Source organism: Vanessa atalanta, chromosome 9 (assembly GCF_905147765.1).
Source record: "Vanessa atalanta chromosome 9, ilVanAtal1.2, whole genome shotgun sequence".
NCBI classification, from domain to species: Eukaryota; Metazoa; Arthropoda; class Insecta; order Lepidoptera; family Nymphalidae; genus Vanessa; species Vanessa atalanta.
In genome coordinates, this window is record NC_061879.1 from 3481389 (window position 1) to 3553477 (window position 72089).

General features: G+C 32.2%; 1 protein-coding gene across 1 annotated transcript; it reads left to right on the forward strand.

The window, feature by feature from the left end:
• Window positions 1–14360: 14360 nt before the first annotated feature.
• Window positions 14361–24097, forward strand: LOC125066396. Its single transcript, XM_047674459.1, has 8 exons — window positions 14361–14382; window positions 14810–14965; window positions 15965–16153; window positions 17205–17376; window positions 18209–18305; window positions 20342–20430; window positions 23091–23157; window positions 24041–24097. Exons 1-8 carry the CDS (start codon window positions 14361–14363, stop codon window positions 24095–24097), a joined length of 849 nt encoding a protein of 282 aa, XP_047530415.1.
• Window positions 24098–72089: the final 47992 nt, after the last annotated feature.

The window sequence follows — 72089 nt, forward strand, 5'->3', positions numbered from 1 at the left end:
TTCCTGTTTCTATCTGAGTGTCTTTTATTATTTATTTTATAATAGAAATAATATACGCGGGCTTAATGCTATAAACATATAATAATTTAATATATACATAAATACTTTTAATTGGCAATAATATATATTGAGATTCCATTTGAGCGTTTTTTTTCTATAACACGTGTAGTTATAAAATTAAATAAGTATCTTATTTAATTTCTTGTAATAAACACTCCAACAAAACCGTTCTAAATTACAAAGCGTTTGTAGCAATTTTAATTATAATCTTTAAGAATAGTAACTTTAAATTATAGGAATACTACGGCAAAAAAATATTTTTTAAACATAAAAATATATATTAAAAAAAAAAATTGTTAGCGATTTTCGGTAGATATTTTATAGATTTATCTTGCAGAGTTTTCATGTAAAAGTTTAAATGTTTTTTGTTCGCTTGAAAAACAATTTCACACAATCTGCTTTATTGAAAAAATGCAATATACAAATATATGTAGTAAATATGGGAGCCATGAACCTATGTAAGCAATATTGGATTCATAGTTAGGTTTCATAAATACTTTTTTGTATTTGTTGTTAATTCAGAAATTAAAAACAAATACAATAAAGTATTTATATAGACATTACAGCTATCTATTTTAACAGTTTTTATTTAACTTGCAATGTATGTATATATGTATGTGCGGGTGGAATCTTGCTACTCAATTTTGAAGCAGATGTCTTTAACCGATTTGGCTGATTTTTTTTATACACGTTAAGTTTGGATGACAATACACGATAAGCTGCTTGACGTCATTATAAGTCCAATATGGTATAACATTCGAGATGGCAGAATTGTTATTTCTTATGCACTTCTACAATATAGTCAAATGATAGGGCTTGTTGAGAGTAAATCGAAAAATAATGTGACGTCATTCTAATTCCAATATGGTGGAACATTTGACATGGCAGAATAGCTATTTTTTTATGCACTTCTGCGCGTAATAACCTTGCGTAAATTAACTAGTATCATTTAATTTAGTAATTTAATCTGCTAAGTTTAATTTTTATTTAATTTCAGTTTTATTAAATACTTCTATGTATGTACTTACGAAAACGTCGCGACAAGCTTTATGATTAAAGAAATTGTGTATAATGAGGTTATAAATTGATAGTTAAAATTTTAAAGGAACATTTTATTTTCTTATTTTTGGAGCATTTCAATAAAAGCTTTTTTTTAAAAAGTATTTTTACTTTGAATTTATTTAGCTTTTACTTGCTTAGCGCTTGGTCGTCCGGTGCTAGGAAAAAAAGGCCTAAGTCCTTTCTTCATAACAAATTTAATCGAATTCTGTTCAGTAGTTCGGTAGTGAAAGAGTAACAAACAGACCGCGTTTATAATATTAGTAAAGACCAAAATGTAGTATACTATAAAATTAAATATGAAACATTTATATTATTTTACAAGGTCGAGACTGCCGTAATCAAACTGCAAACACACGCTTCTCTATTAGAAACCTCGTACACCAATTGACGGTTAATTGAGTGAAAACTTAACTTTAAAATTCCTAAACCGAAACCGGACACGGTTTTATATTCTTAAATTAATTTACTAATAACACACATTCTCCTTTGTAACAATATTTTTCAAATTATCTTAAACGTCACAAAAGTGTCAATTCGCTTGAATCCGTGCCGTTAACCCATTTCCCACTTCCAATATATTGGTGTTGCTAGCACAATACTTCGATTTGGCATTTCCTTAAACTTTAAATAATAAAATTAACTATATTTATTTTAAAGGGTACGGCGCAATGATTATTACAATTAGATTTTAGTATCTAATTCGTTTGCTGTATTTGCTTGGAAGTCATTTCAGATCGTTTCAGATCAATTTATTAGCTGTCATCCCATATAAAAAAGTTAGTATTTGTATGAAAATGTCGGAGATTTATTAGGACAGATTCTTTTTTGCCTTATAATTGACTTTTATTAAATTAAATAATTATTCAATAATTAATTCTTTGTAAATTAAGCATTAGGTTCTGTTACTTAAATTAAATAATTATATAAACAAAACTGTTTTCATCTTCAAAATCCCACAGTTTTTTAAATATAATAGCGGACTATTTTCTTTATTATTATAAGAAACACCATCAGCGTATTCACAAATCATAAAAATTCGACGAAATATGCTAATACGGTTTATAACATGCAGATTTTAGTTTAATATATTTATTTACAAAAAAAAAAATAATATCATTAAGTCCTTAAACAAATATGAATTAAAAACAGTAACTGTATTAATTTTGACCACGTGGAATGATGACAAGAATGTTAGCAGCATATCTCCGTTGAATCGCAATTCCGATTCTCTGGACAAAAAACGAACCAGCCCTCCTATCACCAGTGGAGGCAATGGTGCTATACTTTTAATGAAGCTTGTTGCCCCACTACTCCAAGGTCCAAGTATTTCAACAGGAAATGGGACAAAAACATAATTTGGAATGAGACGAATATTTAGATCGTTTGCTCGCTTCAAATTTTCCGCAGCGGCTCTGGCTCCTGACGTTGTTTGTCGGATGTGAGACGGAGCCAGCGTGTCAACGCATGTGTCGACTCACACTAGGGCCAGTCCTCGTTCCCGGGGAACCCATATCAGTCCATCAAGTTTCTTACCGTAACGACTAATTTCATGGGGCTTAATAAGAGCAGGAACATCATTGGTGGCAAGAGCACTCTTTAATTTATCAAAAGATTTATTGTAATACATTTCATTCTAGAGAAACACTCATGATTGTCACATTCGTTTTTAGCCCTATCAACTTAAATGTCGATGTCGTGAACGTTCGGACAACGTTTGATATAAAATCATTACTATTCAACATGATTTTAATTAACGAAGCGATGGCCTCCACGAGTTTGCCATTTGCGTCTGTCTGTAAATATGCTCACCAAAGCGTATGTGTGATCCGGCGTCGAAACGCCATCGCGCATGGTTTATTAGAATGGGTAATATTAACTGCAGTGTGTGCCCCGAGGATCTAAAATCTAAATTGTTAAAGTACGTCACGTATGTCAAAGGTGGTGCGTCAAAATGTCATTGCTTCGTTTTTAAAAGTACTACAAGAGATATACCATGTTTCGTATTTATTTGCACCTTTACCTTTACGAGAACGACACTGTTATTTGGACATTATTAAACGTCAAATCTGAATACTCTATACATAAAAAAGTATTAAAATTAATTTAAAATAATGTCCCCGTTTAATCTTAATTACCTTTTATTTAAGTTAAATCAAATAATAACAAAATAAAATTTAAATTAAGTACAAAAACGTAAATTCTGAAATTTTATAAAAAAAAAGGAAGTAAAATCAGCAAAACTGTTTCCATTTAATAATCTTCTATTATAGACACCGTACTTTTTAATGACACGAAATGATAAAATCTTTAATTAATATTAATATTTAATTAATAAAATCTTTAATTGGTCTGATTCGTTTGCTGCACTAAATATATTCCAGAAGATTTTATAAAAAAAACCTCCTTTGCACAGTTTTAGTTTCTTTCAATATTTATTTTAATACAAGTAATTAGTTTATCAAAATGTGATTATATTTATTATTGTGTTGTAAATTTACATTTAAAAAAAAAAAGAAAATTTTACTTATTTTGCTATTAACATCACATTCATTGTAAGCGCCACCACGATAGATTTTTCTAAATGTCTAAAATTAAATGTTCGAAGTTGATTAGCAAAATTAACACTCAAGTCTTGTAAACATAAATGATAAAATAATAAAAAATAAGTACTATTTATAAAATACAAATAAAGACCTTAGACACATAGAATCGGGGTTGTTCACAATATTAACAGATCTGTTCCATCTAGTATTTATGTTTAGATGTGAGTTTAGAAACTTTTGTCAGTATTTTCGTTTTACGACTCTTGGTACAAGTTCTTTTAGCCAAAAGGTTTTAGGATAAGCATTCACTTTTAACGCCCATTAAATACATTTAGGGGTCATTATTATTACGATATTGTTTCTTCTAATTTCTCGCTGTAGAGTAAGAACGATTAATGGAATAACTAAACACGATCAAATTTGTCGCTCATTTTTTATGTCAGTACATGAAAAAAAAAAATACAGAGAAGAACTGCTTTATACTAAAAAACAACGTAAGCGATTACTAATATTAATATTAATTGTGTTGTGTGAATACATATATAGGAAAGATAAAGATATATCCATCCGGCATCTTAACTACCACTTTCGGCCTTTACTGATTCTTTAGCCCATTAAGTAATAATCACTCTAGCTTTTAGGCTACACTGCGCAAGATTTTCGTGTGTTTCTCGTCCTGTTTATAGTTTTATTAAGTGATATTTAAACAAATGTTTTAAATTATGATCGGTCTTGAAAATCGCTAAACGTAAAAGAATCTTATGATTTACACATTTTATCACTTTTAGTAACTTACAACTTCGTCGTAAATCTTTCTTCCTCGACCTTATCATGGTCTCTTTCCGTGATTTCTTTTCAAAAAACGGTCGTCCCTCGACTGATGCTTTCTCTTATTATAACCTTATCTTATTATCTTTCAAACTCTATGGTTTTAAAGAGGAATCAAGAATGCTTTTGCAACGTAGTTTTTTGATTAAAACCAAACTTGATTACGATAAGACAAACTGACTCGAACAATTGACCAAAAAGTTTAATTAGAAAAAGCTTTATGATTACTTTATTATGATATGAGACTGAAAATAAGTTTATGTTATTGTTACATTCAAAAATATTTTTATAATTTTAACTTTTTGAAAGTCAATTTTTATGCCTTTCGAATTCTAGATACGCTCAAAGGATACCCTCGATGGGAATAGTGAATCTCCATTTCACCAACGGCAGGTGAAACATTATACATACCTCGCATTCATATGGAGTTTGCTACTATACTGTAAGTCTACGGAACACTGGCTCTTAGACTATAGGTTATCTAAATAAAAAAAAAGAAATTCCTAAAAAATCTTTTGAATAAACAAAAGTAAATAAAGTCTCGCGGGTGACCCACTAGTAGTTCTTTAATTATTATATGCTAATTAGAACAAAGCGATGTCATATTTTTCCGTAGTCTTCTCGTCTCAAATGCACCGTAGCGACTGATTTAAGAAACAAATATTTGTTTGCGACAGGCGGTGTGATTTTTTGCGAAAAGATAATGTAGTTAGCGCCAAAAGCATTTTATCATTATATAAATAAAACGAAACGGTTTTACAAATAACTCTAAGGTCAGTCCTCGATTATTTGTAAATATAATTAATTATCCAATTTTTGTCACAATAGCCGATACCGTTATGCATTATGAGTAATAAATTAAAAAAACAAGATTGAACTACATTTCGTGATTTTTTAAATCGAGAGAATTTCGTTCGTTTATGTTTCTGATGAAATTCAGCTTAAAAAAATATTATGAAGTTAGACACAATATTTTATTTTAGGTTTGAACAAATTTTACCGGAAAAAAAAACTAAAAGTAAAGAAAAATAAAAGTTTAGCAATTTTGTTTTATATCCCTTAAATAGAACACTGTTATAAAGATTTCAAATGTTGGGCTGTCTATTCATTTCCGATTTTTGCTTTTAATAAAAAAATAACGATATACGCTCTTTATATTATTGAAGTACACGAGTCGAAAAAAAATTGAAATAAATACGGAACTTCTTGTTCAATTCCAGTTTTTTATAATTTTTTTATTAATATTTTTTTTTGTTATTCAATTTATTTTTACTATTGCTATTTATTCAAACAATCTTAGAACTTGTTCGTCGGAATTAATTTAAATGTGAAACGCTTTTTATTTTATATTCTTTTTTTTTTTTACTTTTAATTCGTAGGTGAATAGTGTTAGTGTGTCTTATAAAACGAGTAACAGTGTGCAAAATTGATTGAACTACAATAATACCCTAAGTTAAGGTCTTTATTTGAATTAAAATGTTTAGACAAGGTTCTTCTACATTCAAAGAGACATTTACGACGCTTCTTACAGAATTTCAATTTCAACAACCGAGTTTACACAGTAAATAGAACACGACAATAGGGATACTTGCAGATACTGGCTAAGTATCAATGAGTTTTACGTACATTATTTGTGTTTACGATTTTTAATTCATAGCCCAGAGGGCCCAGTTATTAGAACGCATACATCTTAACCGATGATTGCGGGTTTCAGGCAAGCGCCACAGAATTTTGTGCAACCTGCATGTTTTTCCATGAAATTCCACTTCGTATGTATCAATCAACCCGCACTGGAGCAGGGTGGTGGAGTAAGCCCCAAACCCTCTATGTATTATATAATACCTATTTTATGAAAAACAAAACATAATATATTAGAAATAATTACGATATAAGTACCAATCTTAGAGGATATTATATCGTTGGCATAGAGAACACGAGATTGACGATTTATGCAGTTATTTGATTGAATATTATTCTACAATCATATTTCATCAGACGTTATTACACTTCAGTGAGGCTCGGTAGCAGAAGCGTGTTGGCTACAAGTTGGTGATTCCGGGAATGCATCTAAACTGAACTAATATTAAAGTCAGTAATATCGCTCTATTATTATAGCTCAGGGTTTTGCTCAGTTTGCTCTTTTGCGTTCGGCAAAAGCTGTAGCCGATGTGTGCAAACTTTAGCTTGACCCATAAAGAAACTTGTAAGATCTGTTGGATAAGATAGGCAACAACAACCTAACGTAACGCACATACTTTTCTTTTAACAGAAGATAATGAATTCAGGCAAACTCTATTAAATTATTATGTGTTTATACATAACTCCTCTTGTACTCAGCTGAGAAGGCAAATATCACACGAACTGGATGTTTTGGATAAAAAATGGCCATATGTGTAACTAACCTACATTAGGGCAACTCGAAACCTTGAAATTTTTGTATGAATAATAAACGTCAACAGTAAAAAAATACATTTGCTATTGTTTTTGTTCTATTTGCTTTTCAAATTTGGAAAGTACTTTTTGGATATAAGTACAAGCGAAACACAAGTCATAACTAGTTCTCCAGAACGACATGGCACAAACAACTTTGAGTATGACAGATGTGGCTACGTGGTGCTTCACTGCGGATACATTTTAGCAAATCAAATCCCAAAGGGAGAAGAAAGTTGTATAAGGGAGTGTTGGTAAAATTTTCTCCATAACGATAAAGTTCGCAAACATGAAATCTGTGACTTATATTCCATATTTATTTGAACGTTCACTAACAATGAATTTTACACAAATCGACTCCTTAAGCAGTGAAAGGGTGTAGAATAAGAATGAATTGGATTTAATGACGTTTTCTTCGAAATTATTAGACGTAAAAAAAATTGAACCGGTGGATGTTCAGCATCGAAATTGCTGGTCATTGTCATTCATAATAATTATTTAATTAGAGAAAACCAATAAATAGAGATTGAGTAAAATAAATAAAAACTTAGAGTTTTGTTTGTAAAGTTTATATTTTGAATAATTAATTAATATTTTGAATAATATTATAAAATACAGAGGGCAGAGAAGAGGACATAATAAGGCTTTATATACGGTATATGAGTCGGACTCACCTCAAGGCGTTTATCAATAGAAATGTCACGTCAAAGAATAATAATTTTATTTTGAAAGTAATAGTAAAAAGTAAATATTTTCACATTAAATAAAGTAGCTTTTATATAAAATTCTTACCTTCCATGTGTAATAATTTGTTATGACGGTAGGTAAGAACATTGGTATAAAAAGTTACATATCTTTTACAGGTAATACTTATATACATTGAAATTGTACATAACAGTGCTGATTCTCTTGTACATAATTTCTAACTAATTTTACATTATAAATAGACTTCTTGTACAAAGCGTTAACAGTATTTGAAGCCTTATTAGATCAAATTTGTTAAGATTTTTTACAACAAGTCGGCATCTATATTGAAATTGTATCGGTATCTAAATATCATAAATGCCTGCCTTTTGTTTTTAGCTCTCCTTTGACATTTTTGTATTTCTTTTTATTTCTGGTACGTATAATGAAATATGGAATTTATCAAATGTGTTTTTATATATTTATTGTTATATTTTCTAAGAAAAAAAAAGTACTATATATTAATTTTTTTTTTTACATTTATTTGAAATATTGTACTGTTTTTCTTTCAATATAAAGTAATCAGCAAAGTTTCCGCATTACACAAAGAGACAATAGCGAAATGTTATAATGATTTATTTCATTAGCGAAAACATCCGTCCGAATAAAAAACGTAATAAGCAAAGTGAAATTATAAATTTATGTCAGTTAAATACAATTTGATGCTCGTTAGAAGGGTCGTCGAGAGCGAATGTCGAAAACGAACTTACTTTCGACGCGAATAGCGGATATAATGTAGAAAGAGTTTTGGAAATTGAAAATTGTGCCGCGGAATATAACCCCATTACTAAGGAAATGAGCTACGTGAGTATGTTTTACAATTTCTTCTCAGTTTACTTGAATTACGGAGCTGGAGGGGAAAAAATCCCACCTGGGTATTACGTAACTATATTACGCGTATCACCTGATCTACAAATTGAAAATTTGCTTCACTATAATCATAACTATGAGAACGATTGGTATGTTACTTTATGATATAATCAGATTTTTTAAATTGCTTAATACAATCTTTTACATCAGTCTGTATGCATCAGCTATTTTTTCCGAACCTCTCCTTTTCTGTAAATTATAACTATATCAAATATTAATACTTAACTAACTTAACTGATATTTTTCTAATAAAGTCTAAAAGCAAATTTACCATAACCAAAAGCTGATATTGTTTTAAATTAAAAAATGAAAACATGTAAGTTAAGCTGCTGAGCGTAAACAATTTATTAGTGTCAGGATCCAATGTCCTTAGAATCAATCGCCACGTTCAGTGATGTGTAACCTGTTCCTCTTCTGTGAAAGTAAATTAGCTACTGCACTGAATTCAGGTCCAATCTCGCATATAGGATTCGTCCTGTCGTCACTGGAAATACCATTAAAATATTCAGTACTATGGTCCACAATCCAGGTTGAAGAATTAGTATTAATTTTTAAAGTAAATTATTATATAAATAACATATTTTATATAATTAATACCTAAATACTAATATAATTAGAGTCGAGATGGCCCAGTGGTTAGAACGCGTGCATCTTAACCGATGATTTCGGGTTCAAATCAAGGCAGGGACCACTGAAATTTTATGTGCTTAATTTGTATTTATAATTCATCTCGTGCTCGGCGGTGAAGGAAAACATCGTGAGGAAACCTGCATGTGACTAATTTCAACGAAATTCTGCCACATGTGTATTCCGCCAACCCGCATTGGAGCAGCGTGGTGGAATATGCTCCAAAACCTTCTCCTCAAAGGAGAGGAGGCCTTTACGGGCAGTGGGACATTTACGGGCTGCTAATGCTAAAACTAATAATTATATTTTCTAATAAGGGTATTTGTTATATATAATATATTTAGGTTTATATCCTTTAAGTAGCTTCTAGACCTCCTAGGTGAAACAGCAAATTATACATACATTTTGCGTTATATAATAAGTTCTAATATTTCTATTTGATTCAATGATTCTTCAACATTAGTGTTTTGAAAGGATCTAAAATCAACGCAGTATTTTCAGGAAAATATCTTCAAGTCGCTACGTAAAATCATGAAAAATTAACGCGTTGTAGTGAACCTATAAATTTTCCGTTTTTGTTGAGACTACTAATAAGGTTACCTACAGTTTTGTTATCTACCTCTGCCTATTTTGCGTTTGACTAAAATAAGATTCCACGCATTTTTTTTTATTTTACTTAACAAGAACTCGTGTATCAAATAAGTGATGTTATTTTCTAACATAAACAGGTTATCGCAATACTTTTGCTCTTTGTCAAAGTTTATCGTCAAGAAATTCCACTACTTATCAAAACAGAATGAACAAGACAAACGTATTTAGGCAGCCAATGTATTTCTTTGTACACCACACGCGTCAGGTTTGTCGTTGTGAGTTTTTGGGCTAACGATACCTCATATATGACAATGAAAAAATGTTTGTTTGTTAGCGACTATAGTGCATTTTCTCCTATGATGCCGGTTATTCAATGAATCCTTCTAATTTTATTGACTGCTTTAATAAAGTAAAAGAATTGTCTTAGATGTGCATTTTTTGGCAACCAATTGCTGATTGCAATTTAAACTTAATACAAATACAACTTAATCAAAATTTGGTACTGCTTACATCAAATACGCTATTAGCTCCTGAAATTAGTGGAGCACCATCAGTATCATAACAATACATTTTAAATAAGTAATATATCATTTATTTCTCACAATAAAAGCGTTGATGGAACGTCGTGATGTTTTTCTGTTCCCTAAAACTTTACAAGTCAATTAGTAATCAAATCGTATTTTGCCATTTCATTTGTTCTTCCTTGCACTAAGAGGAATTCTTTTGATAATATCCGACAGTGTCTTATGAAGAACAGTTTTTAATTTCTTTGACTGACGGCATAATTAATTTTCCTGCCTTTGCTATTAACAATGAAACGTTACGTCAGGTTCGTAGCACACCTTTACCTTGTATGGAAAGAGCAAAGAGCTTTGTTATAGAAATAACTGAATATATACTTTAGATTGTAAAAAATTATTAAAAATTATGTAATGAATCAAAATATCGTTAAGAGGTTTTTTTTCAGTTTATGGAAATTGCATTAATACATTTTTTTATAAGTAGTTCAATTGGTAGCTGATTTCTTTAAGAAACAAACATCATTCTCTTTAAGAGGCTAAGAAATTACTCTAATCACACTGGCTCACCTACCCTGCCATGAAGTATTTTTGCTTCGCAGGTGGATAAAATAGTAATATGTTGTACCCAGACAAACAAACATACATAATGTCATAAAGCAAAGTCTTTATCTCTTAAAGAAAATATATTTCGCCGTAACCTAATTGTGTGATTGGCAAGATATGTTGTGGCAATCATTTTAATAAATAAATTTTTAATGCCTTAATCTAGCCATTAGAAATTTAAATAAATAATAAATTTTTAATGCCTAGATTAAGCAAAGAGTACATACATAATTTCTGGGACAAGTGCTCAAAAATCATATTCCAAATATTTTTATATTTATCCTTAATTAACCTCGAAACTCATATTAAATAATAATAATAATAATAATAATTATCTGTAGTAATTTTTACAACATTTTTAATTTATTTTTTAAAGCACTATCGTTTTTAAATTTTGCATATAGAACGAAAACATTTTTGAAATTATATTTATATTTTTTTAAATTCATTCATAACAACAAATATACCATCCTCTAAAAAATAAAATCGCAAAAACCAGGTATTTTATATAAGCCTGCAATGTTTCAGCTAAGGTATCATTTAAAATGATTGTCGGGCAACATACATGCGATTAGTATGAAATGAAAAAATGTCTGCGAACAAATTATTGAGTCATAATAATCACTGGTAAGAAAACAGAATTATCCTTTGAATGGAGGTGGTTTTATTTTAGAATTTAATAAATTTGGTCGGTAATAACAATGTTGAACTAACTTAAGTACTTGGAACTTGTAAATAATAACCGGAACAGTTTATTAAATTCCGTTTTGAATACTGAGTGAGCCAGTGCCAAAATATCTATGGGTCACCACATAGGTTGGCATATTGTGGTAAGAACTATTACCTATCCCTTACTTGCTTCGATTGGACCCAAGATGCTATCGACTGACTCGCCCTTCAAACTAAAATACAACAACAGCAAGTATTTTTGTCTATCGGAGAAATTTAATACATTTTTTTTAAATAGGTTGAAAAAACTGATATTGTTTGTATAAAAATATTTAATTATACACCGAATGATTAAAATAATACATTCGAACATTAAAGAGCAAAATTAAAATATAATTCCAATGTTTTATTTTGTCGTTATCGGACTCGTAAGTATTTTGTACTTAAAACATCAGTTTGATATTTTGGCGTTCATTTGCGTTGCACCATATTGTAGATTTAAAAATGGAAACATTAATATCGCAAGTTGAATCAGTAAAATGTAACGCTTTACTGTTTTATTTCATAACTTCTTGTTTAATTCAATAAAACAAACGAAGCGCGCTTCCCTTCGCTATTACAGAATCGAAGACCGCGATATTGACAGAATGACAGAGTTTAGTCAACTCAACAAAGAATTTTTGATACCATATCTCACCATATTAAATAATTTCAGATGGTCGGGAATTAATATTTTTGACGAGGAAAATGTAATCATTTATAAATTTAAAAGGATACACTACGTGATGTTTCTACTGTACATCTGCAGTACGTTAAGTCATTCGCAATATATAATACAAGAAGTAAAGGGGGGGACGGATTTGATCGAACTAGCGGTTGATTTATCTTACACTTTCAATTGCTTCGAAGGTTAGTAATTTCTATATTTTTACATAATTTTTTTAAGAGAATCCGTAATAAAACTTATTCAGCACGGATCAAAGCAGTTGTGGAATCATGTATCGGCACGATTCATAGACCCCGGACTATGCTCTGCTTGTGCCTCACCGGGTCCCTCCGCGAATCAATATCAGCTCGACTCGTCTAGCAAGCGATCAAAAGGATTACCATACTTTCCGAGACGCAAAAATAACACCTCCAACCTAATTCCTTGGTCCATATTCCCAAAACTTTGATCCGCAAACGTATAATTTAACTGCTTAATCATCACTAAAACGTATACGATTTTACAAATTTATTATTATTATTTTTTATTTTTATAATTTTATTATAAATCAATGTGGTGCTAGTCACCAGTACTCTACATACGTTACCAGTTAATCTTACTAGGCGTATTAATAACCAGTCATGCTTGGGACTCGGCTACTAACCGCATTGTTTCACATTGTTCTTGCGTATATCGGTCTCTTTTTTATCGGTAGGGGAAGGATAAATAATGTTTCTCTGATTTAAATAGTGTCTTAAGGAAAGATAGTAAAAGTATCAATCTATAAAATCTCGGATATGATTCTTGAGCTCAAATACGAGAAAATACTAACTAAACTAAGCACAAATATTATGTAATGAGTATTACTAAAATAATTTACAAAATAGATACAATAAAACTAGGATAGCAAAATTCATAACAATGTGTTTATGAACATTAAATAAGTTCACTATTGTCTTTTGCAAAACAACACAATAAATTTTTAACGTAACGTTTATGTCAAAATATTATTGCAAACAAATTTGATATACTGCTTTCGTCCCTAAACCTGGCTCCATATATTATATTTCTGTTCGGGTTATCCTATTTGGATCCATTACCGAACTAGCCTTGCTCTAATACTATTCTGATCTAAGCTCGGCGATTGTGCGCTAGAGTTGAAACCTTAGAGGGATCAAGCAAATGAGCGCGCTGCCATATTTTCAATTTCGGATATTTCGCCGTATAGGCTGACCGACCATGTGCATCAGTTACTGAACTGCAAAGCAACAGTTATTATTTTGTGGGGCATTGTATGGTAAACTATATAGGTAAATTAAAAACAGTTAAAAGGAAATTAGCGTGCAAATACTTATTATAGGATTAGTGAGTTTTATTTTAAAACGTGGTGGTGGTGGGTGTTAAATGACGGTTATAGTTTTTATTAAGTCATGTTTGTAATTTGCCCTAAATAAGTAAACGTGACGTTTAAACCGTACAAGTAGAATCGTGAGCGCACATTCATTGCATCGTTGTATAACGTAGCAACGTTTTATACGGAATTGAGTCTTTCAGGTGCCCTGATCCGGAAACCGCATCAGGGCATCGGCAGCGGTAATCTAACCAGTTTAACCGGATATTTTAAAGATTCAATAACAAAGACATTTTATTTAATTTATTAAAAACTACATAATGTTTATACATACTGTAAATTATTATTTTTTAAATAATATAACAGTAATATTCTTAACCCGTAAATTTAAATTAATATTTAAAAATTACAAACGAAGTTTAATAGTCATTGTTGTTTTGGGTATTAAGATTAATATTTACTACCGGACTCAATTTGACTTTCTCATTCGTTGTTTTATCTTTATCACAATTTGAATGGACAGCAAAAACATAATAAACATAGTTTATTATTACTCATTAAACTTATGAGTAATGAGTAAAATTTTTAAAGAAATAAATCACATATTACTTAAATTAAAAATTAATAATTAAATTAATACTACGTTAAATTAGTTTACAGTAAATAAAACAGATTGAGATACCACGAGGCGAAATGTCATAGACTCGTATATATGTCACTTCGATACATCCTTACATATATACTTCGATATTGATATGACCTATAAGAACAACTTTGGTCAGTCAACGTGTTAAAAAACTTGGATTAATTGGAAAAACTTGAAGTATTACTTGATATAGAATTATGTAGATGATAAAAAAGTGTGGAGTTAGTATACGTTGATTTCCATGCGGAGTTAGTTATAATTCAATTATTTTATTTAATAATCTATTTAAAAAAAAGAATATTAGCTATATCCCAAATTAGTTAAGGGATTACTAATATTCCTATTTACCCCTCCTTTTAAGCTTATCACTTGCGTTAGGAGTACGGACGATAATAGCCCAAGAGGTCAGGATCGATCCTACGACTAAGTAACTGATTTTCAGAAAAGAGTGACTACGGAATTTCTTGCTGGTTCTTCTCCATGGAAATGTCGATTCAAAAATGTAGTCGCAAGAATACTCGAATAATATATATTTTGATTATGATTTCATTGTTTAAGGTTGCTTATTATACTTGCATTTTTGTGGAATTAAAAATCGGATCAAGGACTATGTGGTGAAGCTCGGTGAACAATGGCGGGACGATGACAGCTTAACTGCGAAATCCATTGCAATAAAACGAAATCAAATTAAGCACATTCATATATATACTCTTGGTGAGAATGACCTTTTTTTTTAAATAATCTTAGATACATTTTCATAATGGACGGCAAATTTACTTGATCGAAGGACCACTTACTCATGACATATTCAATACTACTTAGTATTATTGTATTCCTATTATGAAGAGTGAAAGAGATAGCATAACTCTGTACTTGAGCTTGTGCAAAGGGATTCAACATTTCAGAACCAAAAGTTGGTGGCGCCTTTTCAATGTATTGTCAATATTTCTTAAACTCTTTCTACTTTCACCATTAGGTGACCATTTTGCTAGTCTACTTATCTTCAAAAATTTCTCAATGCTAAATGTTTCCAGTTTTTTAACTGATTTTTACTGATATGAGGAAGTGAGCAGGCACTTGTGTGACTTCATGAAAAGTGATCATCTATATCCATAAATAAATTAATCTCAAAGACTAATCAGCATCAGCAGCGAGCTCATATTTCCTCAAATATCAGTTTCTAGGTGGTCTGTTCTGTATGCACTCTCTGTTCCCTCATTGTCATAACTGATAAGCTGATGGAATGGCAATTCGACATGAATAATAAATAACCTTTTCTTCGACCCAGGATTTAAAACTATAACCAGAACCTCAAAAAATTGCAAGCATTATATCAAACTTGACTTGACTAAATAAATAGTTTATATAAAAACTGACGAAATCTATATTATTTATAATACTTTTATAAAATTCAAAAGAAACTGTGTCTGTCTGTCCGTCTGTTGCTGTTTCGCAGCCAAACCGCTGAACCGTATTTGATGAAATTTGTTATGAAGCAAGCTTGAACTCCAAGGAAGTTCATGGGCTATTTTTTATTCATAACACCTAACAACGAACCTCTAAGCCTCAAACGAAACTTCGGTAAACTACTAATAAAGAAGAAATTTTCAATTTCCTTTAATGTTTCGTCGGGTCATGATGGAGGTATAATATCTCCCGCGTATTACGAAATAAATGTATCGCATGTATTAAGACATTTTTTTTTACCAACAGTTTATTGCACACTAGTAAAAGTTTTCGTCCATACTTATTTCGCATCCCCATTGATAATAATATTGATCAAGAAGTTTTTACTAAATATCGAAGTCAATTACATCACGCCGTTTAAATTTACATTTCCTTTTAATTACCAAAGTAATATGCTACTATTTGCTGGCGCTTATTTGATGGATTACATGATCGGTAAGAATCGTATAGAAATATTATATACTTAATTTGGATAAATATAAACATACATATCTTAAATAAATTAAAACCCTTATTTCCATTTGAGAAGAGAAGGCTTGGAACTTAGTGGTTGAGTTTTGTGCAAGCACGCCTGGGTAGATACCACCCACTTATCAGATATTCTACCGCAAAACAGCAGGCCTCAGTACAGTACAGAGTTTGATTCCGCAATCATCGGTTAAGATTAACTTTTTCTAACCACTGGGTTATCTCTAGTCACCAGTAGGCAAGCTATGAATATTAATCATAATATTTGTTTATGAAATGTATGAGAAATCTTACTTTTCTCTTTTATATAATTGTTAATTAAACATAGATGATTGAAAATCGATTGAGAAAGAATACCTGATTTAGGAAAATAAACCAACTAAAAGAACCAACTAAAGATACTTCGTAAGAATTGTAAAAAAATATTATAATTATCCAGGAAAGTGTCCAAGTTCCCGAGATAAATGCAGAATTAAATAAAATGAAAGAGACAAACAACAGAAATGATAATCATAGTCAATGGCGCGTATTATAATATTCTGATTTCACGATTTAGTAGTAGTAGTGTAATATTTATAAGAGCTTAAATATTACAACACATACCTATGTATGTAGATATATGTTTTTGTAAACAGAGAGTCGAGATGGCCCAGTGGTTAGAGCGCGAGCATCTTAACCGATGATTTCGGGTTCAAACCCCGGCAAGCACCACTGAATTTCACGTGCTTAATTTGTGTTTATAATTCATCTCGTGCTCGGCGGTGAAGGAAAACATCGTGAGGAAACCTGCGTGTGTCTAATTTCAACGAAATTCTGCCACACGTGCATTCCACTAACCCGCATTGGAGCTGCATGGTGGAATATGCTCCAAACCTTCTCCTCAAAGGGAGAGGAGGCCCTTAGCCCAGCAGTGGGAAATTTACAGGCTGCTAATGTAATGTAATGTTTGTAAACAGCTTAAAAACAATTATGTTTATAATTAAACAAAATAGTATCAATGGTCTTATTAACATTTCAGCTCTCAATATATCCTATGTTGTTACGTGCAGTTTGTTCTTTATCTCAGCAACAATGAGTCAATTACGAACCCTGTACATGTTACTGCACGAAGATTTTAGAGAAGTAATAAAAGCGAAAGACGTGGATTTACAAATAAAGCAAATTGTTCAGCGACATTCAGCGCTTTCAGAGTCAGTATCAATATGAAACGCTATTTGTTTATTTTTATCATTATTTTATTATGTGTTCACGGAAAAAATACATACGTAATAATTATATTGACAAAATATATGATCGCGACGTCGAAAAGGCTATCCTGCGGTGGATTTCGATAAATCGTTCGTGTTTGAAATACCTGTAATGAGCGAATGTACATTACCGCAAATAAAATACTGAATAAAATGATAAAATTATTCTTCGGGGTCTATAAATTATGCATACGTTTTTATACGAGTTTAATCAGTTTATCTCGAATTACCTGCGTTTGACCGCTCTACTACGTTCTGCTTATTATACTCAGATAAATTATTCCACGTTATTTTATTCACAGCTTACACTTAACAATTTGTATCAAAATAATGTTATTCATTTGAAAGTAACTGTATGTCTGTTTGTTACCTCAATACGACTAAAACATTGAACGGCATGAAATCATATATATACCTTTACCAAGTCTGAATTTCTGGAATCATGACAATAAATGTGAATCGAACAGCCTTTGATTCGTCTGGGTGACTGGTATCCTTGTATTCTATTGCTGTGTTCTGGTTTGAAGATCGAGTGAGCGAATGTAATTATGGGCACAAGGGATTTACTGTTACATATTCTATGGTCGTATAGTGCATTTACAAGTGTCTCGGCTTGCCATCGAGTTGAACATTAACTTACCAGCTTCCGTCTAATTAATAAAAAATAAATAGAACTGTATAAACTAGTTATATTTTTAGCGAATTAATCTAAAATAGATTTGTAGGCGTTGAAAGCGATTTTTTTTTTAATGATTTATTCCAATTTAATTTTCAGCCTGTTAATTGAGATGAGTGATGCGTTTGGCGCTATTTTCGCTATCCATGTACTATTTTTGTCAGTTACAATTTGTTTCTATGGAATTGCCGCAAGAGTAAGTTATGTAACAATTACGTACATTAAACTTAAATTATTATATACGATTACAGAGGTTAAGACTTTATTTTAAAGAACTTTTAAATGAACACGTTTAATTATAATTTCATAACATCAAATGAGAAAAATAATATTCTAAGGACAATGCCCGACCCACGTGTGCAACTGTACAACTTCGACCGACATTTTTGTAGACTTACTTATAATAAGTAAAAAAATCTAAGTACCTTTGGACTTTGCAATTTATTTATTTATTATTATTTGATTTTTTTATTGATTTTTTTCATTGGTTTCATTTTTTCTATGACACAGATTAAATATCATTTGTTTATTAAAAACAAAATTTGACATTTACGTTATGTCACTTTTTAATTTGCATTCGGTAAAATGTTGTTTTAATATGTTGTAATACAACGTTATTCTAGGAGGGTTCGGCTATAAAAGTAAGTAACTTAGTAAAATAACGATTGCAATGCTTTTGCAACAGTTATGTTACTAAGTTGTACTGTTGAAACAGAGGGCAATTTATGCACCGCAACATTATTAACAAATCCGATTAACAGTAATAGTAATACCATAATAAATCGGGCGCATAAAGTAAATTCAAACTATATATGTCTAAAAAAACATTATTAACAAATCCGATTAACAGTAATAGTAATACCATAATAAATCGGGCGCATAAAGTAAATTCAAACTATATATGTCTAAAAAAACATGAGTTTTTTACCAAATTGTCAATTTCGCCTATATTAGTAGGTGTTATAAAGGTGAAAGTTTACATGTCTGTAACTCTTTCGCGCAAAAACTACTGAAAGGATCTTAATGAAACTTTACAACAATATACCTTATACGCCAGAATAACATAGGCTTTAATTTATAAAGATATTGTGTGTAATACCTGACAACCAACCCTTTTAAAACGAGCGACGCCTCGGGCTAACACTAGTTTTAAATAAAATTAATAAAAATGTTTGGTTAGGACAACATAATATGTATGTATAATTGTACCATAAAAATCGTTATTTTAAAAAATCTATATTTATATATAAAACATTTTCTGATCTGCTTGGTTCGAAACGTCCAAAGAAGTACACGGGTATGCAAACGAAAAACGGGAAATACAACATAAAGTCAAATAAATTTAATTTTTCAGTAACTTTTTTCGACGCCTTTACTCAATATAAGAAATATTGAGTAAAGGCGTCAATTATACATTCTTATTTTAATTATTTTTTTTTTTGTTAATTTATCTTGAACGCATGAATGCAGTGGGGCATAATATATAAAAAAAAATATTATAATTCATAAATATCTTTCTGTAAAAATCTTGAATTGTATGCTTCGGTGGAGACAGTTCTCTGATAAGAATTTAAATTAAAAAGCCTCTGATTAAATTTCTTGATTTTTAATTCGAGTCTTTTATGTGCGGGTAAGACCGAGTCGTATACCGTGACTGCAAACGTTATGACTCGGTAATGTTGAGTGTATGACGCTCACTAACATATGTATGTAGCGCTTATGTTATATATGTACGTCGTATTATTATAACAATAGGAACATTTTATTAATTTTATAAATGGAAACTTTTTTCAATAACTGCTTTAACTAATAAATAACTGGTATAAAAAGTTTTCATCAGTCGGTTAACTGTTTTTTATTGTAATTCTAGTGATAATTAATATATTTATCAAATTTTCAGATTAATACCAGACTAGAGGATTTGAATAATTTTCTCATTGCGGTAATAACTGCAGTCAATATTTACAACTGCTGCAGACACGGTCAACTTGTCACCGATTCGGTGAATCTTTTTTTTTTTTTTTTTTTTCATTTTCCGAACAATATTTTAAAAAGTTTGTTTCTTACATGTTGGGTGTAATCTCCGGAACTAATGAAATGAAACTAATAAAATGTTTTCAATGTCTATAAATTATATTTACATGAGATGATTTTCTTTATTAATAAATACGTATCTTTATTTATGCAATATAAATGTTAATTTCATAAAATAATGAATTTCAACATTTTAAGGCTCTAGATGTCGCAACTGTTGCATACGATAGTGCTTGGGAGGATCTATCGTGTAAAAATATGAAGATCATTCTGCTTACAATATTAAGGTAAGAAAAAAATATTTACATATAAAGTAAATGATCCATTAGAGTATAGTTCAACAAGAAAGGGGAAAGAGCAATTACTAAGTTTCTTAACGGTTCTTCTCGATAGAATTTACATTCGGAACTAGTGGTAGATTTATATTTTGTTTTATAACATGACGATTTAAAAGTATGTGCGCGTAGAATATATTCGCGTACATAAATATATATTTTGATTCTGAACTACCGATTTGTGAATCCGTGGACCTGAGTTCAAATCCCAAGTCGAGCTGAAAAGAAAGGGTTTTCTGTCAACGGAGTCTAGTAATCACGTAAACCCTCTCCTGCGCCTAAACGCATTCCTTTCATGTCGGATATGGCGTCCCATCGGATGATGATAGTGAGGGAATATAAAAGGGCAACTGTATTTGCGCTCTCTTGTGCACTAAGTAATATGTCCTGCGTAGTTGGCCAGTCTCCCTTGAGATTAGCCGCCGTAGCTAAAACGACCATATTCGGCCACGATGACGTCATCGCGGTATTACGTTCACTAGGTACTGATAGCGATGTTACGTTTCTTCACCGTTGAGCACGGTATTGTTTTTTTTAAAAACACCAATAAGCACTTGATTGTATTGTATTGATTATAATGAAACCATGATCTTCGTTTGCGATTCACGTTTGCTATTAATATAAAATATTACGCTTCTCCTTACATAATCTATTGCTATAGAAAAGCTCACAGAATATTTCCGAATAATGTTACACATGTTTTTATTTAAATTATTATTTTAATAATTAATATTGTGTATTAAATTGTAACAAAGACAGGATTAGTTCCGAGGTAAGCGTGAGTATAAACTACAATATGGATAAATACATATTTGTTTTACGGAACGCTGTAAATACTTTTAGTGAATCAATTATTATTGATGGTGTTGAAATGTTTTCATATATAACGATTGAAATAGTATAATTATGTAGTTATTATGCTTGCAAAATGTTTAAAGAAAATTTTGTAGGGCCGTATAAAGTCGTAGTAAACATTATTATGTTTGGAAAAATTAAAATAATGGAGATAACTTATTTAAGCAAAATATTCCGTTTCCAGTTTGTATTTTGGAGTCGTTTTATTACTTATAAAACACGAAAAACTTAGTTTGAAAGAATTGTCAATATATATTTTTAAAAAAAATGTGGTACTTCTTCGTGCTAGCTCCCCTGGGTGGGTACCACTCACTCATCGCAGACTCTACCGCCAAACGGCAACATTACGGATTGTTGTATTCCGGCTTAAAGGATGATTGAGGCAGTATAACTACAGGCACAAGAGACGAAACATTTCAGTTCCCAAGATCGGTAGCGCATAGCCGATGTTGAGGAATGGTTAATTTTCACGGCGCCAATTTCTATGGCCAATGGCGACCACTTGTCATCAGGTGGAATATATTCATCTACCATGATATTTTATTCACTCTATTGAAATAATATTGAATAATTGCGCAATGCCGATTACATAAAACGCTGGATAAAACTAAATATATTCCGTTTTGAAGATTGTATTCGTAGTAATAAATGAATAGAATTATCCGTTATGGACTAATGTCTTCCAAATTAAAAAAAAAAAACATAAAAATCAAAATATGCGTTGTGCTGACTTATCGCTGCTTAGACTAAGCTTTCCTATAATCCAATATGCACAGTTTGCATAGATCGTTTATTTGCAAGTTGTGCCAAGTTTATAATAGTCTTACTTAACTTGGTTGAACTATCGACAGGAAGGTCGAGTTGTTTGGTTTTCTAGTGATATTTATACAGCTTCAATTCGGAATTGTGGACTTTCCATTGGACCAAGAACAATCAGGTGTCCTAGTTGTCCTAAAGACTCAGAACGTTTCCAAGGAGCAGAAACGCTTTTAGCATTACGCCTTCCGCGTACTTAACCTTTCAAACCCGATACTTTACTTTTTTTGTTAGGTTACATAATTTAAAATACCCAAAATATGGTATTTTTATTTTTTTAATTAAAGTACTATCAATATCATTATCAAAGAATTATAAAGTAATATTGCCATTTACCCAATTAAGCTTAAAACTTGTGATTAATATGGGGACGAGAATAGCCCTAGGGAACCTGAGACTTTTTACATCACTAAGTTGCCCTTTAAACATTGCGTTATAATCTGTATATATTGAATTTTCACGTGATTAAATAAGTAAATGAAGACCATATACGCTAATATTATATATAACATAGTAAATAAATCAAGATGCCTCAGAACAAGAGAATCTTAACCTATGATTGCGGGTTCCAATCCAGGCAAGTACCTTTCAATTGGTGTGAAGGAAAACTTCACGAATAAACCAATTGTAAATGTAAATAAACCAAATACATGAAAATTTGAAAAACGTGTAACCAACAACTCTCAATCGAGCGGCGTGGTGATATAGCTCCAAATACGCTGTAAAAGGACAGAAGCCCTCAGCCCACCAGTGGACCAAAATACATAGAAGTTAAAAATTTACAGATTGTTATTTATTTTTAATACACTTACATTACTATATGTCTTCGGAATTTATTCATTTAAATATCTACGGCGTGTTTCAGCTCTTCGTTAAAGATTTTACTATTTAAGATAAAATTGAAAAAGATGCTGTTAATTTTTTACACGTTAACTTTTTAGGTCACAGCAAGCTTCTTACATCCGCTCCATGAAATGCTCTGAAATTTCTTTGAAGACATTTATAACGGTAAGTTAGAGTGAGAAAGAGTATTTATTGTATTCACTTAAGTTTATAAATGTGTTAAAATAAAACGCCAGGTCATGCTTTTGCGAAAAGTGTCGATTGTTGAGGATTTACCGGTATTCATATAAAAAAATTCAAAGTTAAATTTGAGTCAGACATTGACGGCCCAAAAGCCAAGTTGGTTGAATCTGAAATGTTATGTCACTTAGTGGCCTTAAGGGTATTGTAGATTAACCCGTATATGTCCAGAATATTCACATTTTTTTTTTTATTGAAAATTCAAACCAGATCTGTAAGGGTTGGTATGAAAGAATTTTTTTAGCGGAAGAAAACAAACAGGTGTCCTAGTTGTCAATAAGGGTTACCGTATTTTTATAACTCTCAAATCAAACTCTTGATTTTAAATCAGTAGCTTAAAAGACAATAAAATATCTATTATAATAAAAATTACCAGAAGTTTACCATAAAGTTTGTTACCCTACCCTTTAAAAATTCGATGTAAATGTGCAAAGCGGAGTCGGATTACTAGTTGTATATAAGATAAAGCAAATAAAGTATCCCGACGTTCATAAAGACCCTTAGCGAAATTCTAGAAAGATTTAATCCGATTAAATTTTATATTATGTACAAACTTAAACTATGAATGAAAAAAGGAGTACTTTATGTATATACGGGTATAACTTTCTTGCTTGTAAACCGATTTTCATCATTATCTTTGCGTTAGGTTCAGTCTAGCTCTTATATGATCTCATCTTAATATTTGCTTTGAACATTGTTAAGTTATTCGAAGCGTATTATATTATAATATATGTAATTATTGAGTGTCTTTTTTCGGATTAGATGGTTCGCTTCTTCTACGACCTTAATATAACATTTTCTTTTTCAGATTATGAATATGACTTGGTCCTTTATCTCTTTGGTTACAAAGCTGTATCAAGACTAGTGGATTTATTGTTGTATATTAAAACTATTTTTAAATAATAAGCTCTGCACTATAACAATAGCTGAAAAAATCACGAATAAACTTCGTTCGAAGGCATAGTTGTTTGATAGACTCAAAGACGAGATCGCGTCTAAAAAATAGATCCAACAGTATCCTATTACGTTCACGCACACTAGTGAAGTGTGTGACGTTTGACGATTGTCAATCGTAGCTGTCACGCGACCAAGATAATAAAGTTGGCCCATTTGCTTTAGTCCTTTTGTAGTGCGACCCTATATCTAGATGCATAACTAATATAAGGCATAGTATTTGCTGTCGAAACACTTGGCCCTTGGAGTAATGGTGCAAAAAGCTTCATCAAAAGTATAACACCTGGCCTTATCGCCACCACTGGTGACAGGAGGCTGGTTCGTTTTTAGCCCAGAGGATCTGAATTGCGATTCAACGGGGAAATGCTGCTAGTATTCTTGCCACCACTCCACGCGGTCAAGATTTATACAGTAACTTTTTTAAATTCATATTTGTATATATATTTAAGCACTTAATATTATCAATTCTTATGTTATTTGTCTTAAATAAATTTTATTATTATAGGTATAGTTCGACGAATATAATTTACAAATATGTGATTTGTATAGTGCTTCATTTTATATAAAAATTTTCATTTTAATTTAACTGTACTCACTGGTTCTCTTAACCCTTTCATAGATTTTGCTGTGAGAGTTTACGACATAAGTGACAAGCGATAACAGTCTTTGCAAACTATACTTTTCTTAAACATATATTTTTGTATTGCTATTTCTCATGATATCTTTAACTAATGTGAAAAAAAATATTTTAAATAAATTAATCTAACTATTGTGGTTATTACAGCATAAAGTCGCTTTATGAATGAATTAATTAATTTAAATGTAACTTTAACAAAAGTAAAGCTTGGCTTTACTCAATATAAGACATCTTAAATTCTTTATCGCTACTAAAATTAAATTTTAATGAAATTGTAGCTACAAAACAACCCACGCTTTTTGCGTCGATATATTAAAGACTCATTTAAATATGCTTCGTTTTATTATAAAGTTGACATTTAAAGAAACCTTCTAGAGACAAGCTTTTGTTTACACGGAAAAATATACGAGTTTGTGTGTGCAAAATTTCAGTTGAATTGGACAGTTGAATGGATCTTATTTTAAATTTCAGTTGCAGCATTTTACCGACACATGCTAAAAGGTGAGTTTATAAAAGTTTGTGAAATAGGTTTTTGAAAAAGGAACTAATCCGTAAGAACCTCTTTGCTCTAAAAAGAAATACTTCAAGGTGGTTTTACTAAAACCCTTGTACTTTATCTAAATATATATTTCATAACAAAATACTGGTGGGAAACAATACTGTTCACAAAGAATATAATTCGCTTAGATAACTTTTTAAATGTATTCAAAAATGATAACACCACAAGCAAAGACAAACTTGAGTTATAAAAATAATACATTTTAAGGTGAATATATCTCAATATACCTATTCCTTGGTAACAGTTTCATTTATGGCCCTATTTTATGGTTGGGCTATAAAACTGAAAGTTGAAATGTGCGATAAAAAGTTTCAATAGAAATAAGAACATCCATTGAAACTTGAACACGGTATAATAATAATATTGAGGAAAATGAATCGCGACCTTCGTCATGTTACGTTTTTCATTGAAGAAACACTATACACGTAACGATTTTTATGGCGATATATTTTATTTAGTAAAAAATCTTAGTTACTATACAGCCCTTCATAAGGATTTACCTCAATTTTTGTATAAATTATTGCTATTCTCGCTAGTTGCTTCTATTTGAATAACTTTGCAAATGTCATCATCAGTCTTACAATATTGTAACATTATGAGCTACATACTATACTACACACACAAATAATATATAATCAATAAATTCGGTATATTGTATTTATATCACTAATGAACCGCCCCGGCTTCGGATGGCTGCAATGCTGATACTAAATATACTACAGAACGTCTTTATATTCAACGTTCGCAGCTTTTTTGTCTTTAGACAATACAAAGTGTCCGTGTCCTATGTCCGTGAATTTTAAATCCGTAATATCTTCGAAACATAAGCAGCCCGTAAATGTCCCACTGCTGGGATAAAGGCCTCCTCTCCCTTTGAGGAGAAGGTTTGGAGCATATTCCACCACGCTGCTCCAATGCGGGTTGGCGGAATACACATGTGGCTGAATTTCGTTGAAATTAGACACATGCAGGTTTCCTCACGATGTTTTCCTTCACCGCCGAGCACGAGATGAATAATAAACACAAATTAAGCACATGAAATTTCAGTGGTGCCTGCCTGGGCTTGAACCCGAAATCATCGGTTAAGATGCACGCGTTCTAACCACTGGGCCTATCTTCGAAAGTATTCATTTAAATTATACGCTGTAAAGGGTCATATTGATCTATATAAAATGTACAATGTATTGAAGGTACTTAATTGGATAAGGATTAATACTGTATTCCTTAAAATCGCTTCATAAATAAACCATTATTTCTCGTATAAAGTAAAGGATAAAAAATGGTTATTGTGGGTTAACTCTAAGAGATAGACATATACCATAGCGGACTTTTTATAGACCTTCTTAAGGTGTATAATATTGAGGTACATTATTTTGATCTATCTCGTAGGGTTCAGCTAGCGTTTGCAATGTAAGCGCAAAAATGTGTTTATTTACGTCTTCACATTAGAAACCTCTAAAATTATCAGTGTTTCTCTAATATTAGGTCCTTACATATGAAATTGGCGTTTTGTACGGGAGGAATACAAAAGTTTTTTTTTTTTTGTAAAATATATTTCGTTATAATTATAATCAAAGTATGCACCGTTATTATCTATACACTTTTGCCATGTCATGAGTAGTTCATTGATCCCTTTAGTAAAAAAAAACCATGGGGGTGAGAAACAATAAACTCTTTAAAGGCGGCTTGGACTGCCGCATCGGAGTTGAATTTTTTTCCTTGTAAGAAGTTGTCCAAATTTGTTCGAAAAAATGGTAATCTGCTAAAGCAAGATTCGAAAATTCGGTGGATGTCGCAAACATTCTAATTGTAGCTCATCTAACTTAGTGGTTGTTTCTAGTGCAGTGTGTGGTCTTGCGTTGTCGTGAAGCAGCAGTAGCCTAGAGTGATTGACCAATCTCGCTTATTTAGCAGCTAGTTCTTCCTTCAAGGTTTGCAGTTGCTGATAATAGATATTGGCCGTAATTATTTGACCAGATTTTAGAAAGTTGTAGTGAACGACACCGGCGCTAGACCACCAAAGACTCACAAGTAACTTTTTTTTTTCTGAGTCAACTTTCGTTTAGGGCAGTATTTGGCTGGGTTTCCAAGGTTCAGCCATTGCGACGAGCATATCTGACTATCGCACAGTATCCACTTTTCATCAAAAGTAATGATTCGACTTAAAATTCCTTCATTATTGTGTAGGTTGAGCAAAGTAACACAGCAGTCGATGCGTGTTTGCAAGTTCGTTTCACTCAATTCATGAGGTACTCATTGTTCAAGTATTTTTACTTTCCCGATTTGCTTCAAGGGTATTAATACAGTCTTTATCACTTACCCCGAAACCTGCAGCCATCTCTGAAGTGCTTTGTGATGGATCCGCTTTCACAAAAGCTTTTAATTATTCATTTTCCAATTTAATGGAAATTTCCAGAATGAAAATATTGAAACCAAAAACGTACCGAACTTTCTTTTGCGACACTAACCCCATACACATAATTAATCCTTTGAGTTGTTTCTGCAGCACTGGTGCCACGGTAAAACTCGTACTCGTAAATATACCGATATTTCATGTTTTCCATTGTGCGTAATAAGCGATGCCAAAGAAAAAAATTACGAGGAAAAAACAAATGAGTGACTGTTTTCAAAATTCAAATGTACCAGCTAAATGAAATGATAAATTTGAATTTGGAATTCTTAACCAAAAAGGAGATATTTCAGATCAAAGTGGCCAGTACTACAAAACGCTAATTTCATATGTAAGGACCTAACCTCTTGAGTCACTCTATCTTTTAAAAAAAACCGCATCAATATCCCTTGCGTAGTTTTAAAGATCTAAGCATACATAGACACAGACAGACAGAGGGAAGCGATTTTGTTTTATACTGTGTAGTGTAGTGATATAATAATAAATATTCCCGCGAGTCCATTTCAACCCCAATAAGACGCAACTTTGCGCGTTAACTGCTAAAAAACACCATTTGTCGTATCTCCACGATTCGAGAACATTCCGTTAGCCGCCACAGCTAGTATCGGAATACTTGGCGTCGATATTTCGAGCCTCGTTTAGTTCCGCGGTCAATTGGAAGGCAAAGCCAAATTGGCAACAAAAAATCTCGGTGTGCTCAGCAAGGCAAGACAAAGTATTTCACGTCGGGCCATCGTCTAAGACTATTATTAGCATTAGCATTAGCAGCCTGTAAATTTTTCCCACTGCTGGTCTTAGGGCCACCTTTCCCTTTGAGGAGAAGGTTTGGAGCATATTCCACCTCGCTGCTCCAATGCGGGTTGGCGGAATACACATGTGGCAGAATTTCGTTGAAATTAGACACATGCAGGTTTCCTCACGATGTTTTCCTTCACCCCCAAGCACGAGATGAATTATAAACACAAATTAAGCACATGAAAATCAAGTGGTTCCTGCCTGTATTTGAACCCGAAATCATCGGTTAAGATGCACGCGTTCTAACCACTGGGCCATCTCGGCTCTTAAGACTATACAAGGCGCAAATTCGGCCTTACATGGAATACTGCTCTCACCTCTGGGCGGGTGCTTCCCATTATCAGCTCCCTCCATTTGACCGTATCCAACGTAGAGTGGCTCGAATTATCGACGATCACGCCCTTTCCGATCTCCTTGATCCTTTGGCTTTGGGTAGCGATGTTGGATCGCTCTGCATCTTCTACAGAATTGTTCACGGAAAATGATCCGAGGAATTGTTCGATTTAATCCGGCTGCTGAATTTCACCTTCGGACATCGCGTCAAAATTCCAAATATCACCCGCACCACCTAGATGTCCGAAAATCCTACATGTATGTAACCTACTCCCATTTTAACGGCATAATGAAATAAGCTCCAAATCTTCTTCTCAAAAAAGAAGATGGCTAAGACCCGCAGTGCGACACAGATCAGAAGTAAGACTATTACATTCAAAGACCCTATCAAGATCGTACTCTATCTCAATATCAAATTAATTTAAAAAACAAAGTATTTTTTCATAGATTAGATTTTTTTATAGAGACACTTTCTTATTGATTTCTAAATATCGACCTAAATATATTGAAAATTAAACCTGCGATATGAAAAGAACCAGGAAAAGAAACGATGGAATTAGTTTTTCAACTAGTTTATGGTACCTCCAAAAAAGTTTACTCATTCCTCAAAGGCAACCCACCTTGAAACTTCTCGATGTTACAGTCCATGGACGGTGGTAATCACTTACCATCAGATGAACCTTCTGTCTGTTTGAGTCCTATTATCTAAAATACACTTTTTGCTTAAAAAGTATATATTTTAATTTTAACATGTGTTAACATCTAGCTTTGATGAGGTGACAGACACATAGCGTTCTCATTTACAATATTTATATGCAAACACATAACCATTTTGCTTCGCTGCAGAGGGGTAAAGAGACTAAATGTATTCTTAGTTGTATATCACTGCAGTGGAAAACAATCGTTAAAAAATCGGAAATTTCTGAATATCAAACGTTTTAGTTCACAGGAAATGATTACAATCGAAAAATAGAATAGATGTATTAAGAGATTTAACGAATGTATCAATTCGGTCGGAAAACAAAAGTAATTAATCAAGATGTATTAAGGTCTCGTGGAATTAGTTTTCTTTTGAGAACCAGAACTGTTTCAGGAGATTATTTCTAAAACAATGATATCTCCTGATGGCTTTTAATGAATTGATGAATTTTATCTCAGCTTAAAATGTTTTTATTTGAATTTACCTATATTTCGTAAAAATATTGGACTCTTATCTTGTAACAGTTTGTTAGCCACGTAGGCCTTCTGGTTTTATTTTTTATAATCACGATATACTTGGTCCGAAATTTTGAGTTACATTTATTTTAATAAAGTGGTAACAATTACATATGTCTCAGTCACACAATAAATATAAAAAAAATGTACTTTAAAATTTTCCCTAGTTTTTGATAATAGTAAAACTATATATGAACAAAAATAATAGGATTAAATTATAATACAGAATATAAATCCGGGAATTATTTTAAGCTGTTTCCGATTATGTAAATCAGCTGACATTCATCAGGGATGACGTAATAACTATCCCGGTATTTACACTGAAATTTGATGGTAAACGTTATTACAGGTATATTGCAACTAGTTCGGTTAAATATCTACGTAATCTCTTTAAAACAACAACCGCACAGTTAACAAGATTATAATTAAACAGATAACACGTTTCAATCTTTGATTTCATATTAACATCACTCAGAGACGTCAATTCATTTAATTTCAATTAAGCATTTTTACGAAATGATTTTTGAAATAATGAAAATATCATTCAGGCAATTTATAAACTGAGTCTGTAATGTAATGTAATGAAATTTTATTACCAAATAGGTTTAATAAAAGATTTCATTGTACGTATATATTATTACTAGAAATGGCAATAATACAATGTCTCCTCGACTACTGGTGCATCCAACAACGATTAGGCTGGCAAAGAGCCAATGTCTCTGTTTTTGAAGATTCATTTTTGAATACAACGTTTATATTCAATAAATGCACTACAGATAATTTAAGTATTTCTGTTCTAATAACATTACAAAACATATTCGTTTTGTTTAAAAATAAATATCTAGAATAAAACTAGTTTTTTTAACGGATTTAATCGCGTATATTAATTATTTTATTTTAACATCCCGACGTTTCGAGCACTTTGCAGTGTTCGTGGTCACGGGCAGAATAAAATAATTAATATACGCGATTAAATCCGTTAAAAAAACTAGTTTTATTTCAATGTGTAATAATCGCGAAAATCTAAGACAACAAATATCTAGAACTTTGAGTTATTAGGCACTGATTATATAATCATTTATTTTGTATTCATAACACACAATCATTAAATATTATACTTTAATAAATATAATGTTTTTATATAGAAAAGGCGTATAACTTTAAAATTCTCACAAATCTTTTTATCATTATGATTTTAATTGATAGATTGATTATTGATTAAATTCCTTACTAATATGATTAAAGAGAAATTAAGTTTGATTGTTCATTCGCTTGTTATTCAACCGATAATCATGAAATTGCATACATGTTGTCAAGGTTACTGAAAAGGATACCTAACACCCGCAACACTGAAGAAGTCAACTAATATTATTATGATTAGTTTGATTATAAGGCTTCCTCCCATATCATTAATATTATTAGTAAATACCATAAAATAATTTAAAAAAAGAATCACTTTATTATATATAATTGAATAAATTAATAATCCTTTTAATGTTTTGAATAAAACATTAAAAGGATTACATTACAAACGAGAACTCTCACAATTTATTTAAATAGAAAGAATGTTTTCATGCATATGGGAAGACAATGTGCTAGACGTCAAGGCACCAGCTGGGAGGCTTCGTGGCGAACCATGCGAAAATAGTGTAGCGGCTTCGTTTCAAAACTGGAGCTGTCTTGGTTAGCTGAAGATTTACTACTCTAATTTCAGAGTGTTACATTATTCAGAGTATTTTTTGTTCAAAGGATATACGCGTTTTAAATATTTAATTTGCAGACAATTGTATATGAATAATGATAACCTTAAAAAAACGAACAAAAAGACACGCACAGATAATTATTCGGAGAATGATAAATAGAAATAATTTTATATATTCTAAGCCATGAGAAAATGAACGGTTTAAAGTAATAATAAAAGTATCTACCAGGCCAATATCAATTAATATTTTTCAGGTAAATACTCCGTTTATTGAATTAACTTACGACTTAAGCAAGCAAGACAGGCTATAATAAAATCATTTATCGTCGATACATTGTACCGAATTCACTAGAGCCTAACAATTACATTTACATTACTTTAGCAGCCTGTAAAGTTCCTACTGAAGATTTGGAGCATATTCCAGAATTTCGTTGAAATTAGACACATGAGATGAATTATAAACACAATATAAGCACAGGAAAATTCAATGGTGCTTGCCTGGGTTTGAACCCGAAATCATCGGTTAAGATGCACGCGTTCTAACCACTGGGCCATCTCGGCCTAACAATTGATAGATATGAAAAATGTATCACGCATAACCAACCGCGAAACCAAGAAATTTGCTTATTTTGGTTTGTGTTATATTCACCAACTGTACTCGTAGAAAGTGGGTAATAGAAAAAAAAACAAATGAAATGTCGGAGAGCGACACCACGATTATGGCAGACCGTCAAAGTGGCCGAGAGTGGCCCGTGACGGAACTTATTGGGCTGAAAGAGTGATTTGAAACAATGAAACTTTTAAAAAGTGACGACGCAGCATTCACATTGAAAAGCGGTCGAGGAATCGATAAAATAAAAAATAATTGATGTAGAAAAGATGACGGGAATTTTTATTCAGTTAAGCCTCAAGTTCGGCGATAAGAAAACATTCTAATAAATTATAAATATAAACGTACTAGCTGAAATTGCGGCTTTACCCGCGCGAAATTTATAAAACACAAACTTCTTAGCCCCGTTTTACCTCCTTAGGGGTGGAGTTTCGTAAAATCCGTTCTTAGCGGTCTTCATCCTATAAGGAACCTACTTGCTAAATTTCAAGTTTGTAGTTGTTATAATTTCTGAGTATTTTGCTTTTATTTATTTATATATATAAATTAAAATATATAGAGATTTATACGTATGTGTTAATAAAACTACGATACTTTTATTTTCTATGGCCTCTTTAAAACTTTATTGAAATCGTGATCGAAAAGAAAAAACTCAAATTAAAAAGTAAAAACCTGTAAATCAATGACACATGGCAGAATAACATTGAGATCAGACAAATTAAGACGAATTATAAGCACCAATTAAGCACATGAAATATTAATTGTGCTTAGCTGGATTTGAACCTCAATCATCAGTTAATAAACACGCATTCTAATCAATGCGCCATATCGGTTCAAAATGAAATGCCTTGCCTGCGCTAAATTATTGAATTTTTAATCCACTTGATACAGCAAACACGCTATGCTATCTTTAAATTAATTACATTACATTTTTATTAATAGACTTTATTTTAAATGTCACCGTTTTTTATATTTAAGCAGTCGTCATTTATAAGCAGGTTATTTTTAGGATTTTTTATAAAAACGTTAATACTTAAATTGATACTGTAATTGCACGTAAATGTCAATAAAATCTACTGTGATCGTAAGTGGTCTCCTACGCCCATTGACGCTGTATAATAGAAGCCACTCCTTATGCCACCGATGTGCCGCTATCAATTGAATCTGAGATATTATGTCCCTTATGCTTGTTACACGAGCACTCACACACTCTTCAAGCTGGCACACTGCAATACAAATGCAATGATGTCTAGCGGTAGAACCACTGATAAGTTGATCGTGAACAGAGAAACTGTGCTTGTCTAAGTACTAGCATATTTATGAATAATATGGATCATATGATTCCCAGAATTCTTTATTTAAAAATGTTTTTTTTTTTACCTGTATGTTGCCTGTATCACAATTTAAGTTATAAGATTTTTTTAAAGTTAGAAATATGGTATTCAGGTGCAACATAGAAAATGAGGATGCATTTAAATCTGCTTAAAAAATTATGACGAATACTCCAGACACTTAATTTGTTAAAAGACTTGGAAATTAATCGTTGTCATATATGATAAACATTAGTTTAATTATTTTTTATTTATTTAAAAATAGAAGTAATATTTCTGTTGTTTGAACAGAAGATACATCTAATCTTCACGTTGATCTTTAATTTGATTGTTACCAATTCTAACTGATATTATAAAGGCTTTGACATACAAAATACCAGTCTTATTGACGTTCTTGATCAATTTTTTTTTCAGCTTAGTTTCATTTTATTTATCAAATGTATTCCAAATATTAGATAAATAAAATAAAACTGAGTATGTATTTACAATTTGAGCATAAATAAAAAACTGACCGAAACTTAAAGATAGCTCGCTTTGTTGTCTCATAATAAAAATAAATTTTTAAGCAAGCTATCCAATTAAATTTATTTTTGAAAACATTTTGTGCACAAACGTTATTTATTATTTAAATTTTTGTATACAAAATTATTATAACAAATAATCTTTATAATTTCTATAATAAAATAGATCGAAATAAAAAAAAAATTATATTCACGTTCGATATTTAAATTTTCAAATTTTTTAAAATGATATCTTCAAGTTCAGTGAGAGTAAAGGATATCGTTTTTATTTATAACGTTATATAGATTGACGTTCTTGATGCAAAATTTATCTGCTATCACGTGCAAGTTCATTATCAGTACTAAGTTGTATGCTCATTTATTTTTTTATATTTTTCTTTTCGCAATTAGTTCTTTTTTTTATAACACACAAAACAAACTGTTTGGTTAAAACAAATGATAAAATGCTCAGGTATATTTGTTCTACCGAGCAAACTTTATTCAGTTTGTTGATTCTTGTACATTCACAAAGTATAAATATACATTAAGTAAAGTTAAAAGAAGATAAAGTTTTAACATTATTTATCTCGGAAGGCAAGAAGTGCGGAAGTTTGTGAAGGACGCTTATATTGTCACTACAGTGAAAACTGCTACTGCACAGCCAACTGTGACCCACGACCGCAATGTGATGTTAAGCAAAAAAAAAAAACACCCAGCTGTACAGTTGTGCCCTCAAACGGTTCATACCGAAACTGGTTTAAAACGATTCCATTTGGGTACTGTGAAATCGTCGACCTATTTATGTATCGTATAAATATAAATTTATTTCTTTATAAATGTAAAAATAAAGAGCAATTGAAAATACTCTTTGATAGCCGAAGCGAGCACTAGTGCCCATCTAGATCAGGCGGTGGCGAACGGACGAATTTAAATTAGGGCGTGATTACACTTACTGCAGCCGGGATTGCTGATTGATTTTACGTTTATGCACGTTGCAGATGCAATTACCTGAATAGCGCAGCAGCCTGTGTTAAATTATAGAACTCGTATCAATATATATTTTTATGGAAACAAAAATAAGATTTTTTTTTTTAAATATTTTCGACACGCGCACTCGAAGGCTCTTCCTCTGTTTTTATGTCTCATAATTTCATAAAAATAATAAAAATATTAATGTATTTTTTATCGATAAATGTTTACAATTTTTTTTTTTTCATTAATATTTTTTTCTGTTATAGATTTAGTTATTACGTTTTTAATAATAAAGTCCGTATCAGTTTTCAACGGAACTTCAGAGAATGTATTTTCATTGAACTCGTCGTCATAGCTGAAGCATTCAAATATTTAAACATTACTTTTTATATAATTCAATTTTTTAAATAAACTTTTTTAATTCCTATATTTCTTCTATTTAGGCAGTCTAGCAGTTCATTATAATTCGCCTTTTTTATCAAATATTCACAATAAAATGAATAATGATTGCGAATGTTACTTAAAAAGCAGAAACCAATTTGGAAACGCGCTGTGCTAATCCTTTAGTTGTTGACAGAGACTAAAATTAAAGCAAAGTTAGTTCGCTGCGGGTTTCAGACACGGCTAGCCACTCGATCGGTGAACCGCCTCGGGCAAGTTCACCTAGGATTGTGAATCAGGTACATGCTGAGTCGCTACTATGAAGCAGTATTAGTTACATTTACACAAAATTTCCACCATCTGTTCCTCTACACGGATCCGACTCGAACTAAACTTATTAACATGCATATTTGTATGATTTAATTTTACTATTGCAAATTTGTCAGAAGCTAATTTTGTTTAAAGTAAACCCTTTGAAATATCTGTATATATTACGAATATCAAATCAAAATATACTTCATTCCACTAGACGCTTACTAATACATTCCTCATACACTATATTAAACTAGTTTCTCTCCGCGAGTTCGCCTACGTTAGAGGTGACAGGTGATAGGTAACCAATGTCCCAATGTCTGTAACCCTGACCCTGACGCAAAATTTCATAATGATGATGAATAGTTAAACAAATAAATAAAAAATCTCTCGCGTTTAAAATTTTAAATAATTAAACTTAATATAGGTACGATATGTAGATTCGGCTTAGAAGGACCACCGACAAACTCAGTAGTTACTCTGTTCCACCAATTAATTTACGGATGTTAATTAAATATGATTAAAATTTTATCCTGTCTGGAAATCAATAAATATTGAATGCATGCTTTTTATACATTTCGTCTTGAGTAATATGTATTTACTCATATTTTATCTTCAAAATGTGTCACATCAAAAGTGTATTTATTTGTAGGAGGACGGACGAATGGATCACTTGATGGCAAGTGGTCACCATCGCCTATATATATATTGATTCTGGAAGAACCATTAACCACACTTTTCCACTACGCCACGAAACTTTGGGGGTTCAGAATATGTGTCCCTCGTACAATACAATAGTAAGTATTACTTTAATATAAAATTCTGAGTAGCTTGTAGCTGCCAGACGAGCTGGTGCAAAGGCCTACAATAATATATATAATATAAAAAAATATATTTATAATAGTAGCGAATGTGTGATTGTTCGCTTAGTCGTGAAATGAAATATGAGTCTTTTTTTTCACAGCGATATATGCTGTTTTAAAGTTGGGGTTAAACTAACTATTTTTATTTATTTAAGGCAGAGAGATAAGCAAATGGAGACTGGTCACTGAATCTAAGATGTTTTATTCCTGTAACTGTCTTTATACTGGCCCACCCCTCAAACTAGAATAGAATAATTCATAAGTGGATGGTGCCTTAGACAGCCTTTCACGATGCCCAACAAAAGACGAGCTGTTTCAAATTGGGAAAACATTGTTATAGAAAAGATGTAACATATATTTGATATCGCTTAAGTATACCATATAAGATAGATACCAGACCATTATAACTGGAATACATAAACAATTCAAGTCTTAATATGTAGTAATAAATACATTATATTGATACGAACTCTATAGCAATTCATTTGTTTATTTAGTATTTCTTACATTCACTTGTAGTGGTCGAGATGGTCCATTGGTTAGAACGCGTGCATCTAAACCGATGATCGCAAGTTCAAACCTAGGTAAGTGTCGATAATTCACCTCGAGCTCGAAAGTGAAGAAAATTATTGTAGAAAGCGTGCATGGGTGTACTTTCACTGAAATTTTGCCACATGTGAATCCAACCCACATTGGAGCGGCGTGATGGAATAAGTTCCAAAAACCTTCTCCTTAAAGTAAAAGAGGCCTTAGCAATGGAACATTTACTGTGGCTGTTAATTTACTTTACTTGTAGAACCTTCCATTCTAAGATATATTCAAAACATATTCCATCTATTTCAGTATGATACTTATTCGTAAATTATATTTATCACGATATATTCGAGGGATGGCGAACGCTCGATCTCATCCTATTTTTAAAATCGTAATATGATTATAACTTTGATAGCTTTACTAGACAATATCAGTTTAATTAACTTTACATTCTTAATTAAGGAAAAATTAATTAATTTCATCGAAGTCATTAAAATCAAGAAAGCAATATGGTAATTACATTAAGGATAAAAATATATTATCTTGTAAAGGTAAGAGTAATTCATTTTCTAATTGTTGAGTTAAGATATATATCTTAATAGCTAGTAGGTATATTATATAATATACTAGTTAAACTTGACTTTACCCTCGCGAGATTTGTAAAGCTTTTCTATAACACACAAACAGTCACCTACCATTTTACTTCCTTGTCGGGTGAATTAAAAAAGTAGCCTATGTACTTCCCAAAACCCAATGGATTCAAACCATACCAATTTTCATGTAAATCGGTTTAGCGGTTTCGCGTGAAGAGGTACTTTCGCATTTATACGAAATAGATTCATATTAGTTTCATTGGCAACTAAAAGAGCGTAAAAAAGAAACCCACCTTTTTTGTCTTTAAAGTATAGTAGTAATGCTCCATTTAATAAAAAAATAGTGATATATTATAAAAATAGTGGTAATAAAAATAGTGATTCCTATTTACCATTGTAATTTGAATTTATGAAAAGGTAAAGTTAAAACTTTACCGTTTCCGAACCGGTGGTAGCTTCAATTAATATAGTTTGTTAAATGACGATACAAAAGTGCTTGTAAAAGCCAGCTGAAATAAAGTATATTTTGATTTTTTGACCGTTCCAATAAAGCTTAAAGGTTAATTCTAGGAGTGGGGACGACCAAGGGGTCAAGATCGAACCTCCGACTTTAGTAGCCCAAGGGGTCAAGATGGAACCTTCGACTTTTTACATCGCTAGGCGGCCCGGCCCGTAAACCATTGCGCTATTGAAGCTGAAATGAATAATAATAGTATAAGTCAAAAAGTTTTTAGTTGTACGAATGAATATAAAAAATGTAAAACGTACATATGAGAACAATTTATTTGACATCAATGTACATAAAATTCAGACGCAACAGTAAGTCGATACGAGACCTTGCGTCCGAAGCGGCTTCTTATACATATGAGTAGAGGATTCGGAGGGAACAAAGTAACAAGTCAAGCATCATACACAATACGGGAATGCTTACAAACAAACATAATTATTATTCAGTGTAACTTTCAGAACTGATCCCAGTACCTTGAAATCTGTAACCTTACAATATAACCAGTCATAATAACAAAATATTTCGTGTTCTATTTCAAATGCGATATTGATATAGTTACATTTTATACAAATCGTATCCACGTAATTATTATTTGTTATTATTACGGCACTACGCTACAATCTGTATTGTGATATAATGCAAGCTCTCAACATCAAAGCATAAACGGGAAGCCAGTTGTCAACTCGCAGAACCCAATACATAGGCGTAACGCTGACATTGTAATCAGGATTGACTGACGTATGTTTGACGTCTTTAATCTACCACAAGTTACAAACTATGTTATAACCACGGAATTTCGTATAAGGAACTAACTAAAATATGCATCATCCATCATCAGACTAATATCGTAAACGGCCCAAGGAGAAGGTTGGAGCTTACTCCACCGCGCTGCTCCAATGGTTGGCGGATAAACGTCGATCTCATCTGTCACATATAGGTTTTCTCAAGAAGTTGTCGTTCAGTGCTTATAAACACAAATTAAGCGCATGAAAATTCAATATATTTTATATATCAAATCTTATTTTATTAGAAAGAAAATTAACAAAACAAAAGATAAATCTTTAATATTATTTAACAAATATAAAACGGAGCGTAATTGCGAAGTAAACAACCGCTTAACCGATTGCGATACCAGCGAAACAATAAATGTACCGATTTACAGCGTAATAAAAGCGTTGATTGTTTTTCTCATTTTATTACACTTTCAAAAACAAAACATATTTTTCCAAATTATCGGTATAATATGGGAAGGTTATTTTATTACAAACTTTCTTTTCGATACCTTACTTGTCGATACCTTTACGTTATAAATATCGCTTTCGATATATTGTATTAATAAACTTTTTCCTTTCCCTGCTGTTAACGTACAGGCGAGTACGTGTGTTTTATTTTTATATTTTCGACATAAAATAAATACAACAGTCTTGTTATTTATAACAGAGTAATTTTAACGTAAGTTTAATATAATTTATACGATATAGCTAGGCGGACGGGCAAATGAGCCACACGATGGTATATGGTCACCACCACCTATAGACATTAGCGCTGTAAGAAATATTAACCATTCCTTACACCGCCAATCCGCCACCTACCTTGGGAGCTAAGATGTTATGTCCCTTGTGTCTGTAGTTACACTGGCTCTATCACCCTTCAAACCAGAACACAACAGAATGCTGTTGCTTGGCGGTAGAATATCTGATGAGTGGGTGGTACCTATCTAGACGCTTGCACGCTAGACGACTATTCCTACACGCTATTTAAAATTAATACAAAATGGTATACGCTACTCTTAACTAACTCAACAATACTAAATATTGCTGATTAGCGGTAGAATATATGATGAGCAGTTGGTACCTACTCAGACGAGCTAGCAGAAAACGATACCACCATGTAGAACTGACTAACTGACTTCAAATAAAAGAAGAAGTTAAATCAATATAAGTGTACTTATATTTTTGGGATTGATAATTATTTCGCATTCAAATTTATTTTGAAATTGAAGTGAGTATTATAATGTTAACAATATGAGCACGTTCTGCTAAGCGTGTTTCTCATAAGACCGCGTCATTTAGTGAAACATTAAGTGATGCATTTAGTTTTAATTTCTTTACACGGTAAAGAATGTATGAAGTATATACCACCCTTGATCTATCTCTATTGGGATCACTCGTCATCTATATATATGTTACTGTAAAAGCTCGAACTACGGTAAATCTTAAGATTTTCCAGGAAAACCTAAGATTTACCGGTAAATAAAACTTTGGAATTCGAACTTTTACTATCATTGACTTGGTAAATCTTAGGATTTACATGTTAGGTTAGGTTAGGTTGAAATAGTGAAAGTCCGAAAAAGTCGTCCCTTTATAATAAATACTTACATTTACCAACTCATGTCGGCAAATCTTAGGTTTTACTGGAAAATCTTATGATTTACCTTAGTTCGAGCTTTTACGGTAACATATATTCAAACAAATTATAACTATCTTACTTTCGAGGACAATATATGTCTGAAGACGTAATAACAATCACTTAGCTATTTTGTCTAATATGAACCCTCTAAGTGTTAAAATCGTTTCCGAATTAGATCGTTTTGGAATATAATATAACATAATCAACACATATACGACCTTATTACAGTGTACACCATTTCTAGTAATAATCGATCCAATAAAGAACCTATATCCGGGTGTTTTTGTAAGCAAAAGGTCAGTATAGGTTAAGTTGGCATGCTTCATAAAAAAGGTTGTATAAAGCATTAATAACGCTATTAGGATATCAGAAATCATATTGAAACATAAACACACTATAAAACTTGGTCTGTATCTCTTTTAATAATTTGAATACACAACTCATTCGATCTAAATTAAAAGGAATGTTAAGAATTGCATCACGACAATAGGTGATTTGAACGCCCGACTTGGGCAACGATTCGGGTCCAAAGAAAGAATACCGGGCACATTTGCTATTGAGAAAAACAAAAGGCGTAACTCTACTTCTGTACTGAATAAACCAGTACTTTATTACAAATTGCCTATTTGAAGAGAGTACAAAAAATATGTAAACGTGTTAACCAGTTATTAAAATATAAAGTCGGATATCTGACATTCATTATTTAATAAATATAAATGTTTTTGGTGGAGGGCATTTGTGCAAGTCCGTCTGGGGAGGTACGACCTACTCATCAGATTTTATACCGTCAATATTAGTCAGTATTTTTGTGTTCCGGATTGAAAGGTGAGTGAGCCAGTGTTACTACAGACAGAAGGGACGTCTTAGATACCAAGTTTGGTGGCACATTGGTGATGGTAAATATTTTTTATAGCGCTATTGTCTATGGACTGTGATAACCACATACCGTAAGGTGACCCATTTGCCGCCTATCTTACGAAAAAAAATATCATAAAGAAAAAAAAAACAAAATAAAATAAATAACTTATAACGAATAGGTATTTAAATATTACATTTTCCGGTCCCCAATTACGGACGGAGTAAGGAAATTTAAAAAAAAAAACAAACGCCATAGATATACTAGAATATTTTAATAAACTTAAATGAAAAGAGACTCGTCAGGGTGGAAAATTATTAACAATGATACCCATCAACGATCATAATTTTCCAAAAACTTTTAAAAGAACTACATAAAAAAATAACCAGAGAATATTAAATGATAGGATCTTGGAGATAAAAAAACACGCGTTTTACGTTCTTGACCTTTGTATTCTCAACCTTTGCAAAATACTTTAAAATGGATTAAAAATGAAGGTTCTTCTTATAAAAAAATATTACTCAGAATTATTCCTTAAAGATATATAGAGGGGAAACAATAATTACATGGAAACTTTATAACCTAACAATATAATTAATTAAATCTCTGATTTTCGATTCGATTCAGTTGTAAGAGACCCTTCTTTTTTTATTACTTACGCTTCCTGTCGATAGCCACGTCTAATATAGACAAACCAGTAATACCTACTAGCTCGCCTGTCAGTGGATGTACTATGCATGTATTTATTTAAATTAATGCGTTTTACGTCTGATTAAAACATTGTATATATATCTTGTATGAAATATAAAATATAAAAAAAGATAATTTACAGGTCTCACTTTTTAATTTTTTTTTTTTATATATTTATGAGTACAATCCTACAGATATTTCGGAATCTCGGATGAGAGGGAAGTAATAATAGCACTTGTAGAGCTTGATGTATGTAGCGCTAAAGCGCTAGATATTACAGCTGTCGCAGAAGATGTGTGTTTTATCAATTACTTAATGAAATTAATTTAATAGTTTTAGTATGAAGATTTAAATAAAATTATTCAGTAGAACTTTAAAATGAAAAACATTTTAGATTATAAATACCTTTTTAGAACTTCCGCTTTTCCAATATATGATTTCTAGAAAGCACCCATGATATTTAATTCAGAAATATTTTTTTGTTTTGAAACTTACTCCACCCTGCTCTAATGCGGGTCGATGGATGCACGTGGTAGATCTGAAAATTCAGTGGTACTTGCTCGGGCTTGAACTCAGAATCATCGGTTAAGATTTAAGTTTTCTAATCACTGGACCGACACTCGAATAATCATTAATCTTAAGTTTCTGCAAAATTGTTAAGGATACGTTTTACTGTAAATTTTTCCTAAGAGGAAAAAAGTGTCATTGTACAGAACGAAAAATCACAAATTGTTTTCTTAGACTATACGCGAATATTCCTAAAAAACACAATGAAAGTGTTTCGCTGATCCTTAATGTCAATCCCTAAAGGGGTAAAAATGGCTTAGGAAGTTTTGATACGATATTTTGACTGCGAAACTTACGTCATATATAACATGTATTTTGGTGTAATTTAGAGCGCGTAAAACAACAAAATAAACATTGTAACAATAAACATTTTATTCTTTTTGCAGAATTATTTGGGAATTTAGACAACGACGACGACGTTAATGGGCCTGAAAGTATGCTCTACTTCGCCCTTTTTACGACCAATCCATGTTTATGTTATAATATATACATACTGTAAGTCCGCCTCTTATTTACGCCACGTAGTCTAAGTCAAGACATCATGTCCCTTGTGCCTGTAATTACACTGTCTCACTCACACCTCAAATCGGAATACAGCAATAAAACGTATCACTATTTGGCGATAAAATAATTGCTAGTATGTATATAAAGTATCCTATGTATATCCTATATAGGGCACAAAGCCTTAATACGAAGCCGAATTTTTTTATACTCAATTTTTCTATCTTATGAAAATACGTTTACCCTATCTTTTATTGCTAGTCAGCAATAAACAGCTAAAGATCAGATGGGTCTGCATAAAACCGACTACCACTACCATCATCATTGTATTACATATATAGATTCCCATTGTAGTTCGTCGGATAACTCAGACTTTCTGAAATGTGTCATACATATATTTATACAGGGCCTAAAAAAGTGTATAATTAAAACTCAAATCTGTTTAACCGTTGCAGCGCAAAGAGACAAAGACACTTACTGTAAGTACTTAAGTGTCAAACATAAACATTCACAATTAAAATAAAACTCTTATGCTAGGATACAGTTGCCTCGTATACGTTTTATCATGTACGGACAGAGATGCGTATACTCTAGTCCTTGACTAAAACGTAAAGTATGTTTTATTTGGTGGTGGCTTTGTGTAATCCCGTCTGGACTGGTCTGAAGAGCCATTCCTTACATCGCCAATGCGCCACCAAACTTGGCAACTAAGTTGTTATGTCCTGCTTGTACTTACACTGGGTCACTTACCCTTCCAACCGGAACACAACAGTACTGAGTACTACTGTTTGGCGGTATGATGAGCGAGTGAGTACCACCAAGACGGGCTTGCAAAGAGGCTTCTACTAAGTAAACCAATAAAAAAAACATTACAATATAAATACTAAGGCATATAAAACTCCATGCATTTAAACCTTTTTCATCGTATATTATAATACAATACATGCAATAAAAATATTAAAACAGTACCAGCTGCTATTTAAAATCTTACTAATTATAAATTCAAAAGGTTTACATTAAAGCATGCGTGTGAAATTTGGCTCAGAAGTAGATAAAAGTCTGAAATAAGACATAGCGTTGCACTTTTAATTCTAGCAAGCGCAGATGCAGGTAGAAACTAGTGTTATATATTTGTTAAAGATTTTTATCACTCGAACCACTGTGTAAAGATAGATGTGTCAACGAGCGCTTCAATACCAAAACAATTATCTCTCGTGAACGCGACTGTCGTCGAGAACCTTGGTATACAATAATATTACGGAACGTCATTGCTCGTTTTTCGTAATTGGTGTTAATATACTTCTTTTTATTAAATGTGAATGACCTCCGAAATTCCCACACATCTAAACGTGCTTATATATTTATACACATACATACATACATTTTCAGTTCTTTAAATTTTTCCAATATAATTAACATATTTTTCTCCACCAATTTAGTAATCTACAATTCACAATCACGTATTCACCAATCCACCAAACTGTCACTACATTCATTAAGCCGTCCACTTATGCTCCTATCAAGAAGAAGTTCCATTCAATTATTGACTCATCGACCTATTCAACTTCGCTTACCCGCCACGCCGTATACAGGCCACGAATTGTACAAATTAAAATATTATTAACAGTAAAATTACGATAAATCTTTGCAGTTGCTTCAATTCAATACTTTACCGCCTCGTACCCACCCTCTGTCTTGAGGTCCGTTTAACGTTTCAGTTCTATTATTGTTTTTAAAAACATCTACATATCTTTGAAATTAATGAATTCAACAAGCGATCTCTTTGCCCGTACCCATGACGTGATATAAAGTACACTCAATGGTTTTTATAAGTATTTCATGATCACCAATATGGTTGTTTCATCAAACATTATATTAGCATTCATGGATGGATGAATCTGCACTAGATTCATCAATCCAACCGTCTAAGGAGGTGTATGTAGGGGTACATACAAATAAACAAAGTGAGAGATTTCACTTCTGTAATAGGCTTGTTTCCACTAATAATAAATCGGATGGCTTTGAGTTTCTAATGATTAACCATGATAATTAGTAAATAAAAAAACAACTTTTCTACAAAAATAATAAAAGATTAATTATATTTTTGGAAAATAAAATCGACAAAATGAGGCATTTAATCACGTGACATTAAACACCAATCAGAGTTGCGTGACGTCACACCTCGCGAAACAAGCGCGGAACGCTACGTTGTTGCTATCAATTATCATTATGGCAGATAAACTGGGGGTACTACTTGGTTCTGGATCTTTCAAACACTCTGCGATTATTGACAAACTTTGTTTTTTCAACATATATCTTCTTGGCATTCGAACTTCGTTGGTATACAACCTGGTTTCATGCGCACTTGTGTCTTTACCCATAATATGATACTCTGTATAATTAGTCATATCATTTGGCAACTAAAAACATAAGAAGAGTTTGAATTATTACATTTTATAAAACGAAAATAATATTTTAACTCAAACAAATCATAAAGTCCTATTCTAGTCCTAACATTTTATAGGTTATGTGTAATATATTATATTTGCTAAATTCATTTCTTTTACGATACATTTATAACTAGATATATAAAGTTGTATTTAATACTTACATCGAAATGATCTTCACAGAAATAAATTGTGGAATTAGTTGACAAAATAAGAGCATCTTGCCTCCATGCCATTTTTAAGCACTTTATTCGTATTTATTTATTGTTTGGTACGTATATGAATAATTTGTCTGGCGTTTTTATCATTGTACTTTCACACTGGGGCACCATACAGTATTTATAATACGAGGAATTCATTATTTATTAAAAAACACAATTGACTGTCATACACAAACACGGCTGTTTCGCGAGGTGTGACGTCATTCAAGACGCCATGACAGTCTTGGCCTTTTTCGCGGTCAATTTCAAGTTCATTTCTAAAAACTCAAAATACTAACATAAAAAACCTATTTTTCTTAAAATAGTATATTTTTGGGGTGAAATAGATGCTAAGCTATAGTTTTAAACTAATTTCCAAATTTTGTCAACTAGCCTATTGTTATTATTGATTGTTCTTTTTTATGAAATATGTGATAAACGAGCTGAAGGATAACCTGATAAAAAGTTAGCCAACGCCCTTGGACATCTGTAACACCGGGGGGCTTGCAGTTCTCAAGTCGTATCGGCTTGGTAAATCTGCCAGCGAAACCACAGTGTTTGAACGAGGCAAAAAATACCTTAAATATCGCGCTGTTGTGGATTTTCGGACATCTAGTTGGTCCACATCATCCACATGAATGAATTTAAATTCTGACACGATATCCGAAGGTGAAATTCAGCGGTCGAAATTAATCCAAACAATTCCTACGTTCTACGAAAGTTGAAACAGTTTATTATATTTTATTATATTATAGTATTATATTTATAGTAGGAAAATATGTTATATGAATTTCACAAAAAGAAACGGTTGACGAAGTAAAAACATACTACGCTTTACTATTTTTTCTTTGCTTATTTACAAATATATAGAGATTAATATGCTAGTTGCTCGTACCAAATTCGTACGGGTCAAAGTAGATTTTCATTTACTTCCTAAACGCAGCGTCACCTACTGGGTCCAATCTAAACCATGAATAACCACACAAATACACCCAAAAAAACATCGAGATCCGCCCAACCTTCAAAGAAAGTTCTGTTATTTACACACGTACGACTTGTATATAAAGATTTTACAAATATATTTTCACAGATTTAATATTAGACATTATGAATCGTTGACGTTACGTGAATAAAATATAAAGGTATAAGCTTTCAGTAACAAATCCAACTGTCTCAATAAATACCTCCCACGACGACTGAAACAATTAAGAAGAGATTGATTCACAAGATTTCCATTATCACTTCTTCGCTAATACTCCGAAGGCTACGAAGGGATCAAAAGGTTTTCCTAAAAAATATCTTTTCTTTTGATTGCGAAGTGTAATGTTGGTCGAAGTGTATGAAGCAGAAAATATGCGCTCGCCTGTGTTTTGTTTTAGCGTTTATAAAGCGGGGCGCCTTTATGGTTTATAGCCCAATAATAAAGACCGTAAAACCCTACGGACCCTCGTCGGGAGTTACTTTGCTTCACAATTGAGTCATTGCGATTGAGACCCTTAGACTCCGAATCCTCTTGAATAATTTTATCCTTTTGGTAATAGATTTGATAAAAAGGATAACAATTAGACATTGTAATGTTCTGTTTCTTTTTTTTATAAATATCTTTATTTGTACTAAGCTCCGTTATGATGTTCGATCGCTTGTGTCATTAGTGAAATACGAAAATGGAAACTAAATTAAATTTGATTCGATGGTCCTAAAACTTTTGGGACACATTGACAAGTTCCGAACCCAGATCAGCGTTTACTATCGTCCATCAATTTATGTCATATATTAATTAAATAATATTCTATATATTATAATTAGTTAATTTTATCACACAAGTAATATCTCGTTGATGGCCCACTATTGGGAATAAGATTCCTCTTGGCATTGAATTGCTCCAAATTCCAATAATACTGTCTCACTCGTCGAGTTCGGGTCAAAAAAATATATTTGACGTGATTTTGACGGACGTTTTCCCGAAAGCGATCTCGGCTTTCATTTATTATTTAACTAAAACAAATTATTAATTAGTAACTCAATTCCGTTCGATATTCAAACTGAAATACTCTATTATGCGATACATTTCGTATGTATGTTTGTTTCGTACATTTATAATAACTTTTAACTATATAAAACGTATTTATTCCACATTGCTAGATTTTATTATATGAGAGCGATTAATAAATTTGTATATATTTGAAACGTACTCTCGCGGATGATTCGTAGCTAACGCTTTAAACTGAACATTTTTCAAATGTGAAAAATTACTTTAAAAAGAAAAACGTATTGACTAGTTTTAACTAGAGTATGTTTCCGTTCGCAGCAAAGATATGTTAGTTTTTATGGTAAGGTTTATTATTTCTTAGTGGGCTTAATATATTGTATTTGTATTATAAGCGTTAAAAATAAGTCAATGCGCTTAATCAATTATTAAGTTAGAATAATCTACATTTGTTATATATATATAATATATATTTCACGTTTTATTATATATTGTTGATTATGTGCATTTGTGTAGTGTGTGTGTGTGTGTGTATGGTGTTTGTGTAGTGACTGTCTTTTTTGCATGTCTACAAATATTCTTTCTTCACTTTACAATGTATTCTGGTGGATATAAATTTAAGATTAAGTCGAATAAATAAAATTGTAATCGTTTTATAAAAGAAATAATATATTTATTTTGTTTATTTAGAATAATATTCTAGTTAAATAGATATAAAACTCTTTAAGCACCTCAAACAGTAATGTGAGCATTCAGTCAAAACTCAGTATCAACCGACCACAATTCACAGAGGTCTGTCACAAATTACAAACTAATCATAGTCCACCAATTGGGTCGCTCGGAAGAGGTTAATTTTCCCAATCTCGCCACGGCGTTAACAGTCTTCAAAATATTTTTCTGTAGAAATGGCATTATCCGTTGTAATTTGTAAAATGTTACCAAATGGCCCAATTAATACGTGAATCTTAACCGATGATTGCAGGTTCAAGCCCAGACAAGCACGACTGAATTTTCAAGTACTTGATTAATGTATAAAATTAATCTCGTGCTGGGTCGAAAGAAAACATGGAAACCAGCATGTGCCGAATGAAAATCTGCCACAAATGTATCCACTGTCCATCAATTGGAGCAGCTAGGTGGAACAAGCTTAAACATTTAACAACTCAAATGTACGACAGTTTTCGAAAACATAAATAAAATATGTATACTTACCTCAAAATAACTCTGTATTTGAATAAAGTATGAATATTTTTAATTACAAGCACTTTAATATCGTTATTTTACAAGATAAATTAAAATGAAAGCGACGACCGACTCGAAATAAAGATTTTTCCAAGAAAAATCAGCGAGTAACTCAGCCACTTTGTTATATCAACTATACCTATAAATGCGGCATTACGCGGAAAACTTGCTTGTTGTGTCGCTACTAATTGAAATATAACATTTGAAATAACATATTTTATCATTAAAAAATTATTTGTAATGTTAACATTAAAATTATATATAATAAACGACCTATCTTGGCTTCGTGCGAGAAAAAAATCACATAAGGTTCCCATTCTCAGACACATAAAAAATCACATTAGGTTATAAATCCCATTCTCCGACACATACCCCTCCTCCCCCTTGACTTTGAAATTTCCAAGAATCCCTTCTAAGCGAGCGGCTTATTTGCCGCAGGAGTTACTATGCTAAATTTTTACTTATTACCGATATCTTGTGACCAGTCAATGACATTTCTCTTACATGTACGGATATGTACCTACATAAAAATAAAATAGAATTTACAAGATTAAGAATCGAATTTTAAAAAACTCTTAATGATGTTCCATCAAATATAGCATAATAAGAGTTTGATGACCGAATTTCAAATAACCTAAAGAATGGAAAATTTAGATTAAAAATGATTGTAATTTAATATAGAATTCTTGTAACACTTCTAACCTACCCCTTGTTCTAAGGTTCAGCCTGTAACTGCCAGCCCGCCAATTAGCTTTTACTGCGCTTGTGGTCCGATAACTATTCTACGAGACTTATCTATCGAGAACCAGTATTATACCCTAGTAAACGTTAGCCTGAGTCTTCGCACTTTAACGCTGTAATTGATTCGAGTGCCTTTGTGAATCACGGGAAATAAATATATTACTCGGCGATGTTTTAGGACATCGTCCTATTAATTTGTTTAAGGCTCAGTTCTTCATACAGGTACCAATACCTTTATAAAATTCTTTTATTAAATTTTTATTTACCATTATTATCATAAAATAAAATAACGTCACAAACGTCCCCTCTTTTGGGACCCTCCAAATCCTCTCCCTCTCCTAATATTATACATGTTGTATGTATGTATACATGTTCACAAATGTTCCTTTCATCTCGGATTTCTTAAGAACAAAAGATGAAATAAACTTCAAACCAATTCCACGCAAATTGCTAATGAAAACCTCGGTCATGTTTCATTATTTCTATTTAATTAACTTTATTTACGTTCCTATACAAATAAAAATCTTCATTAGGAGTGAGAGAATTATATATTCGCGGGTTACACTTTCTTAGTATAAGTATTTAATATATATTTTTTAATGTAATGAAGAGACGGACGAGGCAATGGACCACGTGATGTTAAGTGGATACCGCTCATAAGCATTAGCGATGTCAGAAATATTAACCATTGCGCCATTGCGACACCAAACGTGGAAACTAAGATATTATGTCCCTTGTGCCTGTAGTTACACTGGCTCGCTCACCCTTCAAACTGGAACGTAACGATATTAAGTATTACTGTTTGGCGGCAGAATATCTGATATGTGGGTGGTACCTACTCAGACGAGCTTGGACAAAGCCCTACCACCACGTAAATAAATAATATAATATATAATGATAAATATTCTATTACAAATACACTAATTAGTGTACAATTAATGACGACGTTGAAAAGTGCCAAGGGTTTTCGAAACATTTTCCCGTTTATTAGTATCTCAGATTCCATGAACCAGCACCCCTTGTGTCATCGGAGGCAATAAAAGGAGTTTTATGTCGAACAATTCATCCCAGACATTTTAAAGGCTCGTGATCTATTTATTAACTCCCGATGAAAGAGAAGGGTGCTATCATCTTGTGTATATACGTGTCTATTTGTTGGATCTTAACTAAGAATTGAATAAAAACTAAAATAAAAAATAAGACGTTGATTTCTACAGAACGATATTAACAGTAAAACTATTAACGATTCATATAACATATAATATAATAATCTTATTTATTAATGCTTTTAAGTTATTTAAATTTATTAACCGACAACGTTGAAAATATCTGCAGAATATTATTATAGAAAAGAACTTGAAAGGTGAATTCGAGTTTATTCTAAACTATGATTAAAAAAACTATTTATAACTTATGTGTTTGAAAATCATCTGCTATTTTTAGTTTTGATGTCAGCGACGTCTACTAGTCTGATCGATTCAAAATTTAGTATAACTTGACTTCTATGATCTCCTTTCTAGTTGGCAGCAGAGATATTGTTTTATTAATTGGAACAGCTTCACTAAATATGTTATAGATATATATTCTTTGTCAGTTTATTCATTTTATTTCTAAAGTTTTACACATATTAACAAATTGCCATTCTTGTCAACCTTTTACGGAGAATTGGACTTTTTAATCCATCAAGCTATTCCATCACGGTAGTACTTAAGTGGCCGAATATCCAACAAATTCAGGTTTACTTATCCTGATTTTCTATTGATAAAATTTCTTAACAGAAATAAAGCAAATACAATTCCTGTGGTAAGTTCTCCTCCGTAGCCGAACTTACAATCCTCGGCTAAGATTCAGGAGTTCAAACCACTCTTGGCTAGTTAAACCGAAATGCTTAGTTAGAATATTTAATAAATAAACATAATACCTATACAAAATCACAGCTTCGGTTTCGTTATGAAACAGTTAGACGCAGTCGGGATTCAATTACTTTTTTATTAAAAGCGACTTCTTTTAATGAATTTCTAAGCCAATCAGAACGTATTTTTATAGTACAAGCTCTTCTTTATTCCATTTTTAAAATCATACTATAGTTAATTGTTATCAACACTAAAATCATGTATTTTTTTTCCACAATTTAAAATACAGCTACATGCTTTAATTCTCACACACTAACACGTTGATACTGATAAATAAATGCCTCTTTTTATGGTATAGGTTTTGCGGACGAACATATGGGCCACGTAATGGTAAGTGGTCACTTTGGTTGCCGTAAGAAATGTTAATCATTCCTACATCGCCAATGCGCCAACAACCTCGGGAACTAAGATGTTATGTCCCTTGTGCCTGTAGTTACACTGGCTCACTTACCCTTCAAACCAGAACATAAAAATACTGAGTACTGTTGTTTGGCAGTAGAATATCTGATGAGTACCCACTCATCAGATATTCTACTGCCACCCGGCTCCACCCAGACGGGCTTGCACAAAGCTCTACCACCAAGTATAAAAAACGCCTACTTATATATTGGTCAAACGTATTTGATTGGTGGAAAAAATTTAAAAGAACGTATTGCCGTTTCCTTTCGGTAGAATCTATGTAGTGAACCGGCACATTGTGAACTTTACATTTAATTCAATACTATAACAAGATTCGAAAGTACTTCTGTAAGCGTACTTGAATAAATAATATTTTGATTTCATTGTAAATGGTTTTAATAAAGACTAACTTTGATAAACTCCTAACAATTGTATTCAAATTTATTTATTGTAAGCAGATAGGAAACCAACTATGCTGACTATTAGAGCCAAGATGGTCCAGTGGTAAGAACGCGTGCATCTCAACCGATGATTGCGGGATCAAACGCAGGCTTATTATATTTTCATGTGCTTAATTTGTGTTTTAATTCATCTCGTCCTCAGCGGGGAAGGAAAAAATCGTGAGGAAGTCTGCATGTGTCCAATTTCAACAAAATTCATACATATGAATTTCGTTGGTACATACCAACCCGCATTGGAGAAGCGAGTATAAACAAAAGCCTGGTGAAATATGCTCCAAACCTTCTCCTTAAAGAGAGAGGAGGCATGAGCCCAGCAGTGGGGAATTTAATGGCAGTTAATGTGTAAGTAGATAGAATGACTTTGTATATATTATCGTAATTTTTTATAGTGGACAAAGTAAGTCCTTTGTTCCATTATAACGTCAATATATTAAAAAACTATCGAGCTTTAATAAACTAATGTATATTTTAAACACTTTGTTTTTGTTCTTATTTTAAAATAAACATTTTATTTTGAGAATTTGAAAAAAGAATATACATACTGCAGGTGAATACATAATTGATAGTTAAACATATTAGATTCTACGTTATGTGCATTGAATATTAAGTATATACGTAACAAAGAGACGGCGGCTTGATTTCGTGCGTGAAAAAACAGGGTTTGAATTTGTTTATACAAATAAAAATATACGATTTATTCATTGTTCCACATACGATTTTTTAAAGAAATTAATTAGGAAAATATTTGATTTGTAAATTTGTATCTCTTATCCGTTGTATATGCATATAAATTTAAACGATCGCTTGCAGAGTATTTGACTCCTCTTACATTTATTTTATTTAATTTATATCACGTGACTTAAAACACGAGCAGCCATGATGTGACGTCATATAGGCAAAAACTGTCTGTTCAGTAATTGTAGGTTATGTACCATCAACTTTATTTCTACATACACATGAAAAGTATTGTTAGATTTTAATAAGGATGTTTTAGTTATATTTTAATAATAATTACGTTTTGCGTGATCCAAACAAACATTCCCCAATCCAATATCATCTGGCACTTTGATAAACAACATTTCCAGAGTTTTAATACTAGTATTTGTACAACTAGACACTATACACTAACGAAAGGGATTGTAATTCATTATTTTCCCATCATCATCCTCCTGCCTTTATCCCAATTTTACTTGGGGTCGGCGCAGCATGTCTTCTTCTTTCATACTTCTTTGTCGGACGTCATCTCACAGGTAACATTATTTTTAACCATATCGTCTTTCACACAATCCATCCATCGTTTCTTGGGTCGTCCCCTACCTCTATATCCATCCACATCCATTCTCAAAACCTTTCTCACAACATGATCCTCATACCTCCGCATAACATGCTTATACCTAAACAGCCGTTACCATTGTTTTCCCAAAAAACACCAAATATTAATAGCTGTTAACGTTGAATGAGTGCCGGTCATACAAACACGACTGTTGTTTTTACCAATATGACGTCACCAAAATCAATAACAGTGTTTTTACCTGACTAAAAAGGGTTAAAAATTTAATTTAATTTTATGGCAAGAAAGCGTCTTTATTTTGCTGAAATATTTTTTTGAATTATTAAGAAAATCAACATTTTGAAGTACTTTTCCAAATATAGTAAAATACCCTATTTTAGTATCGTTTCAATATTAAACACCAATAACTAGTTTACGAGTAAACATACGTTCAGAATTGTATTTTGATGATTTCATACGAAATTACATTAATATGCACACAAATATCGGTGGTACGCCACAAAACTTTAACAGTGAGTACACTCGAAGGCATTCCACTGTATATTTTCAACGAGAACGCAGAACGTACGAACAAAATAATACAATTAAAAATTATTGCTACGTTTATCTGAAGCATTTTCTCTCTAAATATTATGCAGATTTATTCGAAATTGTAGAACTAAATCTGTTACAGACTTGCCACCCGACATAACAAATTTATCCTGAGCCTGAGTTTGGCTACTGAATACCAAAACTAAATAGTTAACAATTAACTTTAACATTACGTATTATTTTCACTGATGATCACTTAATATAATAAACACATTTATTATAGTTCGAACAAAACATAAAATACGACTTATTTGTTTAATGTATCGGGTTCTTTGAAACAAACCAAATGAGCAGAAACTAGTGATTTACTAGAAACCATTAGAGAGCCCACCTAATCGACCTCCCGACCCATTCATATTCATCCGAATTACATACATATATTGCAATGATTCAAATATATAAATACGAAATATATTAAATTAACATCATCATCCTAAATTTGTTTATATACAGTTTTTAATCATTAAATATAAGCGATATTCGTTTTACGTCTTTACAAATAATAAAAGATATGCATCCAAAATTTGAAACGATATTCTCCAAACGTTCATTGTGATTTGCGAGCAACTCTCTCAATTTCCCTTACGCATTGACATCGACGTTTGTATTGTTTAACTTTTTCTCTCCCCGGGCCACATATAAACCCATCACAAATCCAACGGAGGGCTTGAAAGTGTCGTCTTAGAAATTTTCCCAGTCAACGAATGTAAGGAACGACAATCTCTGCGACCTACGTCTTATTTTTTCAGGAGAGCCGACCCGTTACAACGACGAAGATTTACATTTGAAATAGGCAGTGATACTCTTTTATTTCGTGGCGTTTTATTTTCCTCCCATTGCAACACCATTGCTATAGTTATAGAGACTACAATGATGACTGACTTGAATACAATAATCCACAACAGATAAATGTTAAGCCGAATTGCAACAGAAAAATAAAGCGTATATAAATGTATTATAACTAGCTACCTTACCCAGCTTTACACGGGTATAACAAGGGTCTGTATACAACTTTTATATTGAAGAACACGTATAAAAAGATTCTTGTTCTTTTCGGCTTTTCTCTGTTACAATATACTTTTATTATATATTTAAGCCCTCTCGAATAACTCTGTTTATTAATAAAAAATAGCATTGAAATCCGTCGCGTAGCTTAAATGATCTAAGCGATTTTGTTTTATACAGTTTCGAGATATATTTATGCGTTCCTAAACTATTCATCTGATTGTGATAAAACTTTGATAAAGTTTTCTGCGTACGCCAGCTGAGGTCCGGGCACAAAAAACAGGAATTTTTCTTTATGTCTTTGCCCGTTTTATATAGATCCTTATTTTTCCTGTGCAAACCTGGAAGGGATACCTTAGTTTTAATGTACATATTTTTGCTTTTTGACTTGTTAAGGAATTACTAATTTAATTGGATTTTTTACCAATTAAATTAATATTTAATCTAAATATAAATCTGTTAATTATAAATATTGAGCTATAGTACAAACTATAAGTATATTACGACTAATACTTTAAAACTGTGCGGTTAAATTAAACCGATCAAAATCGTTTCAAAATAAATTAAGCCAACTGCGAACCATTATCCAATTGATAGCTGTGTATTACTACGCCACAAAATTCAGAAACATGTTTGGAATTTATTTGCGAATTTAATTCAGTCATTTAATGGTATATAGAATAAAAATATTTAATCTATTTTTATATTTATTATATTTTATAATAACTTTTTTATATATAAGTTTATATATGTATATATATTAAAATAATAGTGGAAATGCTCCATTATAAGGAATTGCTAATACCCCTCCATTTAAGCTAAAAGCTTAAATGTAGGGGGCGACAATAGTCCAACCATTGCCTTGTACGTCTATTTATTTATTTTTAATGAAGAAATCCAAAAATACATGAACTAATAACTCATAATATTTCTATTTAAACACCCCCTAATAAAGTAGTAAGCTTAAGTATGGAGTGAATATAATAATACTCAAAGGCCATGAATCCAACATGTGATTTTAACATCGTTACGCTTCAATAGCGCGGAAAGTTTTGAACTATTCCTTTAATAATAATTATATCTTATTTAATATAAAACAAATATTAAAGTGGTTTATTACTGAATAATGGTATATGATCAAAGCAATTTACCACTACCCGGTGTCTGGAAGTTAGATGTGGGACATTACTTCGCCTAGAAAAACACGTAAAGCTGTTGGTATTTCTAGTCGTGTCACATTCGCCATCCTTATGAAGGAAAGAGAAAAGAGAAGTCATCTGTGTTTGCACACTTGTGTTCTGTAAATGTCATGCGAAGTTTTTAAAGGTTATCTCAATCTAGACTGGCTGTGGCCGAAATAGGTGGAAATCGCTTTACTAACATTAACAGCCTGTTAGCAAATTTCCCACTGCTGGGCTAAGGCCTCCTCTCCCTTTGAGGAGAAGGTTTTTTTAACTAGCTGCTCCTATGTGGGCTGTAAAAATACACATGTGGCTGAATTTGGTTGAAATTAGACACATGCAGGATTCCTCACGATGTTTTCCTTCACCGCCGAGCACGATATGAATAATAAACAAAAATTAAGCACATGAAAAGTCAGTGGTGCTTTCCTGGATTTGAACTAGCAATCATCGGTTAAAATGCACGCGCTCTAAACACTGGGCCATCTCAGCTCTCAGTAAACCAACGGAAATCGGTTTACTTGCCTACATATATATGTATATAGCGTGTAATTTATTATTTAAGAAAACGTTTTTATTTATATAATATTATTACAATAACTATAAAATTAAATATTATCATTAGTATCACTAATTGGTAAATAATAAACAAAAATATTTTTCTTCGTGCGGTATATTTATACGCAAATCAAATCAATTGTTACAACGGTACTGTCTAACAGAGTATTATTGTAACTTTAAGCAATTATCCGTCGAGAGATGCAAGTTGGTAATTTGTGATAGAATCTGCGGCTAGGAGGATCGCCGTTACAGATTCCACCCTGGTTATTGCGGTTTACCACTTGTAGCGCAACCTTGTCTAAGTATTGATAGGAATTTATAGTTTGGAATAGAAAGCATAGCTTTGGATGGAAAAGGAACTTTCTTTACCTCTTCGAAGATAATCTTTATAAATTTTAATAGATATAAGCACCCAACCACTTGTCATATGTTCTACTGACAAGCAATAGTTTGTATTACTGTGTTCGGGTTTGAAGGTTGATTGAGTCAGTGCACCGTAGTTCCCAAGTTTGAATTGGAGCTGTAAGGAATAATTGCATTAGCAGCCTGTAAATTTCCCACTGCTGGGCTTAAGGCCTCCTCTCCCTTTGAGGAGAAGGTTTGGAGCATATTCCACCACGCTGCTCCAATGCGGGTCGGCGGAATACACATGTGGCAGAATTTCGTTGAAATTAGACGCACGCTGGTTTCCTCACGATATTTTCCTTTACCGCCGAGCACGAGATGAATATTAAACACAAATTAAGTATATGAAAATTCCGTGGTTCATCGGTTGATCATCGGTTAAGATGCACGCGTTCTAACCACTGGGCCACTGGGCCATCTTGGCTCTAAGGAATAATTAAAAAAAAAATATGGCGCTAATTTCTTAGGGCCATGGTGGACCACAAATCATCAAGCGACTTATTTCACCAGCCAACTTCTCTAAAAAAAAATCAAAGTATATACATACTTCGTTGATAAAGTTTTATATTTTACTGAATCGTTGGTCAACATGTACTGAATGATAAAATGAATGAGGACAATTAAATTTATGAATCCCTTGTCTTATTATAAAGTCGATAGATGTACGTTTTATCTAAAACTTAACATAAATCATTATATAAAACAAAGTCGCTTACCGTCTGTCTGTCCCGGTGTATACTTAGACCTTTAAAATTACACAATTGATTTTGATGCGATTTTTTTTCAATAAAAAGAGTGATTTAAGAGGAAGATTAAACGTATAATACATGCACTGCAATATAGTAGTAGAGAAACACTGATAATTTTTGAGGTAACTAGAGTTCATTGAACTGAACTCAATGAAATTTGGTATGAAGTAACTTTAACCCCAAGTGACCAACCCCTAAAACGTGAGTTAATCCGCGGGCGACTACTAGTAACTACATACGTGAAAATTGCATACTAATTGTTTTCTATATCACGTCTACCTAATTATTCTGTGTGTGCTAAAATATGTTTTTATTTTTATGTACAAAGCTTATTCCATTTATTTTTAAATAAAAACTAGTTCAGTTTAATATTACAAATGAATTGAAAACTGGAAAGTTAAATATCCGATGCCCTGAGGAGAAATCCGAGGTCCGAAGGAAGTTTACCAAACGAAAACTTTCGGATACGCCATTGATTACAACAAACTTCAATACAAAAATTAACGAGTGGTAAAAATCAAAAGGCTTATCAACAGCGTTTTTTTTTTTTTTAATTGATTTTTCTTTACTTCTTTTTCTCTCTCACTTTATTTCGTATGTATGCTCTTGCATATTACATAGTGAGTATTTGAAAAAAATTAAAACATCATAATATCTCTACTTTCTGAAACGTCAGTTAAAGTCAAATTAACTAATTTGGTCGTAATCTGAACGGTGATTGGTTGGTGGCAGTTGATGATGCAATAGAAGATCAATAAGCGCCTCGATTGGGCGATAGAGGTCTATGGAATTGAACTATTTTGGAATAATAATTCAATCACTTGGCATGCCAATTGCCATTGTCTTTATATTTTTTGTCAGCTTATGGAGCGTATAAACGATATATTAATATATAAAAAAACACATAAAAAAAAAGGATTTCGATATATATTTTTTATGGCATAGCTTGGCGGACGAGCCACCTGTTGGTAAATGGTTACCACCGCCCATAGATAGTGGCGCTGTAAGAAATATTAACCATTCCTTACATCGCCAATACGCCACCAATCTTGGGACCTAAGATGTTATGTACCCTTCAAGAGAAGGGTATTTAGCGGTAGAATATCTGATAAGTAGGTGGTACCTACCCAGAAGGGCTTGCACAAAGCCGTTCCACGAAGACAGATGACCAAAAATGATATTTTAATAGTATATTAATTGATCAATCGTGGTAGAATTTAAACACATGTCACAAACCATCACGATCAACACCGTCAAATTACTTCAAAAGACAAAACTAATTAATGAAAGGAATTCGTTAAATAGATAGATAGGATTGTAGATGGCATTCGTTCTGAAACAATTTATGCATTCATTTAAGTAATTAATTTATATTACGGTAGAGTTTCCCACGAGGATCTTTTAATGTCCCACTCATAAGATCGGAAAGCATAAATTAACAACGCGATTTGTTATGCGGAGTCACGTGCGCGTAATAATATTATTACGTCACGTCACATTTCCCCAAAGAAAGCACATTCATTCTTAACACTTAGTCATATTTCTTCATTGATTTAACTTAAAGACCCGTACTTGATATTCTGAGACGACCTTCGTGTAATATATATATTTTTAAAACGGTACATTCGTCCCTTTAATCGGATTCAATTCTGTCACATCTATGTATATCCAATAATCCGTATGGGATCAGCGTGTTGGAATAAGTACCACAACTGCTCAAAAAAGGGGAGCCCTTCGCCAAGCAATAGTACATTTATAGGATGTAATTTTATGTAAATTACAAATTGTTCACGGGGACAAACCATTATTTTTAATTTTATTATACTATCACATAATATCCATTGTATTATATTGTACTAGCGACCCGCCCCTGCTTCGCACGGGTGCAATACTGATACTAAATATACTACTGAATATCTAACAACGTTCACAGCTTTTTTGTCATTTGACAATACAAACCGCTATGTCCCTGGTTTTATATCTGTAATATCTTTGAAAATATTCATTTAAATTACATGCTGTAAGGGACAATATTGATCTATATTAAATGCACAATGTAGGTATATAAGGTACTTAATTAGATAAGGATTAATCGCTTTCTAGCCATTATTTCTCGTAAAAAGTAAAGAATAAAAAATGGTTATTGTGGGTTACTAATGTGTAAATACTATGTAATGATTTTATTAAGAAAAAAATGAAACTTTTTGGTGGAACACATTACGGAAGTAAAAAAAATAATGACAATTTATATATGTATACGTATGTATGGCAAACGAAACCAACTCGTATAGCTACAGTGAAACGTAACACTGATCTTCGGTTGGTCCATTTACCTTGGAAATTACAAAATAAAAATAATAGTAATAATGTTCCAAAAACTTTGAAAAACGTATAATAGTAAATTGTAAATCTCGAAATAGTTAATTTCGAGCGTGGTACACAAAGAATTTCACGAAGTTCTCGTTGGTCCTAAAAACCAATTTTTGTGCTAAAGCCCATCTCACTGGCAACGTAAAATTGAATGCCGTAAAAACGACTAAAACTCAGTTTCGCAAAGGTAAAAGGTGTCGTTTTACTAAAGTTAAAAAAAACATTTCATCACGTTCGAAAAAATGAAATGGATTGCCGAGGAGCCTGCAGATGATCTCCACAAAGCAAAGACCCTTCAATTATGAATATTATTCATTTAAGAACAGCTCTTACGAGTACTTCTGAATCGTCAATTTACAACAAAATTAAAATTAAATAAACGATTTTAATGATCTACACAACAGTTAATGTATTTGAATTCAAACTTAATTAACATGTTTTTTAATGGCATTGGTTGGCGGACGAGCACATGGGCCACCTGATGGTAAGTGGTCACCACCGCCCATAGACAAAGGCGCTGTAAGAAATATTAACCATTCCTTACATTACCTATGCGCCACCAACCTTGGGAACCAAGATGTTATGTCCCTTGTGCCTGTGATTACACTGGCTCACTCACCCTTCTAACCGGAACACAACAATACAGAGTACTGTTATTTGGCGGTAGAATATCTAATGAGTGGGTGGTACCTTTCCAGACGGGCTTGCACAAAGCCCTACCACCAAGTAAAACAGACAGGGAAGTACCAAGTGCGTCTATGCATCACTACAATATTGAGAAATATCAGTAATTTTTACTTTCATGTGAAAATAAAGAAGTTTTTATATGATATGTATTAATTCTGTCAAAACTCAAACAACATTCAAATTCCGTCACATACCAGTACCAAAGTACTTTTCTCAGGAACAGTATTACTGTGAGTGAGAAATAACTTATAACGGTTTCGCTGATTAGTAAAGGCTTTCTCAAATATTATGGGTTGAAGAGAGAACTTCCGTGTCTTGTTAGGAGTTAAGCTAATAGTCAAATAAAAAAAGATTTGATTCTCTGTATAAGAATATATTTCGATCATATTAACAGCCTGTAAATTTCCCTCTGCTGGGCTTAGGCCTCCTCTCCCTTTGAGGAAAAGATTTGGAGCATATTCCACCACGCTGCTCCGATGCGGTTTGGTGGATACACATGTGGTAGAATTTCTTTGAAATTAGACACATGCAGGTCACGATGTTTTCCTTCACAGCTAAGCCCGAGATGAATTTTAAATACAAATTAGGTACATGAAAAGTCAGTGGTGCTTGCCTGGGTTTGAACCCGTAACCATCGGTTAAGATGCACGCGTTCTAACCACTGGGCCATCTCGGCTCTACCACCTTTCTCTGTTTGTTTTTCTCTGGTGTTCTTGTCTTCCTTAATGATCCTGCTGCATCTTTTATCCAACTCTTCCTTAAAAAATATTGATATATTCTTTCTTTTCTTGGTGTAAAATATCCGAATGCTGGAAATGAAATATGAAACAAGGAGATGTGTGAACACATTTCAAAAATCGAACTCATTACGATAAATTTCAGTTGAGAATTTAATAATTAGTCCTTCCGTTCCGTTTCGTTAAAAATTAATAATTTGACCAAACTGAAACTTGAAAAGTTTTCAAAGAAAATAGCTTCATTTTATACGAAAGCTACACGGTTTATTCCGACTAGTTCAATTGATTAGTGCATTCATTCCACCAGTAAAACTTTTCTTAGTACATACTTCAATTGAATCTAGTTTGCAGCGAAGAAAGTATTTTTACAAATGTCGTTTGTATAGGGAACTAATGACCATGTACGAATATATACAGTTTTATGTTACAAATAAATCATCCATGTAGATATATTATGTTGGTAATTTATTTACATGACATAGTATACTTATTAAATAATAAGTATTCATAAATAAAAAATAATTTATAAAATAAGATTTTTCGAACGTGTTGGGCGTGATTTGGTGTATCTTTATATTATTTATTTTGACTGTCTCGTTGGTCTAGTGGTTAAATATAAGGACAAAAATCCCGAGGTCCAGGGTTGAAACCTCTTTCAACCCAGGAACTGGGATGGTCAGGCGGATAAAAAGTTTTGGGTTTTCTGCCAAAAGATTCCCTGTAACTGCCCGGAGTCTGGAAGAATGTACCCTCCCGTGCGTCGGAAAGCACGTAAAGATATTGGATAAGATATATATTCAGCACATGTACTCTTTTTGATCGTATCAGATTTGCCGCACCATCGGATTGTGACAGTATATCTGTGTTTGTCCACACATTTGTGCACACACATTTGTCCTGAGTAGTTGACTGGTCTCTTTTGAGATTGGCCACTTCTATTTCTTATATTCGTCGTAATCGATCAGGACGACATTACTGTACTATTTCAATGAATTTATTTTGTATATATCTTTATTTTCAGACAGTATCACAATCGTATAGGATTACAATTTTAATGCCTTGCCTTCTTCAAATTTTTATTTGCTGTTTCTTAATTCCCAGATTGTATGTATCAAATGATATACAAATAAAATATCCGCGCGGGATTCATTGTGGGTTTATAACCTTACTTTTTTTTTGTTATATTTATCTCGTACATTGTGAGGAAACTTATCTGTTTCGAGTGAAATTCTGCCATATGTGTATCCATCAAATTGTGGTGAGGAAGTTTGGTGAAATAGTCTTAAAATGTTTCGTTACGAGGAGGCGACGGCCTCCTTTACCAGCTGACTTACCAAAAACTATATATATATATACACGTAAAATCATTAAACCTGACGCAATATCATCCACAAAAGTAATAAAACATGAAAAAAAATAGAAATTCATAATATGGACAAAATATTCAACAGAAGCGATTTCTTAGAACTTTCAGATTTTGTATATAAATACATATATGTGTATCCTACTTGCTCTATCTTCTGTATTTGTCTATGAACATTACATAACACATATTAATATTTAACATATTATATAAAATTATCATATTAATAATATGCTAGATATTCATATTACAAATAATAACTCTGAACTTTACGGACATATCTCTAAGCGAAGATAAACTGATATTTGTGATTGTAATAATATATTGGAGAAACCTGAGAGATGTTATCCACTCTGCATATTATAATAGTCATGACGATCGTATTTCTATAGAAACTGAACTGAGGAACGTAAAAAAAAACGGACCGAATCCTTCGACAGCATTTAATTAAAAAAAAAAAAAAAAACGTAACAGTCGCTATAGTTTTCAGTAACATACCATTAAAGTCCAAATTGGTTATAATGTAATAAAAACTTAGAAACGCCCTGCCTGTATTTCCCTAACTTGTCATTTATTTGAATTAGTTTCTTAATATCTTTCTAATTATAATTTCAATGCCTAATTTATCCTCAGCTTATACAGAAACAACGAATGTCAATCTAAGATTCACAAGGGACTACGAATAACGTAAGCTTCGAATAAAAAGGAAAATAAAATACCTTCCTTTCCTACACCCAATTTTGTATAAGCCTATTGTAAGTAAATTGTAGATTATATATTGAATGTTAATCATTATTATATAGTTATAATCTATAATAATATTGTTATAATCTATAAAAAAAATAAAAATGTAAAAGGAACTCTATATCTATGTCTGTCTGTCTTGCCTGTTACTCCTTCACACACCTACTGAACCGAATTTGATAGTATTTGATTTGAAGCTTGAACCTTGAGGAAGGATTGAGCTACTTTTTAAAGATAATGCCTGACGACCAACCCCTTAAATGCGAGTGAAGCTGCAGACGACCACTAGAATTTTTTATAGTTTATCTAAACATTATATTTTTTTTTATTTTCATGCAAATACTCTTGTAGATATAACATCAACATCAACAGCCTGTAAATTTCCCACTGCTAGGCTAAGGCCTCCTCTCCCTTTGAGGAGAAGTCTTTGAAACATATTCCACCACGCTGCTCCAATGCGGGTTAGTGGAATACACATGTGGTAGAATTTGATTGAAATTAGACACATGCAGGTTTCCTCACGATGTTTTCCTTCACCGCCGAGCACGAGATGAATTATAAACAAAAATTAAGCACATGAAAATTCAGTGGTGCATGCCTGGGCTTGAACCCGAAATCATCGGTTAAGATTCACGCGTTCTAACCACTAGGCCATCTCAGCTCAAGATATAACTACATGAATTAAATATTAACATTGAACACAGAATGTGTAAACACATTAAATAGCTGTCGTATTATCATTAATTATAAATATAATTACTAGTATAATTTTACATTATTATAAGCGGTTGCACAACGGTAATTAAATTTTATTAATCTTTGGTTTATAAATAACTACCTACTGATTGCCGGGTAGGCGTAGAATTGACTCATTGATATATTTATAGAAAAATATCCAGTACATGTAAGATGACCTTTTGGACGTTGATGTAACCGAATCTCGAAGTGTCATAACTAAACAGCTAATCTCTACTTGATGGTGGGGATTTTCGCAAGCCGATCTGAGTGCATACAAATTTACATTTTTTTTTATTCTAGACCTTATAAAGCGAAACAACATAATAACACGTAAATGAACTTCGTTTAGGTCTTGCTTCATAAGGAATGAAAAAATCTAATCTTACATGTCCGTTCCATGTGACGTCATAAGGAATCATAACAATAAAATGTTATTAAAACACGGATGTTACAGTAGTTCACATGACCACTAACGCTATTTTTTTTTTATATTCAATCATATTAGAGCAAAGATGTATGAACATAATGTATATTAAATTTAAAGTGGCCGTCGCTGGTCTTTCAGCATTTTAATTATCGGAATTCATGTCTATTGAATTAATTTATAATTAAAAATCATCATCATCAATCAATCATTTAGTTAATAATTAATTTTTCATATTTTTATAATAATAGCTACGAGAAGTACACACAATACACGAACGCAAACAAGGGATGTAGAGTTGAAGTAGAGAGTCTGCGGAGCGCGTTCATGGCGACACCATGAGCGTAATTTCGTTTGCCGTCACGGTATACGATTCGGCCTCACCCCCATATCGCGTTATTAGATATTTCGTGTTAAAAATACGTGAAAAATATATCAACAATAAATGCAAGGGAAGGAAAAAGGCAAAATATATAAACCGATAGAGAATACAACATTTAGTAAAGAAAGGATGTCAGTAACGAATAACGTCAAAGAGGGACCAAATAATTTCCAATAACTCACAGTTAAATTGATTATCCCAACGGACCTATCGTACCCTACTGATAGATCTCTCGAGAAATAGGCGTGAAACTTACTCTGTATGATGAGTACGCTAAATAAATCAGAAATATACAAACAAACGAAACCGTTTAAAGTTAATTCGAATATATATTTAATAGTCTAATAAAATGTGTCAGAAAATATTTTAAATGAGAAGTTAATTTCAAATAATATATGCATATGTGGCGTTAATATATACTGTGCTTCTCGTGAGGTAGGGCCTCGCGCGTTCTATTATAGACAGCCCTGACGAGACTGCTTCGTGCTGCCGTACGCTCACCGTAAGGAGAGCTGTGCTGAGGCACGACTGGAGCAAAGCAAGGGCAGAGGCGCGGCTATGTTATATAGATGCCATCCCGCATCATCTTTGATCCATATCGAAGACATTGAAGTGGTTTAAGTGAGTAAAAATCCCAAAAAACCTTATTTCCCCTAAGGGGCTGAGTACACATCTCAGGGAATCTACTGCGTGAAACAATAAATAAAAAAAAAGACTGCTCGTCTAGATTTAAACGCTAACTAGTGGCAAACATCTCAAACAGTTAGGGTCATTTCTTTATCATACGTGATTTACTTTAAATGGTTAATAATAAAATATGTATATATATTTTTTAATAATGTAAATATCGAGAAAGAATAATAAATTCTGTTCATATCTTTATAATTATTTTAAATGGATGTTTTAATCTCATTATATTCAGCATAAAAATGAGAAGGTCGCTTTCTTTGGTAATATATAGTTCTGTCTCTATATTATACGCACGGTTCCCAATGCTTTTATTCATAAATTAATATGCCTTTTTATATTAATTACAATATCTCTAAATTTTACAATGTGATGGGGCTGGAGAAATTGGTCTTATTTTAGGGGCTAATCAAGTGACTCTATCAACGATTGGCACTGACGATTAGCACACTAGCGTGACATACTTTCACAAAATGTACCATGTCGGCTAATTTATTGACAAAAGTAAATAGTTCTCTGATTATTTTGTTCATTATTTATTTTCATTGATTAATCAAGAGATAAAACACTACTAGTACACTTATATAATGGAAGACCATACCCATCGACACCTTCAAGGATGACAACCGGCACACAATATTTCGGAACAATCCTTAAATTTAGATTGTATGCCAGCAAATAAAAGCATACAGGTATACCAAAAATCACGTGACACCTTATAATAAATATATTTAAAACTATACGACAGGTGCCGAAGCCTTCTCAGGCACGGCAACTTTAAATTTCTCCAATATAATATTTAAGGGAGAAAACGCACGAAACGGCGCAATTTTTCGTTCCAATATTCATAATTAAATATTAATTTTTATTTTTGAAAACATCAAAAAGTGTTCCATTATATTACTAGGGGTAAATTTAAGGAAACTTAATTGAATTTCACGTCCAACTAATAAAACCACTTGTCCTTTGTACTGAACTGTATCCCCCTTTTGTAAATATCTGTTTTTCGGTAAAATATAAGTTTTACGCTTAACAATTTGAACTTACTTTTTGAACTACTTATCTTTTGGTAAATATAAACTTGCCTTGCTGCACAGTAATCAGTGGTTCCTTTTATAAGATGAACAAAATAGAAAGGGAAGAAAATGTAACTTCAATTTTTAACGTAAAATTTTATTCTCAGCGAAAAATCTTTCATGGCTTTTTTTCAAACTGTATCTTGGAAATGTATTTTAATAAAACGTTTTCAATTGTTACAACTGATTTCATTTAGAAACTATTTCTTATCAAGAATTTGTATTTCGATAAATAAATATATAAATTATTATTCTTGATATAAACCGTACCTTATTCTTAATATAAAGAAAAGTCTGTAAATGTCTCAACAGGAAAGGCCTCCTTCCCTCTTGAGATGGTTTGGAGCTCACTCCACCACACTGCTTAACTGCATACTGGTATAAATATCCGACGAAAAGTCAGTATTGCTTTGATTTAAACGCGCAATTTTCAGCTAAAATTGTTATAACCACTAGGCCATCGGGGCTTTCGATGTAATATTTATATGTCAACAGTATAAATAAAGTGGGAAGATTGAATGTAACACAAGAAACCCGATATTGGTGAAATAATCTCTACCATCTTGGCAGAATTGAAAACCAGTAAGCAGAGAATTGAAACGTAACATCAATACGCCGTAAAATGAAATCGTAAACCAACAGGGGTTAGCATAACTTATTCTTTATTTAAAAAAAATCACGTATCGCAGGCAGTACACAACGGTGTAGGTTCTTTATTGCTGCGCCATCAAGCCTCGCGACAGCTTACACATGAATTCGGGAATAGACAAAGAGTGCGCGATGAAAGAGCTTTTCAGCCTGAGTCTCGCTTACGGGAGCTACGAGTATGTACAACAGTTAACTTCAATGTATGTGCTTGTTATTAAGTATTTCGCATGCAACTATGTTAACTGAAACATTTTTTTCTTCAGATTAGTATTGAAGCTCTATTCCATTATTAATGATGATTTTTAAATGGCGTCATATCATTTAAAAAAAATGTTTTGTTACAACTCAATAGATAGAGCACGTAGTTCTACTCCAACGGGTTATAACGCCTTTTGTACCGTGTTTTCTATTTTGTTGTGTTGCTTCTTGTATTTTTTTTGTTTCGGTGTACAATAAAGTATATTTATCTTATCTTATAATCCAAATAAGTCACTGAGTTTTCATAAGAGTATTTATTCACAGTTAATAAACTCGTGCCTTATGCCTAAGAAAAATATTGTTAATTTATTCTGGAATTGAACCTTGATCTACAATACGTGATTCTTTGCCCCGGTCTCCTCTGGAGCAACGTGTTGGAATAGGCGACAAGCTGTTTGTTTATTTTTTTTACTATTTTAAATTACTTTTGGTATGTATCGTATATAACTTTTTCATATATATATAAAATAGGTAGGTAGGTAATATTTATAGCCGATAAATATTGGCGTCATGAGAAATATTATCCATTCCGTATCTACCCAGACAGGCTTGCACAAACCCTAATACCAAGTAAATAGCTCTGTACTTAAAAAAATACTTTTAATGTACAAACATTTATTATGTATATAGTATATAAGGATCATAATATGTAATTTATATACTATACGAACTGCTATTAATTAGAAGTGGATTAAAATATAACTATGAGATATCGAATAAGGAAAATATAACATAAGTATTCTTTGATATTCTATGACGTATTCGTCCTCATTCTTAATATCAAATGTCATTAGGATACATTCAATTGTTCGAGCGTGATTACGTAACGAACACCGAAACAACTGTCGAATTTATATTAGTAACATTTAATATAGAACAGTATTTTACTGCTTAAAATATTATTTCATACAAAAATCGTTGTGAATGTCTACAGACATGGAGATGCGAGTTTTTTGACTATCCCCTGAGAATACTTTCATTTCGCTGAATAAAAGTATACATTATTTTACTCCAAGATATAAACTATTGTGCTGACTTTTAATAAAACACAAATAGTTTCTGGGTAATGTTAAAATACATCTTTTACTGGTAATGTAATTTGTACATTCCTGCCTCGTCAGTTTAGTAGCGCTTAATACCACGCACGAGGTTCTAGGTTCAAAGCACAGGACTGGCTAATGAAAATTTGCTCTTTGGTGAGAGTTAGAGTATAGATACTGGAAACGGAAATGGAATGGAAAAAAATCGACCATAAATTATATCGGATACTTCTGGTCAATTGCTTATCTATCTACATACATCAGAAGTATGATTCTGGACGAATTCACTTCGTATTTCACTCGTGCAATATTGCCAATAGACTTACGGTGATTTGCCATTTTAATATCCTTTAAATTATATAATTACTGCAGTCATTGTCGCATGTAACATTTTGATATTTAATAATCATATACAGAATAGGTCTGCAGTTATTATCGCCCAACGCGTTATCTCTATTTCTTATATTTATCTATACTAATATCATACACACGACCTTACGTATGTCTGTTACGGCATTATATTAATTAAACTGCCATTCCTCTCCAGTTTAACGCATTCATAGCTCGTATTACGACCATATGATATGTTAAATAATTTAGCCCGTGAATACTTTTGTATTTAATAATAAACTCCGTTATTATTTTTTAATACAAAATATCTGATATTAATAAAGTCAAAATATATTATTAAAACAGACTTCTTTGACCGTGTCATTATTTTAGTTTTAATTATGTTCCGTTGATTTCTTATACATTATATAACTACATGATATAATGTTATTTACGTTCTTAGAAGAAATATTTTAATTATTTTGCGTCTTTGCAATTGACAGGCGTGGGCGTTGAACCCGCGCCGTGGAGTAATATTGAATTATTTTAATAAAATTAAGTCAAGAAAAAAAACAAATCAAAGACGAAACAGTACTGATTTTTCTTCATAGAAAATATTGCTCAATTGATATCAAATGCCAGCAATGTATCTGAAGAATAGAATTATTTTACATAATCGAAAATAGCAAAACAATATGAAGTATGTCTGTATCAGGTTTACGAAGTCGGTATTGATGCAGAGACAGTGTCCCGGTTATTTGCGCCTCAATGTAGACCGGGAGTCGTTTAACAAAATGACGGACCCTTTTTATCTTAGTCGGGCTGTTATTTGTTGCTCGTTCTATTTTCTTCAACCGCAAACCGTCGACTGCTATTTTGAATATAAGGTTTCTGCAAAATTAAATAAAACCTGCTTTATTTCCTGGAACTCGCAGCGATATAAACTGACTCCTATTCTTCATGTCTCCTCGTACACTGCCAGTAAACATAGGACTTTTGTTGACTCACATATAAATCTTATTCAGTATATTGTATATTTGCTTTTGAACAACAATGAAAATTTACAAATGACGAAGGAATCTTTACCGAGACAGAGAAACATGTTATGTCTTTGCACACAATTCTCATAAATAGAAAATAATCAAAGAAACGTGCAAACGAGAATTTGAAGAAGCAAGATGGTCCAGTGATTATAATATTTTATGGCACGTAAATCTCAACCGATGACTGATTTATACCCAGAAAATAATCACTGTATTTTAATATCAGATTAAAATCTGCCGCATGTGATTTGGTGATGAGTGGTAAACTCCAAACCTGATCCTGGTAATGAGAGACCTGAGAATGATTATATTAATATATTGAATTTAATTTTTAATATCAACATAAAGTTAGAAATGAATAATATTTTCTCATATTGAACAAGCTTATGCTACAATGAGCGGTAGTTCAGTTATTTAAAGTAAGCGCAAAGAAAATTTGCTTTGACTACAAGTTAGAGTTTTGATTATTCATCTGAAAGTGAACGGCGTGTAGAATAGCTTTGTCTTGAGTCGGAAAATTAATGAACTTCCCTTACTTTACGTTAAATGTAGCTAGCGGAACGACTGTAGTACGACGTTACGTGAATGTTGTACACGTATTGTTTAAACTTCGTGAGTTTATGAAAGATATTTTTGTCGGTTAAGGACTTACTTTAATCTTTGGGCTCGGTTGAAGGCACTTCGTTTGTCGAGATATCGTTCATAAGCAAGCGCTATCTACGTCACCAGCCTCCTATTCAACCAAAATAGTACCTCAAGGAGTTCGGTAATGAGTTCCTCGTAGGCTCTCCTTACAGCTAGCACGAGTAGTTTTAACGGTGCTATTAAAAACCTTATGAATAGTGTCTATAGAAATGCAATTTCTAAGTTTTGCGGTGAAGTATAGTTGTGGGAACATTGTCTGGGTACGAAATATTTTAAAATA

Excerpts from the sequence above, each read along its gene's own strand:
- LOC125066396 (XM_047674459.1), top strand. The coding sequence starts at position 14,361 with ATGACCTATAAGAACAACTTTG. Across the intron at positions 14,383-14,809 it reads GACCTATAAGAACAACTTTG|GTTGCTTATTATACTTGCAT; the intron begins GTCAGTCAACGT and ends TCATTGTTTAAG. Across the intron at positions 23,158-24,040 it reads CTTTGAAGACATTTATAACG|ATTATGAATATGACTTGGTC; the intron begins GTAAGTTAGAGT and ends TTTCTTTTTCAG.